Raw genomic sequence first — 72,089 nt, 5'->3', positions numbered from 1 at the left:
ACCTTCTGTATTACTAAAAGAACAAAACTGGAATAGACTTAACCTAACAAGACAGTATGAACCTTTTACAAAGACGAAATGGCTGCCCACAGCACTGCACTTCAGATATTATAATATAAACACCTGTACATCACACACGCTACCACAGCAGAGAGTCAGCAAAAAACACCACCACACAGAGGCTAACTGTGCTCCAAATTTCACCCAATGCAAACAGGCAAAACCAAGAACAAAGACTTCTTCACAACAGTTTTAAATGATGATTTACTTGTGAGGTGTCAGAGTAAAAACAGATCAAATGTGTGTATTTGACCTTGTAGTGACCCAGCGGTTGTATATGAGTGGTCAACATGGCACCTTTACTTTCCACCACAGTGGTCTTTAAAACACTCCTAAAAGTTACACAATGAAGCTTTAAGTAAAACACAAGGACATTAACAGAACGAGAAACTAGCCTGAAATGTACAGACCATCACTTTAAAGCCACACAGTGGGAACATTCCAGATTATATGAGCAACTGAAAACTATTGCCAATTTCAAACATTCACAAACAGATCAGATAAGCAATTGCAAAAAGCGGACTAATCAGAAATACACGATGCAACTTAAAACACAAAACACCAACTCAATCTTAACCTAGAACATCAGAACTAAAGCAGAAATCTTCATAGAGAACATGTGCAATAAATCTGAATGTTCCACATCATGAAAGACGACAAGTCATGAACCAACAGGTCGACAGCATTGGCTGCAATAACAAACAGAGGAGCAGCATCCTCCCCCTCACAGCAGGTCTGAACCATAACCTTAGTCAGAACATTACACAATTACATTACATTATCTTCACATCACACAATAAAACAGCCTCATCACACACGCTCTCACAGCAGAGAAACACAAAAAAACACATCACCACAGAGGATCTAACTGTTAATAACTGGACCATTTCACCTAATGCAAACAAGAAATAAGAGTGTTCCTCACTAACAAAACAACTTCAATAAGATAGTGATTTGAAAAGGATAGAAAAGCCAACTTAATCTCCATAAAATCAGTTTTTAAAAAAACATGCTATTTTGTTTAAGAAACATTAGGTGTTAAGTGACACTATAAAACTGTTCCAAAACATATTTACAACATGACGAATAAAAAAAGATGAACCAGCAGGTCTAATGCAAACACAGTCCCAGAATCAAAATGGCGGCTCTCCATCACACAGACACCTCTCACGAGGAGGAACATTAGGTCTGAACCAGTACCACACTGAGACTGGACCATGAGCCAGGGTCAGACTTTATTGTGAATAGAAGACCTGCCATATTAAAATGATCCCCAAAACACAGAACTAAACCAAGTCTTCAACAAGACTGTCATCATCACTGCATGAACATTCACATGACTTGATAAAACTGTCCACAACATTAAAGATGTTTAAATCATGAACTGAAACACGTCTAATGCAAACACAGCTCAGCACAGACGTGTTCTTCAAACAAGGACAAACACGTGTGAAACATAACCCTAGTCAGAACATTACATTTATATCATCACACACGCTCTCATAGCATTTATCCTCACGTCACACAATAAAACAGGCTGAGCAAATGACCTGCAATACACACAATGACCACCCAGAGCACTGCGCTTCAGAGAATATGTACTCCTGTTCATCACATGCAATCTCACAACAGAGAACCAGAAAAAAGCAAACAAATAGATGCCAACTGTGTCAAAACTGGACATTTTCACACAACACTACAGGCTACACCAACAAAGACTTGTTCCCCACAAACAGCTAAGCTACTAGAACAAAATAGTTTTAAATGATGATTTATTTGTGAAGTGTCACAGTCGAGCCAACAAGTCTAATGCAAACACATTAGCAGTATCATATCTGACACAAAATGGCGGCTGTCCTTAAACACACAGAACATCGTCCCTCCTCTCACAAGTACAAACCCTACATCAGGTCTGAACCAGTACCAGAACACTACAGTAATGTTGACATGAATCACTATAACAGTACATTTATAGGTAACACTTTATTTTACACTACCACTGATACATTGTACCTGCCACATTTAGTACAGTGTAATCTGCTCTGTAACCATGTGTTATGGTTACATAGAACATTACATTGTACTAAATGTGGCAGGTACAAAGTAATCAAGGGTAATGTAAAATAAAGTGTTACCCATGTATATTCACATTGCAATAAAACCGCCTGAGCAACTGTCCTGCAGACACAAAATGGCTGCCTATTACAGTTTTGTTCCTTTAGTAACACAGAAGGTTTAGTTTACCTCCTTCACTAGTTTCGATCGCTTCCTGTGATCTTCTTCATCTCCCTCCTTCCAGAGGAAGATCACAGGAAGTGATTGAAACTAGTGAAGCAGGTAAACTAAACCTTCTGTATTACTAAAAGAACAAAACTGGAATAGACTTAACCTAACAAGACAGTATGAACCTTTTACAAAGACGAAATGGCTGCCCACAGCACTGCACTTCAGATATTATAATATAAACACCTGTACATCACACACGCTACCACAGCAGAGAGTCAGCAAAAAACACCACCACACAGAGGCTAACTGTGCTCCAAATTTCACCCAATGCAAACAGGCAAAACCAAGAACAAAGACTTCTTCACAACAGTTTTAAATGATGATTTACTTGTGAGGTGTCAGAGTAAAAACAGATCAAATGTGTGTATTTGACCTTGTAGTGACCCAGCGGTTGTATATGAGTGGTCAACATGGCACCTTTACTTTCCATCACAGTGGTCTTTAAAACACTCCTAAAAGTTACACAATGAAGCTTTAAGTAAAACACAAGGACATTAACAGAACGAGAAACTAGCCTGAAATGTACAGACCATCACTTTAAAGCCACACAGTGGGAACATTCCAGATTATATGAGCAACTGAAAACTATTGCCAATTTCAAACATTCACAAACAGATCAGATAAGCAATTGCAAAAAGCGGACTAATCAGAAATACACGATGCAACTTAAAACACAAAACACCAACTCAATCTTAACCTAGAACATCAGAACTAAAGCAGAAATCTTCATAGAGAACATGTGCAATAAATCTGAATGTTCCACATCGTGAAAGACGACAAGTCATGAACCAACAGGTCGACAGCATTGGCTGCAATAACAAACAGAGGAGCAGCATCCTCCCCCTCACAGCAGGTCTGAACCATAACCTTAGTCAGAACATTACACAATTACATTACATTACCTTCACATCACACAATAAAACAGCCTCATCACACACGCTCTCACAGCAGAGAAACACAAAAAAAACACATCACCACAGAGGATCTAACTGTTAATAACTGGACCATTTCACCTAATGCAAACAAGAAATAAGAGTGTTCCTCACTAACAAAACAATTCAACTTCAATAAGATAGTGATTTGAAAAGGATAGAAAAGCCAACTTAATCTCCATAAAATCAGTTTTTAAAAAAACATGCTATTTTGTTTAAGAAACATTAGGTGTTAAGTGACACTATAAAACTGTTCCAAAACATATTTACAACATGACGAATAAAAAAAGATGAACCAGCAGGTCTAATGCAAACACAGTCCCAGAATCAAAATGGCGGCTCTCCATCACACAGACACCTCTCACGAGGAGGAACATTAGGTCTGAACCAGTACCACACTGAGACTGGACCATGAGCCAGGTCAGAACACGACAGTAAAGTTAACATGGATCAATAAAACAGAGCCCTGTTACACATGAGACACAAAATGGCCGCCCGTGTTATGCAGATAATAGCACATGGAAGAGACGTAATGGCCGCCGGAGCATGAGACGCAACTTCAAAGGCACAGTGAAAAAAGCCTACTAGCCGCATTAGCATATGAAGAAAACATGAGGCTTTCATCCACAACTAAACGAAAATCAACCCAAAGCCAATATTAATGAATGTGGTCGACCTACAACAGCGTGATAGCACATTTAGCATCTTTATGCCATTATTTTAGCTCTATTATGTGATCACTGAACACGTTGCACAGGGCACAGTGACATAGAAAAAAAGCCTGCTAGCTGCATTAGCATATGAAGAAAACACGAGGCCTCCATCCACAACTAAACGAAAATCAAACTAAAGCCAACATTAATGAACTCTGTCAACCTACAACAGCGTGATAGACATTTAGCCAACAATAAGCATCCAGCAGAAGTAAATTAAATCACACAAAAGCCAGCCTTAATGCACGAGGTCTTCAAACACCACCTGCTAGCAACATTAGCATCTGAGAACAATAGGCTAACAAACAAAACTAAACTTAATCACAAAAAAGCTAGCACTTTAACCCAACATTTGAAATAAACAGCAATAAAGAGAGTAAAACATTTTTTTTTCTTACCTTCTCCTGGGAAAGTGGCTCTTTGCTGAAGTCAAAGACGATCAGACGGTCCTTTCTCCAGCCGAAGAAGATGTCCTCAATCCAAAAAAAAAGTCCACACAAAAGACGATAAAACTCACAAAAGACTACAAAAGACTAACAACCAAAAAACAGTAATCCAATGATCCGATGATCGCAAAGGCAAGCCAAAGGTAGAGAAGACAAATCTGGTTCAACCACAAGTGCTGCTCCAGGAGTCTGGAACGTTCTGTCCTCTCCCCCTTCTATTTATAGACTCCAGTGAGTCACAGATAGCGCCGTCTCTCCACCAATCAGAGCGGAGGGAGGGGAGGGTGGGGCTCGTGGGGGAGGGGAGGGGCGCTGTTACTGGGCAGAAAATACACAGGGATGGGAGGGGCTGAGGAGACGTGCTCTGTGCGGAGCAGAAACAGACACAGAAACAGCCTCCGTTTGGACATGATTAGTTTAGTGAGTTTAAGGACTACAAATATAAACCAGGACAGGAGAGATTATTTGTTTCTGAGATACTTATATCTGCACAAGAGCTGTGTGATCAGGGGAGAGTTATTTGATCACAATTCTTAGTAGATTTCTGTTTCTCTTTGGCTCAATGGTTAATCACTCAGACTGGAGTTTGAGAGATGTAGTTTCTAAACTGGGAGTTCTTTGTACTTTATATACAGATATTATACAGATATACTTTTACTCCTGTGATGACGTGATTTACAATAATTAAATAAGACATGTATTATACTGATGGAAAATATTTGCTCTTAAAGAAAGGACAGAAAGTGGCCAGAGAATGCATATTTGCATTTGCAACAATAGCATGTCATTTATTGAACATTTAAGTCGTTTTTTTGGGGGGGGTTACTCACATAAATCAACACAGAAGCTAAATCTGTGGAATAGTGGTTCATTGATGACAGGTGGAGATGCATAATGAGATCCTGTGTTTGCCTGATCGCTCACATGATTTAATCACACTTAATGTAAGTAAAGTCAGAAATGCCAGGCACGCTGGTGCCTTCTGTATGTGTAGTCACAAAGTTTTACTCAATGTTAAAATGATTTTTATTTTTTTGAAACATGTGTTCCATTTGTGGGAAATAAAAAAGGCGCGACAGCGCCACCTACAAAAGTGAAAATACTCCCATGAAAAAAAGATAAACAGTATATTGACCCTTCACCCCTGGACACAACAAATGTAAACCAATGACAGTGGGCGCGATAGCGCCCCCTCTAGTTTGAGAAGAAAAAATGCATTGGTAGTCAAACAATTAGTTTGTAGGAAATGTATGTAATTTGGCAGAATAAAAGTTGATGGCATCCTGATAAAATAAGCTAATAGGAACCACACGGTGTTTTGTACGGTGTTGCCATGGAGACGACTGAGGCCCACCATGTTTTTCTGACGGGACAGACACATAGATCTCACATTATACAACATTACAGCGCGTTAGCGCCCTCTATAAGGAGCTTGTGGCCAGTGGTCATTGAAGTACGGCCGTACAACGCTGCTTGTGAAACAAAAAAGATTTGGGGCGCGCTAGCGCCCACTACAGGTTGGAGCCATTATTCGCATGGACAGGCTAAATATTTAGTTTTGACAAAGATTAATGGCACATCAGGGCAATAAAATGTAGTTGGCGCGTTAGCGCCCTCGGTAGGGTAGGGCAATGGAGATGCAACAATCGAGGCACAGACGGTGGTCAGTGAAATAGAGCCCGATGCTGCTTGTGAAATTAAATAGATTATGGGCGCGCTAGCGCCCTCTGCATGTTGGAGCCATTATTCACATGGAGGCAAAAAATGCCGTTTTCATGTTTACTGACAAAGATTAATGGCACTCAAGGGCAATAAAATATAGTGGGCGCGCCAGCGCCCTCTTCAGGTGGGTGCCATTATTCACAAGGACAGGCTAAAATGCAACTTTTCGTCTGTGTTTATTGACGGATTAATGGTACATCAGGGCAATAAAATGTAGTGGTGTTACAGAGGCGCTAAAGGAGGCACGGCCCGCGAGGGCCGTTCGATGCCGCTTGCGGCTTTAATTAGGCCCGAGCGGCCTGCCGTCGCAAGGGCCTATTGTAATCGCAATCACAGCGCAGTGCGCGCAGCGCACTGAACCTAAGTGCGCGGAGCGCACAAAAACAGCGCGAAGCGCTGTCCCCATGTCAACCGTAAACTCACCATGTAAAACAGTGAAGCCCACACCGAAGGTGTGGGGCCTTTATACTTATTATTGCATTAAAATGAATGGGGGTATATAGTGTGAATGGGGGTATATAGTGGATGACGAGCGCGAAGCGCTCGTCATCCACCCAGGAGCCCCACGGATGCGTGCGGATCGTTGAAAGCTTTCCAAAAATGTATAATATGATATCGTCGCGAAAGCGACGATATTGTTTTTGTAAAAAATATTATTATTCTTTCTTCTTTCTTCTTTCTTTCTTCTGCTCTTTGAGCAGGAATTTGACCCCCTGAACATTGTCGAAAACTCACCAAACTTTGCCCAAAATTCAGTTTTGGTGAAAAATTAATGAAAATGTGTGTTTCATATTGGGGGGAAAAAAAATGGCGCGACAGCGCCACCTACAAAAGTGAAAATACATTACGCCAATGGGGGAGGGGCCGAAGTAAACTTTGTCGTAGAGCGACGAGATTCGGTACAGATATTCGTCATGTGACGACAAAAAAAAAATATTATTGTGGCCACGCCCCCTGACAAACCGGAAGTCCGCCATTTTGACAGGAAGTCCGGAGAATGCTGAGTCAGCGTTTTCGCTGACATCGCATTTTAGCGAACTCCTCCTAGGGCGTTTGACCAAATGAGCTCAAAATCGCTCCAGCTCATCTCAAGATGTGGGGCATCAAAAGTTATCCAAATTTTTTGGCTAAGTTTTACGGTTTGTTTGCGGCGAAGCCGCAATCTTTACGAAGAATTTTGCGATTCATCAAAAACCAAAAATCGCTCCCATTTGCGAAAACAAACTCCGATTAAAAATCGGAAATATACATTTTATTGACCTTTCACCCCTGGACACAACAAATGTGAAAAAGTGACATTGGGCGCGATAGCGCCCCCTCCAGGTGCAGAAGAAAAAATGCATTATGGGAAAAAAATTAGTTTGTCGGAAATGGATGAAATTCGGTACAAAAATAGTTGATGGCATCCCGATCCAAAAAGCCAATGAGACCCATATCGTATTTTGCACGGTGTTGCCATGGTGAATAATAATACATTGCGTCCATGGAGGCGGGACCAACGTCAACTTTGTCGTAGAGCGACGAGATTCGGTACAGACATTCGTCATGTGACGAAAAAAAAAATATATGATCGTGGCCACGACCCTGAGAAACCGGAAGTCCGCCATTTTGACAGGAAGTCCGGAGAATGCTGAGTCAGCGTTTTCGCTGACATCGCATTTTAACGAACTCCTCCTATGGCGTTTCACCGAATGAGCTCAAAATCGCTCCAGCTCATCTCGAGATGTGGGGCATCAAAAGTTATCCAAATTTTTTGGTTATGTTTTACGGTTTGTTTGCGGCGAAGCCGCAATCTTTGAGAAGAATTTTGCGATTCATCGTAAACTAAAAATTGCTCCCATTTGCGCAAAAAAAGTCTGATTAAAAATCGGAAATATACATTTTATTGACCTTTCACCCCTGGACCCCAGAAACGTGAAAAAGTAACATTGGGCGCGTTAGCGCCCCCTCCAGGTGCAGAAGAAAAATTGAATTATGGGAAAAAAATTTGTTTGTCGGAAATGGATGAAATTCGGTACAAAAATAGTTGATGGCGTCCCGATCCAAAAAGCCAATGAGACCCATGTCGTATTTTGCACGGTGTTGCCATGGTGAATCAAAATACATTGCGTCGATGGAGGCGGGGCCAATGACAACTTTGTCGCAGAGCGACGAGATTCGGTACAGACATTCGTCATGTGACGACAAACAAAAAATATTGTGGCCACGCCCCCTGACAAACCGGAAGTCCGCCATTTTGACAGGAAGTCCAGAGAATGCTGAGTCAGCGTTTTCGCTGACGTCACATTTTAACGAACTCCTCCTAGGGCGTTTCACCAAATGAGCTCAAAATCGCTCCAGCTCATCTCCAGATGTGCGGCATCAAAAGTTATCCAAATTTTTTGCCTATGTTTTACGGTTTGTTAGCGGCGAAGCCGCAATCTTTACGATGAATTTTGCAATTCATTGTAAACTAAAAAAATTGCTCCCATTCGTTCAAACACACTCCGATTACAAATCGGAAATATACATTTTATTGACATTTCACCCCTGGACACAACAAATGTCAAAAAGTGACATTGGGCGCGATAGCGCCCCCTCAAGGTGTAGAAGAAAAAATGCATTATGGGAGAAAAATCCTGATCAAGAAAGCCAATGGGACCCCTCTGTTAGGTGCGTTTGGACAGCGGACATGGAGGTACAAATTCCCTTGTGAAATGAAAAAGATTTTGGGCATGCTAGCGCCCTCTGTGGGTTGGAGCCGTTTCTCACATGGAGACGCTAAAATTTTACCTGAGAAAGGTAAAATGCAATGTCCCCCATTCATACGTAATCTCATTGTCTCAAACAGTGACCAAACATATTGTTATTGCTGGAAAGTGCCACTCACAGTCACGTTGAGCTCATTATTTCTTTTACAATAATCTTCTTTGAACATTTATGGGGAAATATATTAATCTAATTTCATACATGTTGACAGAAAATCCTGAACATTGTGACAGATTTTAGCCAAAAATCAAGACAAATGAAAAATATCAGCACTTTTGGATGCCTTCATGAGAAAGTCATGTGACGTTTTTTCATGTGCTGAGAGAGAAGACGCTGGACCTTGGGACAAGTTTTGTTTCATATGGATAGGTCCAGCCATAAACCAATAGTAATCATGGTTACCACAATAAAATTCGTAACTGTGCCAATTTAACTTTAAATTGTAGGCTCTTTTTGTGACATCATGAGAACACAACTTAATTATCTTTTCTACTTCTAAAAAAAAAAAATGCATAAGACAGATCTTTATACAATGGAACCATAGACCAGAACACTGATGGACCTCACTAAAGTGCACTCAGTCTCTACCCCGTTCATCCCAATACCATAAGAAATAATCATAAACATGAGTTTATTTTAAAAGTACACCTTAAGTTGAAAAAGGATTACAAACGCAAGTGTTAATGCACTTTGGGCCATGTTTCCACTGATCGTGGGTAAACCTGTTCTGCAGCCTATTTGTGTGCGCCCTGGGAGTTTGGAGTCTGCCTGAGGAGAGAGTGGTGAAGAGGCAGTTTCCTGGGTGAGTGGGATCCTGCACTATGTTGGTTGCACGTGTGAGCAGTCGAGTGGCGTAGATGTCGTCCAGGTTTGGCAGAGAGGAGTCCAAGATCCTGTCTGCTGTCCTTATCACGCACTGCAGGTCCTTCTCAGCAGCAGCGCAGCTCACATACCATGCTGTGCAGTAATATGTATGTAAGTGGTAGGCTTTCTATGGTAAAATGATAGGTGAAAGTGATCCTGAAAAGTGACCCTGCAAGTTGTGTAAAGTGCTGATTATTTGAAATAAAAATATCAGGTATAGGGACTTTAATAATGCAGGTGTTTACCCTCCATGTCAGGTCCTCACTGATCTGCACACCCAAAACCTGAAGTCTGAGACTCTCTCCACCTCCACTCCATCAGTCCACAGACCATTGGGAGATGTTTTCCCGTTTCTCTGAAAATCAATTATGACCTCTTTTGTTTTGTTTGTGTTCAGAAGTTGCAGCTAAAATGGGAGGAATCATTATAAAGACCTGACAGTGTTTGAGCATTTAAGATAAACATGTGTCATGTATCTGAAACACTAAACCTGCTCTTTATGTCGGTGAATTCTTTCATCTGCTGCCTTCGTAATTTGTCATAAAATTTCTACACCAGAAAAATGACCACGCCTTGAATGTAAGCAAAATCAACTACAAGTGTAACAAAACATTTATTGAGTTGAATACTTCTTTAAATTGACATTGACAAATCATTTATACACATGTTTCAAACAATAACAACTGTCGCTTAAAATACCAACAAAACATTTTCAATTTCTGTCACATCATTATTACAACATGAATACTTTTAAAAAACCTTGTGAATACATTCAAACCCGTTTACATCATACACAAAAAAAAAAGAGGATAAATCAGTGAAAACTTCATTGTAGTTTAATTTAATATTATCTGAACCACTCTTGGTCTGGCCTGTCACCTAGAACCTGTTTGCCCTGGGAGTCCCTACAGAGGCATAAAGCCCCTCACAACATAGCTCCTAGGATCCTTCAGGCGCTCAAACCTCTCCACCACGATAAGGTGGTGGTTCAAGGAGAGGAAAATTTATTAACATTATTAGTGTCATTACAATCGAATACATGATTAATAATACATTATAAAATACATAACAGTACATAAAAATATACAATATAAATACAATACATACATTATTATGTGGCATTTACATATACATTGCATGATTAATTTCATCATTAACCCTTTGAACCAGTCAGAATGGTTCAAGACCAGAGACAACAAACCTTACAGTATGTGTGCACGCATCACTGTAAAGGTACAACACACAATAAAGCCAAAACTAAATCAACAGTAACAACAACTACAACCGAAAACCCTAAAACTACAACGCCTAAATCAGCAAACACATGATCCAAAGCTAAGCAGTCTCTTCACAGACAGGTTTGTTTGTTCACCTGCTTTACAAGTTTAGTTTTCCTCAGAAACCTCCCTCTTCACATGATGTCACTGTGTAAAGGCTTGTAGTTTTAATGTACTTTTGTCGGACAAAATGGAAAACGTTAACTGCATTGTCACAGATAAGTTTTCCCAGTCTGACAAAATGACATTAGAAAACTACAAGACTGAGCACAGCTTCACCTAATAAAGAGGACGAGAGTAGGAAGACCAATATTGTAATGCATGATTCACAAAAAACCTGTCAGCAAAGAGAAAACCTCTGCAAATAAATATTTGAAAACGCACCATTACTGAATTTCCATGATCCAACATCTAAGCCTATCATCAAAACGAACCAACACATAAATATATACAACACTCAAAATGTTTCCAAAGACAAACACACACAAAAGTCAAAATACATGATTGCAGCCAATTATAAAAATGTTATGTACAATTTTGACAAAGAGTCAATCCTGAATGCTCAATAATCAAGAGAGGAATGAACTGCTTAGGGCATGATGAAAGGGCATGGGAAGACAAAGTTGTAAGAAACACAAGACAAGTCATATGTAAGGAGCAATGTGATGAGCCGACGCAATAAACAACAGCTGTCCATTTAAACTATAAAGTAAGTCTAATCTAAACGCGGCATTTCAACGCACTTCCCCCTAAAAGAACAGACGATCCCTTCATGGTCGCTAAAGTATGTTGGCACGACTGAACAGTCAATGTCGTAATGACTTGACTTTAGATAAAAATGATCAATTAATGTCCCTCTCTCAGTTGTGGGAGATGTGACGTATTGAACATATCCTCTTTCTACCATAAAATTGCAGAGACTTGTAGATTTCAATACGTCGTCATTAAAATCTCCCATCACAGCCACAGTGGCACAATGTGAGCTCAGCCAATTCAATAACCTGTCAAAGTTATATTTGAATAGAGACATGGGATAAGACGGTGGCCGGTAAATTACTGCTATGATGATTTGATGCTCTGCAAAATAATTAACTAAACATTCCAAATCGAAATCTCGTACTGTGATTTCATAGTTAAGGTTTTCCTCACAGTACATGCCAACTCCACCGTACTGTTGGCCACGTAAACTAACCAACGCTGTGTGGTTACTGCGCTGGTAAGAGATACTACGGGGACGACTATGGAAGGTATAACCTTCAATTTGACAACCATCAAAAGATGAGTCTACGGATAACCATGTCTCTACCACAGCGATACAGTTAGGCTGCAAAAGCTGTGTGCGTGAAGCCAAGTCAGACACATGTCGGGCTAATCCCTGTACATTCATAAAAAATACTGTCAAAACATGTGCCTCTTGTCTGTGCCAGGGCAAACTGTCGGCCACGAAGGGAGGCAGGTTCTCTAACGCGGCTCTAATGTTGTCCTTGCAGTAAATGGCCTTTTCCGAAAAGTCTTGAATTACAAGACCCTCTAAACTCCGGACGCGACTTAAGGCCACATACGCCTGACCCGCGGTAAATATTTTCTTCAGGGACACCACAGCTTCATCTACAGTTACCCCTTGTACTTTGTGTACTGTACAGGCCCACGCGAGTTTAAGCGGAAACTGTCTACGCCTCTCGGTGCGTTTATTCACCTGTTCTTCAGCTGGTCCTATGCGGGTAGAACCAGTCAGGTCTGCAGGGGTACGGGTCTGTTTCCTTGTCTTCGCACCTACTCTATCGTCATCAAATTTCACGTAAATAGCTAAAGGAAACCTCTTGTTCTGGGGATCTTCGACTATATAAGTTACAATGCCACATACCCCATTTACTAGACCGTCAGAAAGATCTATGTTTTTACAAAGCATAACGCGTGCATTGACGCCGATATGCAGTGCCTCCGCCAAACTAGGTTTCATTTTTTTGGACTTATGGAAACACAGATGACCATGGAGTTCCTTAATTTTACCGGAGCCCTTATCAATCCCAAAATCACGCGCCTCTATGGTCATCACCTCTGAACAAACGCTACTAAGCTTTCTTAAGTTATATTCCCCAACATGAACCCTCCTCGCGAAAATATGCAATACGTCGGGCTCTTCGCCTGTTTCACGACGCTTCAATATATCTATGTCGCTTTGGAGCATGGGTGTCCCTCTCGTGCGCACTCTTAACCGGTTTAAGAGGTCCGCGAAAGTACTATTCTGTTGTCTAACAACAGTTTTTAATTCCGCTACTTTAAACAAATCGTTGAAAAAATCAACGCCTACATTTTCTTTATACAGAACCTCCCCCCCAACAGGAGCTAACTGATAAAAATCCCCAACTGCAATAACGCAAACGTTTCCAAATTTAATCTCCTCATCCGTCTGTTTAATTTGACCCAAACGACCGTCAATCCACTCAAACACCCTTTTGTCAACCATCGATATTTCGTCGATTACAACAATTTCAACATCGATGTATCTAGCGCGCAGTGTACTTAGCTTTTCCTCTCCGAGCTTACCATACTTTGCTGGAGGATTCGCAGGGATAGAAAACGTCGTATGGATTGTCGCCGCCTTTAAGTTATACGCTGCTATCCCGGTCGGAGCCGTTAATAAAACGCTAATGTTATCGGGACTATGACAAATAGGAGCCAATAACCGCGACGCTTCGTACTGAATAGCCCTAATCAGGTGACTCTTCCCGGTGCCAGCTCCACCTGATATAAATACGTGCAATGGCTCAGGGTTGTTACCGGCAACCTTGTCTAAGCACCATTGCCGTATTTTGTAAAAAATGGACAGCTGTTGCTCATTCAGGCTTCGCACAAGTGCGAGACCCTCTGGACGACTCATAACATTTGTCCTCTCCAAATGACAAATGTCCTCGTTCCTTACAGCTAAGTCAGGGATGGGCTCTTGCTCATGCTCAGAGAGGACCTCCTGCAACATCTCCCTAAACTCCTCCTTCGACTCCAACCTTTCAACTTCCAGCTCTGGGCAGAGATCGGCCCATGCCTCTTCCAAAAGCTCTTCAGAGTTCATTGCCTCTTGGATCTCATCCAGATCCTCAGCCTCCACTTCAAAACGACACCTATTCGCATCAACTATCGCCTTCACCGAATGCACCGACCCGTCACTATAGCGCACTTCCCCATTTTCATAGAAGTCCTTATATGTTTCGTATGGAGCCGGCTTAAGGTCGGCTTCATCGCGATACGGTAAAAATAATTGAAGGATGCTTAGATGGAATAACTCTGAATCTTTTGTCTCTGAAAACCGTGCATACCTAACAATTGCAGGCTTGGTGTTCTGCCGTTTAGCGACAGCACCTAAAGAATTTTGTAAAGGAATAGCCTTTTGACATGTATCTGTTTGACTAAGTACACGGTATTCAGATACAAAAGAAGCAATACACATGTCATTAAAAGTACTATCGTTTGGCCTACTCTTAAAGCGATCTATAATGTTGGTCATCCAAATATCGTCCGCAGCCGAATCACCATCTAACTGACTGATAGGTTTGCTCAATCTAACAATGTTGTTTCCCGTCGGAATGAATTCTACTTTACGTGAGAATTCCTTAAGGTGCATGTTTGTAACGCGATAAACAGCTTCCTGCGCAGAGACATCACGATTATGCAAATAAACGCGTCCTAACTTTTTCAATGCCTCTTTTGCACTAACATTATCTTTGGAAGCTTCTTTTTGGGCAGCGCCCAAGAGCAAACCCATCTCCCGCTCTGCCTTAGAAATATATGAAATTATATAAACTATGCACGCCCACGCATCTACAACAAACTGAATATCCATATTCGCATCCCAAGCATCCAACAATTTCGCATTATAATTATTAATCCAGACTTCCTTAATCCCCCGCTTTAAAACTACATGAGTGTGACCGCCTAAAGCCTGGTACACCATTTCAAACGAGTCCTGTGTTAAACCGGCAGCTGCAAACAATGACTGCACACTATCAATGGGAACATTCTCATCTACAATAGCATCTTTAAGTGCAGTCATAAACGCCACAGCTTCCTCTTTAGGCATAATCGGTTCCTGTTCCGGGTCTACTTTTTTAATAAATGTACGCATGGAAGGAGGACGTGGGAAATTAAAGCGACACTTCTTTTTTCCCTTTTTACAAGTTTTTGAGTGACGCTTTGAATGCTGCTGCACTGAAGTAACTTTTTCCAATAATTTTGGATCAGAGGGTAATTCACAACTAATGTACTTATCAATAAAGTCAATTACCTCCTCGTCTGTATTAACTCCTAGCTTGGGGGCATCTCTAACCCAATATAAACAATGTACGTGAGGGCTTCCGCGCTGCTGAAACTCTACACGATAAAAGGAATCTATAATTTCGCCTATCGGGTGAGCCGGGGACTTCAGGACGGTATTTTGAAATCTATGCCACCGCTGATCAAACATACGGGCGACAGTTGTGGGGTGGCGACGCAAAAGATCACATCTGTCTGCCCAATTTAAGTCCTCTACGCTCCTGGTACTACCTTCTATTTTTAACAGTGCCTCGAGGACTTCTGGCCAACGCATATCTGCCGAACTAAATGAACAAAACCATGTTGGGATACCCAGCTGGCGCACCATCGCGATTAAGTCTTTGAGTGTGGCTTGCCAGTATGGGGGCGTGCCTCTAATAGGCTTTAAAAAACGGTAACCGCTATCAAACTGTAATAAATTTTCCAAAGATTCTTCATCTGCAGCAGCATTACCCGAACCCTGACACGCATGTCCCTTTCGCAAAGCTATGGAGACCTTCGATACAACCTGCTCTACTTCCAACATGTACAGAGCCATGAATAGAAATTTAAGATTGCGCGCGAAACGACCGTCCGCGTGCAATAGCCTGTTAATGAAATACCGGCACAAAGTAATACGAACAGGCCTACGGGTGTGAAACGTATTACGCCCAAAGGGGAACTCTTTTGGGAAGCATTTAGCCTCATTTTCCTTATCAGTGAGCAAACTAACTGGACTGTTCCCCTCCGCCGGAGCCAAAATCAGTACACCCTGGAAGTAGTGGTCAAGAGCCTCCTGAGCCATATCTGCAGGCATAAAGAAGGTGTCCTGGAACATACAATGACGCTGACGGTCATGGAGATGCTCATCATCTAAATCTTCATCCTCTCCCTGTGCTGCCTGTCCCTGCGCTGCCTGTCCCTGCGCTGCCTGTCCCTGCGCTGCCTGTCCCTGCGCTGCCTGTCCCTGCGCTGCCTGTCCCTGCGCTGCCTGTCCCTGCGCTGCCTGTCCCTGCCCCTTCTGTCCCTTCGCTGCCCGTCCCTTCGCCGGCCGCCCCTTCGGTGCGCGTCCCTTCGCCGGCCGCCCCTTCGCCGGCCGCCCCTTCGCCCCCTGTTCCTGTGCTTCCTGTACCTGTGCAGCCCCCATCTGCCCCCGTGTTGCCTGTCCCTGTGCTTCCTGTCCCTGTGCCGCCTGTCCCTGCGCTTCCCCCATCTGCCCCTGCGTTGCCTGTCCCTGTGCCGCCTGTCCCTGCGCTTCCCCCATCTGTCCCTGCGCCGCCTGCCCCTGCGCCGCCTGTCCCTGCGCTTCCTGTCCCTGCGCAGCCCCCATCTGCCCCTGCGCCGCCTGCCCTTGCGCCGCCTGTCCCTTTGCAGCCCCCATTTGCCCCTGCGCCGCCTGTCCCTGTGCAGCCCCCATCTGCCCCTGTGCCGCCTGTCCCTGCGCCGCCTGTCCCTTTGCAGCCCCCATCTGCCCCTGCGCCGCCTGTCCCTGCGTTGCCTGTCCCTGCGTTGCCTGTCCCTGCGTTGCCTGTCCCTGACCCGCCTGTCCCTGACCCGCCTGTCCCTGACCCGCCTGTCCCTGTTCCATCGGTGTCGCTCCCGTATCCATAGCTTCCTCTTCCTGCCTCATGAACTCATTAACCCACTCTTCATCAAACTCTATGTCTAAATAATGCTGGTTATTTGCTTTGAGAAATGCTATCGCGCTCTTTATCCGACCTGTGTCGACGTATTGATATTCATAATGGCCTTTGTAAGTAAGTTTACGCTTTAATTTCACAGGTAACAACCATCCGTCCATGCTACGACGCGGCAACAGCTTAGTGGTATCAATAATATTGGACGGCACACATGTGGCCGGACCATGAGTGCCCCCTTGACCCCCTTTAGGCAGAGCGTACATCTGCATAAACACTATATTGAGCGCCACTAAATGCTGTTCGACAGTGTTCAAACACGCGAGTTCTGGAGGAATATCATCTAACTGTAAATTGTTTATTGAGCATTCAGCCGGCATTTGACCCTTTTTGAGTTTAGAGTTACAAGTGTAGCAGATCCACAAACTCCCTCTACAATCAGACAGCGGACACGGTGACGGACAACTCTTACTGCACGTATGTAAATAGGCATCTGAGATACAGGCCTCAGCAACAGCAGCACATTTAGGATCAGCCATAAAATCATCCTTTCTACAAGGTAAGACCTGGTTGATAAATAATAATTTAAAGCACACGCAACAAATGTGTTCAGGACCGTGTTCAACTTCCCTCCAAAAGCGTTCCTTAACCAAATCAAAATTATCAGCCAATTGTTGCTTAATTTGCCTTTTACGATTTCTGTAAGCAACACGAGTTTGAGCTTTGTATTGCTCATCTTTGTGGTATTTAACTTTGCTATAGGTTTTTACTTTCTGCCTATGTTTGGGACTCTCTTTGTACTTCTGTTTACTGGCGGCCCTGACATCGTGTTTGTGCTTTAAGTTCTCTCCATACTTTTTAATGCTGGCTGCCTTTTTCTTTTGTTTATAATCTGTATTATCACAATATTTATGTTTATTTGCTGCCTTGATTGCCACTTTCCTTTTCTCTCTATAATCTATATCGTCTTTATATTTAAGATTGACTGCAGCCTTCTTTTCCTCTTTATAAAATACATTTTCTCTATATTTAAGATTGACAGCAGCACTGCTTGCAGCCTTTTTTTGTTCTCTATAATCTACATCATCTCTATATTTAAGATTGACTGCAGCCTTCTTTACCTGTCTATAATCTACATCATCTCTATATTTAAGGTTGACTGCAGCTCTACTTGCAGCCTTCTTTACCTGTCTATAATCAACATCGTCTCTATATTTAAGGTTGACTGCAGCTCTATTTGCGGCCTTCTTTCCCTGTCTATAATCTACATTTTCCCTATATCTACTTCTCAATGTTTCACGCAATCTATCTTTAATTGTGGCATATTTGCTTTTTAAATGTTTATGCTTTTTGTTTTGAATGTACTTGGATAATTTACTGTGTTGTACATTCGTTTCAGTGTTTGGACTAACCACTGATTGGGCATCTACCTGTCTAGACCTAGTGTTGTAACCCATAACAATAGAACTATTAATTTGGCAGCTTCCGTAACAACTATGGGTCACAGGGTTTTTAACGCAAGTTACATTTTCATAATGAATATTGTTAATATTTTCGAGGTAGATGCCGCTGGTTGACAAAGGCCTGGTAGTACAACCATATTTAAGCCAACGTCCACTCAAAAACGTATATATATCTACACATAAAAGATCTGCTGTTGCTTGGATCTCTATCTCAGTGGCCCACGTGTTAACTCTATGCATATTACTATCGTTAATATACTGGGCCACAGAAGAGCAGCCATCGCGCAAAAGACTATTGTATTTTGATGCATTACTTTTAAGATGTTTAACGACCGCAAGTCTAAGTTTCCTATGATGTTTCTGCGTGCCACTAACAGCCTGCGAGATTGAGCGAAAGAAACAGTTACCGTCGGCAACGATTTTATCATTTGAACACGGCACATCTAACTTTAACGATCTCAAAGGATCTGTTGTTTCTGGTTCTGCTACAGCGAGTCTCTCATAGTCAATGTTAAGGTTCTGACACAGTGCCCTACAAACATTCTCCTGAAGAGGAATAAAATCAAGAGCATCATCTGTGGCACCGGTACAAACAACATCCCAATCAACATCACATTCACGATCATGTTTTGTCTTTTTCGGTGTGTGTGTGTGTTTGGGAACAGACGACTTTGCTTTAACTGACCGTTTATGCTTTGGTTTTTGGTCAGAAGTGTCAAGCTTCGGAGGGGAAATGACCTCAGACGCTTCACACTTCAAACCAACCACCACGACAACACCCGTGATCTCAAACAACTTATACTCAAGTGCATAACACTCAGCTAACGCGCAAAAATGAGCATACACCTCATCCAGGCTGCTAAAGTAAACTACAACACTTTTACCATCAGGGTCAACCATCCCAGTCGCACTACGACTGTGTGAGTCCACCACCGCGTATCTACCGCTGTCTTTAATGACTGCACAAGTGTTGCCACACATCGTCAGTAGACATGCATCATAGTGTGCCAACATCTCTCCTAAACCACCATCTAAGGTGATCCAAGAACCAGAAACAATAAACTCATGCTCCACTACATTTGCAGCCCCAGCAACCGGCCGACTGAACTCAAACTCAAACGGTTGACCATCAATAACTGACTCTTTGGGCAAGTCAGAAGGTAGCAAGTTATCATTCCCATTAGTCAGGTCGTTACCCTTAAGCTCTGTGTAAATAGCATCACCAATCTCTAAAGTCCTGTCTAAATCCTTTTGCTGCCATGTAAACACACTGGACACAGTGTGCCTAGCTAATGCCACCAGAGCTATGGCTGCACACTGCACCCCTCCATACGGGAACCTGCTATCAGCCTGATGAAAACTACCCCTAACACAACTCGGAATATCAACGGGAACGCTATCCTCCATAACTATATCAGCACACGCTACAACAGGACTATCAACTGGAACACTATCCTCCATAACTATATCAGCACACACAACATCCAAATCGTCACATTCACGTTCACGTTTCACCCTCTTACTTGTGAGTGTGCGTTTGGGAACAGACGACTTAGCTTTAACTGACCTTTTACGCTTTGGCCTTTGGTCAGAAGTGTCAGGCGTCTGAGGCAAAATGACCTCAGACGCTTCACACTTCAAACCAACAACCACAACAACAACACCTGTAATCTCAAACAACTTATATTCAACTTCATAACACTCAGCTAACGCGCAAAAATGAGCATATAAATCATCCAGGCTGCTAAAGTACAGTAAAACGCTTTTACCATCAGGGTCAACCATCCCAGTCGCACTACGACTGTGTGAGTCCACCACCGCGTACCTACCGCTGTCTTTAATGACTGCACAAGTGCTGCCACACATCGTCAGTAGACATGCATCATAGTGTGCCAACATCTCTCTTAAACCACCATCTAAGGTCACACAGGTACCGGAAACAATAAGCTCACTCTCTAGTACATTTGCAGCCCCAGCGACCGGCTGACTGAACTCAAACTCAAACGGTTGACCATCAATAACTGACTCTTTGGGCAAGTCAGAAGCTAGTAAGAGCTCGTGCCCATGAGTCAGGTCGTTATCCCTAAGCTCTGTGTAAACAGCATCACCAATCACTAAAGTCTTGTCTAAATCCTTTTGCTGCCATGTAAACACACTGGACACAGTGTGCCTAGCTAATGCCACCAGAGCTATGGCTGCACACTGAGCCCCTCCATACGGGAACCTGTCATCAGCCTGATGAAAACTACCCCTAACGCAACTCGGAATACCAACAGGAACGCTATCCTCCATAACTATATCAGCACAAGCTACAGGACTATCAACCTCCATCTCTACATCGCTACTACCAAACGTGATAAGGCTTTCACTATCACTAACATCTATGTCAGACTGTGCACAACAAATGCAAGACTTATCTTGGTCCCTGGCGTCAGAAGCGCTCTCCCCGTGGACAGCTGGTGGAATGCTACGGCGTGGAGAAGGCTGACTGGCTGAAAGGGGGCTGGTCCTCTTCATCTACAAGTCACAAAGAAAACACATAACCATTAGACATCTCTCAAACTAAAGCGGATCTCACTCTGTTCAGTGTAGCTGCTTTTAAAAATGATACATAAAAATCATCATCTCACCTGGTCCACGAAGACCACTGGGGCGTCGGGGGAACTGGTGAGTGATGCTCCTGGAATCACCCCCACATCCACGAACTCCAGCTGCAAAAAGAATAACGTGTTAGATACTACTTCATGACAGATCATAGAACGTCAATTAATAAAAAGTACACACACCTCCTCCTCCAGGAAACCGTCCAGGATGACCACGCTGGTAGGTGACGTTCCTGGTGTCACCTCCACGACAGCTGCCGCCACCTAGAGGACAACATTTGTTAATAATCAAAGAAGTTACAATGTATAAACTTATTCAGCCACTTTAAACGACACTGACCTGGTCCTCCTCCATAGTAGACACGGAGCTGGCAGATGAGCCGGGTCTCACCGCCACAACCTCTTGTGCTGCCCGCGCCTACAATAAACAAAATAACAAATATGCATTAATTTCTTTAGAATGTATAAAGAGCACAGCCTTAAAAACACCTACCTGCCGCGTGGGCCGGTGTCTCTTTGGGGCAGCACGCTTGCGACGCCTCGCCCGAGACGTCTAAAAAAAAAAAGACGTGTTATTTCACCAGCTCAGAAATCATTATTAAACAACAACATTTCACACAAGATCTGATACTTACCTTCTTTCCCGAAGGAAAGGAGCCGATGCCCTGGCCACAGCCGCCGTGAGATGGAGAGAAGCGCTCCATCTCCACCAGCATGGCAGGGCTGAACAGGCAAGGCGACAGGGGAAAGGAGAACACGGTCTCCACCTCAAAACAAAGGAAACAGACAGTTTAGTCACAGCACTCACAATCTAACCATAGCTTTATAGAGTAGAACACTAACCTCCTGCGCCTGCAGCAGTCCCTTGGGGCTCACGGGGGAGACCCCAGGCTGAGTGACAGAGATAAACACAAAGCAGTCAGTAAAATGCAACTTCGGTTAACAATGCTTTAACAAAACAGGAACAGTTTCTCACCTTGCTGCCCCGTCGAACCTCGGTCCACTCAGGAGGGGGTGGAGGTGGCACGGGCGGCGGCTCGGGCACCTCCACTCTTGGGGAAACCCTCCTGGTGACCGGTCGGGGCGGGGGAGGAGACACCGGCGCAACAGCGGCAGCGTCATCCAGCTCCAGCTGCATGTAGCACGCCTGCCACAGCAGCTGGACGAGGATGGGCATGCCAAAGTCGTCGCTCAGGTGAGTCTGAAACACATCATTCACCCACGTTAAATAAAACAACAGTCATTAAAATGGTCAACTTTAAAGAGAGAGACTGTACTTACACCATCCCTGGCCCACAGATGCCCTTCGCTCCGGGGAAACTTGTGTGCTACACGGAAGTAGCGGATCCCTAAAACAGATGTTAGCAACAAAAAGAACATGTTAAAGTATGCGCCACTCTAAGGAAAATAGTGATGACAGTTGCATTTTTTATACATACCCATGCTGACAGCGATGCGGTGGTACGCCTGCCGAAGGAGGGTCTGAATCTCCACCCCAGCGCTAAGCCGAGGTGGAAAATCCACGACACACACCTACAAACACAAAATTACAATTAAGACATGTTAAATACAATAATGAAGTACTTTCAGACCTCATAGAAGTGAAGTACACACCTTGGGCCAGCGTCCACAGACGTAGGCCAGGAGCTGGCCGAACTCCCTCGCAGCCTGGTCCAACGTCCGGCACGTCGACAGTCCGTTGCAGGGTGCCATGAGAACCACAAGAGCTGGCTCTGACAACAAGAGAAGGGTCAGAGGTCAAACATGCTGAACAAAAATGTAAAAAAAAAAAAAAAAAAAAAAAAAAATTTTTTTTTTTTTTTTTAAAAAGTCTAAAATGTTGCTAGTACAACTGTACCCACCTCGGGGCAGGGTGGTCCCAGCCAGCTCCCTGTGGATGTGCGAGGGTCCACCACCAGGCGTCGCGCTGAAGCCGAAGGAATAGTGCCCCTCCTGCATCGGCACGTGCTGGTCCACGATGGCTCGCAGATGGGAGTTCCCGACAAGCAGAATGAACTAAGACCAAAAAAGAAACAATCTGTATTTAGTGATTGTCAGCACATCAAAAGTCACACCTTTATTTCCTTCTCAAACTCATGAACTTGCCTTCTTGTCGGGAGACTCCTGCGGGAGCACCAGCCGGTGCTGCTTCCCGGACACTCCAGTGGGCCAAACCTGGGGACGGTGTCGGTAGCCGGGTCCACGGGCTTCAAAGACAAGAGAAATCATTGTAATATCAAAAAGAATTAAAAAGGAGGTGGAAGTATTCTGAAATCCACTTACGTTCCTCGACGGGGGGCCAAAGAGGAGAGGGATCGAGCTCCTCCTCAGGAACAGCTGACTGCCCCGGGAGCAGCTCGACGGGAACAGCGGACTGCCCCGCGAGCTCCTCCTCGTGAACAGCCGACTGCCCCGGGAGCAGCTCGACGGGACCAGACGACTCCCCCAGGAGCAGCTCGACGGGAACAGGAGACTGCCCCGCGAGCTCCTCCATGGGAAGAGCGGACTGCCCCGCAAGCAGCTCGTCAGGTACAGCGCACTGCCCCGGGAGCAGCTCGACGGGAACAGAAGACTGCCCCGCGAGCTCCTCCTCAGGAACAGCGCACTGCCCCGCGAGCTGCTTCTCCCTCCTCCTCTTGGCCGCAAGGGATCGCCTGGACCCCTTGCCGCGCGGCATCTGAAATACAAAAGTGGAATGAGTAAACAACACAATGGTCAAACAATCAAACCGAAGTAGCCATGTCTTAAACTAAAGTCAGACGCATAGAGAAACAACACTTCATATCATCCTAGCCTCAGTCTTGTGATGGTGCTGTAGAAGGTACTGACCTCATTCTGGCATCAATGGACTGAGGCAGAGACGACCACAGCATGGACTGGTATGACTCAGTCCACACTGTCAACAGCTAAAGATTTAATTCAGGTTTAATGTGAAACAACTTCTGTCCTCAGTGTCCTCACAGACAGGACCAGACATGGACCAAGCCAGAACCAGCAAAACCAAAACCACATGATCCTAGATGTATCTAGTTTAACACCAAATATAGCCTAAAGTGAGATTTAGTCAACCTGCCAGACACAGACAATACATTTCCAAATCTGACAACAGAAAACGCTCCACTTCCCAAATTTTCACCAAAGAGTAACAAAAGAAAGACCTTATCCCAAGCAGTACTAAGCCACTATCTCAGTTGTACCAAGAAGACAGTCATTTACGGCCCGTTTCATCAAAACATTCCACATAACATAAGCAACTAAAAACTATTAACTCAAAACAGTCAAATGATCTAAACTGTAGAATTCATCTGAACTGTAGAATTCATCATTAGTGGGACCCATCAGGTATAAGGCAATAAACAAAAAAGACGTACACAAGACACAGAGCCACACCAAGTCTGCACCAACAGTGTAATCATCACTACATTAAAACATGACGCTGCTCCACAACAAGAAAGAACCAACAGGTCTAATATATTGCCTTTAAACTGACAATTTTGGATGCTACAAATATGTTCCGAAAGTTAGGAATGAGTTTGGCCCACAAACAACATTTTAATTTAGTGATTTCCTTTTCTGTGTTTGCAATCAACAAAGTCACATAGGGCCTTTAAACACAGGGCAGCTCCTCCTCCTACCACAGACATGTCACAAATACAAACCCTGCATCAGGTCTGAAACAGTACCACTCTGAGGCTGAACCCTAAGCCAGACCAGAACACTACAGTAAAGTTCACATGAATCAAGAAAACAGCCGCTGTCAAACACAAGGTCTAATACCCACAAATATCAACTATTTTCTCCACATAAACGTTGCATAATGCAGCTTTAAGTGAGACACAAGGACATTAACAAACAGAATGAGAAACAAACCTTAAACTGAAACATCCGCACCAAGCTTGGACCAGAATGCAAACTCTATACAAAACATGTAGACAGTTCCACCAGGAACAGAACTCATTTAGATTAAATCTTAGAGGAATCTATCAAGTTAAAATTAGCTTAAAATGAAAACAAATAAATCAAATCAACAAGACACAGAACCAAACCAAGTCTGCACCAAAACAAACATGAATACGCGACACAATGAAACTGTTCCACAACATGAAAGATGAGAAATCATGAACCAAAACATCTGAGACAAAATGGCCGCTCTCTATCACACAGATGTGCTGTCACAACAATAAACACTACATCAGGTGTGAATGAGCACCATACTGAGGCTGAACCTTCAGCCATGCCAACACTCCTGTTCTTAACACACGCTCTTCACAGCATCTATCCAAACATCACACAATAAAACAGAATGACCTGCAATACACACAATGGCCACCCAGAGCACTGCACTTCAGGGTCAAGGTCAAATACACACAAATATAAACTCTTTTTCCACATGAAAGTTACATAATGCAGCTTTAAGACACAAGGACATTAACAAACCTTACACTGAAACAAAATCCGCACTAAGCTTGGACCAGAACTCCACAAACTACAAACAAACCATGTAAACAGAGTCCTCCCAAGAACAGAACTCATTTAGATTAAATCTAAAATATGAACAATGCACTTTTAAGTAAGACACAAGGACATTAACAAACAAAGAGAACCAAACATTACATCCTCTTACATGACACGCTCTCACATGTACCAGAACACGACATCAGGTCTGAACCAGAACCTGCGTACTACAGCACTACAGTAAAGTTCAAATGACACAAGAAAACAGAGCCACTGTCAAATACAAGGTCAAATATCTACAAATATCAACTCTTTCCACATAAAAGTTACATAATGCAGCTTTAAAGCAGTACTAAGTAACTCTTCCCCCTAGAGGCCATAAGCGCAACTGCAGGTGTAGTAGAAAGTTACGATTTTTTTACTTATTAATTGTCTTGGAGAGTAAATACTACGCCAACAGGAAAGGCGAAGGGAGAGAGGGTTACAGTGCATCCAATTATACAATGGAAATATTTTTTTTCACTCAAACTTTGCTGTAAATACTGTTTAAAGTGACGTTAGCCCGCAGTTAGCTTTGCCCGTTAGCATGTTAGCTTCTTCTTCGTGATTTTATTAGTGTGTATTGCTTTCTCCGCACCGGTGGCAGTCAAGTTGCAAACATGGTTTTCTGTCCAGAGACACCAGGGGGAGATGAAAGACCCTCCAATCATCCCATAAACACTTCTATTACCCGCACAGGGACTACGAAAAGGATTTATTAAGGTAAACACGTTACTTAGTACTGCTTTAAGTAAGACACAGGGACAATAACAAACAGAACGAGAAACAAACCTTAAACTGAAACAACATCCGCACCAAGCTTGGACCAGATATCTACAAACTCTACACAAAACATGTAAACAGTCCCACCAGGAACAGAACTCATTTAGATTAAATTCTTAGAGGAATCTATCAAGTTAGCTTGAAATGAAAACAAATAAATCAAATCAACAAGACACAGAACCAAACCAAGTCTGCACCAAAACAAACATGAATACACGACACAATGAAACTGTTCAACATAAAAGATGAGAAATCATGATCCAAAACATCAGAGACAAAATGGCCGCTCTCTATCACACAGACGTGCTGTCACAACGATACACACTACATCAGGTCTGAACGAGCACCATACTGAGGCTGAACCTTCAGTCATGCCAACACTCCTGTTCTTAACACACACTGTCACAGCATCTATCCAAACATCACACAATAAAACAGAATGACCTGCAATACACACAATGACCACCCAGAGCACTGCGCTTCAGAGAATATGTACTCCTGTTCATCACAAGCAATCTCACAACAGAGAACCAGAAAAAAGCAAACAAATAGGTGCCAACTGTATCAAAACTGGACATTTTCACACAACACTACAGGCTACACCAACAAGACTTGTTCCCCACAAACAGTTAAGCTACTAGAACAAAATAGTTTTAAATGATTATTTATTTGTGAAGTGTCACAGTCGAGCCAACAAGTCTAATGCAAACACATTAGCAGTATCATATCTGACACAAAATGGCGGCTGTCCTTAAACACACAGAACATCGTCCCTCCTCTCACAAGTACAAACCCTACATCAGGAATGAACCAGTACCAGAACACTACAGTAATGTTGACATGAATCAATATAACATTACATTTATAGGTAACACTTTATTTTACACTACCACTGATACATTGTACCTGCCACATTTAGTACAGTGTAATCTGCTCTGTAACCATGTGTTCTATGTAACCATGTGCTATTACACACCCATTTATATTCACATCATACAATAAAACCACCTGAGCAACTGTACTGCAAGACACAAAATGGCTGCCTATTACAGTTTTGTTCTTTTAGCAAGACAGACGGTTTAGCTGATCTGCTTCACTAGTTTTGATCGCTTCCTGTGATCTTCCTCATCTTCCTCCTTCCAGAGGAAGATCACAGGAAGTGATCAAAACTAGTGAAGCAGGTAATCTAAACCTTCTGTCTTACTAAAATAACAAAACTGTAATAGACTTAACCTAACAAGACAGTATGAACCTTTTACAAAGACAAAATGGCCACCCACAGCACTGCACTTCAGGGTCAAGGTCAAATACCCACAAATATCAACTCTTTTCTCCACATAAAAGTTGCATAACGCAGCTTGTAAGACACAAGGACATTAACAAACAGAACGAGAAACAAACCTTAAACAGAAACATCTGCACCAAGCTTGGACCAGAATGCAAACTATACAAAACATGCAGACAGTTCCACCAGGAACAGAATTCATTTAGATTAAATCTTAGAGGCATCTATCAAGTTAAAATTAGCTTAAAATGAAAACAATTAATCAAATCAACAAGACACAGAACCAAACCAAGTCTGCACCAAAACAAACATGAATACACGACACAATGAAACTGTTCCACAACATGAAAGATGAGAAATCATGAACCAAAACATCTGAGACAAAATGGTCGCTCTCTATCACACAGATGTGCTGTCACAACGATAAACACTACATCAGGTCTGAACGAGCACCATACTGAGGCTGAACCTTCAGCCATGCCAACACTCCTGTTCTTAACACACGCTCTCACAGCATCTATCCAAACATCACACAATAAAACAGAATGACCTGCAATACACACAATGGCCACCCAGAGCACTGCACTTCAGAGAATATGTACTCCTGTTCATCACAAGCAATCTCACAACAGAGAACCAGAAAAAGCAAACAAATAGGTGCTAACTGTTCAAAACTGGACATTTCATCCAATGCGAAGAGGCAAAACCAAGCACAAAGACTTCTTCACAACAGTTTGAAATGATGATTTACTTGTGAGTACACTACAGGAAAGTTCACATGAATCAATATAACAGAACCACTGTCCTGTGAGTCACAACATGGCCACAGCACCACAGAAACAACAAGAGTAAACATAATGCCTTTTTAAAATACAAAGCCTTTGAACTACTCCTGTTCATCACACACAATCTCACACAGAGAACCAGAGCAAAATACTATACTGAGGCTAACTGTGTCTAAAAGTGGTCATAGACAGATTATAATTAAATGCAGATAAGGTAAACAGGCAAAGATGGACAGCCCATCACTTTAAAGCCACACAGTGGAAACATTTCAGATTATACAAGCAACTAAAAACTATTGTCACTTTAAAACATACACAAACAGATCAACTTAAAGGTCCTATATCATGCAAAATTGACTTTTTGGAGCTTTTAGCCATGTTGTTATGCTATTTCCTTATCAAAAACACCCCAGAGTGGTCTGTGGCTTCATTCACGCAGCTCTCAGTAATCCTCCTGAATCCTGTTCTCTGAGCAGCTGCTCCTCCCTCTCCTGGTGACTGAGTGTTCAGTTGTGTCGTAACAGCGACAGCAAAGATGGACAGACCATCACTTTAAAGCCACACAGTGGAAACATTCCAGATTATATGAGCAACTAAAACCTATTGTTACTTTAAAACATACACAAACAGATCAACTTAACTGTTGCACAAAACTGTACTGTAAAAACGTGACACTACAGGACTAAACAAGAACCAGAACTCTGCATGGCCTACACAAACAATAAGACCCACCAGGGTCAGACTTTATTGTAAATAGAAGACCTGCCATATTAAAATGATCCACAAAACACAGAACTAAACCAAGTCTTCAACAGGACTGTCATCATCACTGCATGAACATTCACATGACTTGATAAAACTGTCCACAACATTAAAGATGTTTAAATCATGAACTGAAACGTCTAATGCAAACACAGCTCAGCACAGACGTGTTCTTCAAACAAGGACAAACACGTGTGAAACATAACCCTAGTCAGAACATTACATTTATATCACACACGCTCTCATAGCATTTATCCTCACGTCACACAATAAAACAGGCTGAGCAAATGACCTGCAATACACACAATGACCACCCAGAGCACTGCGCTTCAGAGAATATGTACTCCTGTTCATCACAAGCAATCTCACAATAGAGAACCAGAAAAAAAGCAAACAAATAGATGCCAACTGTGTCAAAACTGGACATTTTCACACAACACTACAGGCTACACCAACAAAGACTTGTTCCCCAAAAACAGTTAAGCTACTAGAACAAAATAGTTTTAAATGATGATTTATTTGTGAAGTGTCACAGTCGAGCCAACAAGTCTAATGCAAACACATTAGCAGCATCATATCTGACACAAAATGGCGGCTGTCCTTAAACACACAGAACATCGTCCCTCCTCTCACAAGTACAAACCCTACATCAGGTCTGAACCAGTACCAGAACACTACAGTAATGTTGACATGAATCACTATAACAGTACATTTATAGGTAACACTTTATTTTACACTACCACTGATACATTGTACCTGCCACATTTAGTACAGTGTAATCTGCTCTGTAACCATGTGTTATGGTTACATAGAACATTACATTGTACTAAATGTGGCAGGTACAAAGTAATCAAGGGTAATGTAAAATAAAGTGTTACCCATGTATATTCACATACAATAAAACCGCCTGAGCAACTGTCCTGCAGACACAAAATGGCTGCCTATTACAGTTTTGTTCCTTTAGTAACACAGAAGGTTTAGTTTACCTCCTTCACTAGTTTCGATCGCTTCCTGTGATCTTCTTCATCTCCCTCCTTCCAGAGGAAGATCACAGGAAGTGATTGAAACTAGTGCAGCAGGTAAACTAAACCTTCTGTATTACTAAAAGAACAAAACTGGAATAGACTTAACCTAACAAGACAGTATGAACCTTTTACAAAGACGAAATGGCTGCCCACAGCACTGCACTTCAGATATTATAATATAAACACCTGTACATCACACACGCTACCACAGCAGAGAGTCAGCAAAAAACACCACCACACAGAGGCTAACTGTGCTCCAAATTTCACCCAATGCAAACAGGCAAAACCAAGAACAAAGACTTCTTCACAACAGTTTTAAATGATGATTTACTTGTGAGGTGTCAGAGTAAAAACAGATCAAATGTGTGTATTTGACCTTGTAGTGACCCAGCGGTTGTATATGAGTGGTCAACATGGCACCTTTACTTTCCATCACAGTGGTCTTTAAAACACTGCTAAAAGTTACACAATGAAGCTTTAAGTAAAACACAAGGACATTAACAGAACGAGAAACTAGCCTGAAATGTACAGACCATCACTTTAAAGCCACACAGTGGGAACATTCCAGATTATATGAGCAACTGAAAACTATTGCCAATTTCAAACATTCACAAACAGATCAGATAAGCAATTGCAAAAAGTGGACTAATCAGAAATACACAATGCAACTTAAAACACAAAACACCAACTCAATCTTAACCTAGAACATCAGAACTAAAGCAGAAATCTTCATAGAGAACATGTGCAATAAATCTGAATGATCCACATCATGAAAGATGACAAGTCATGAACCAACAGGTCGACAGCATTGGCTGCAATAACAGAGGAGCAGCATCCTCCCCCTCACAGCAGGTCTGAACCATAACCTTAGTCAGAACATTACACAATTACATTACATTACCTTCACATCACACAATAAAACAGCCTCATCACACACGCTCTCTCAGCAGAGAAACACAAAAAAACACATCACCACAGAGGATCTAACTGTTAATAACTGGACCATTTCACCTAATGCAAACAAGAAATAAGAGTGTTCCTCACTAACAAAACAACGTCAATAAGATAGTGATTTGAAAAGGATAGAAAAGCCAACTTAATCTCCATAAAATCAGTTTTTTAAAAAACATGCTATTTTGTTTAAGAAACATTAGGTGTTAAGTGACACTATAAAACTGTTCCAAAACATATTTACAACATGACGAATGAAAAAAGATGAACCAGCAGGTCTAATGCAAACACAGTCCCAGAATCAAAATGGCGGCTCTCCATCAAACAGACACCCCTCACGAGGAGGAACATTAGGTCTGAACCAGTACCACACTGAGACTGGACCATGAGCCAGGTCAGAACACGACAGTAAAGATCACATCAATCAAGAAAACAGAGCCACTGTCAAATACAAGGTCAAATACCCACAAATATCAACTCTTTTCTCCACATAAAAGTTGCATAACGCAGCTTGTAAGACACAAGGACATTAACAAACAGAATGAGAAACAAACCTTAAACTGAAACATCTGCACCAAGCTTGGACCAGAATGCAAACTATACAAAACATGTAGACAGTTCCACCAGGAACAGAATTCATTTAGATTAAATCTTAGAGGCATCTATCAAGTTAAAATTAGCTTAAAATGAAAACAATTAATCAAATCAACAAGACACAGAACCAAACCAAGTCTGCACCAAAACAAACATGAATACGCGACACAATGAAACTGTTCCACAACATGAAAGATGAGAAATCATGAACCAAAACATCTGAGACAAAATGGCCGCTCTCTATCACACAGATGTGCTGTCACAACAATAAACACTACATCAGGTCTGAATGAGCACCATACTGAGGCTGAACCTTCAGCCATGCCAACACTCTTGTTCTTAACACACGCTCTCACAGCATCTATCCAAACATCACACAATAAAACAGAATGACCTGCAATACACACAATGGCCACCCAGAGCACTGCACTTCAGAGAATATGTACTCCTGTTCATCACAAGCAATCTCACAACAGAGAACCAGAAAAAGCAAACAAATAGGTGCTAACTGTTCAAAACTGGACATTTCATCCAATGCGAAGAGGCAAAACCAAGAACAAAGACTTCTTCACAACAGTTTTAAATGATGATTTACTTGTGAGGTGTCAGAGTAAAAACAGATCAAATGTGTGTATTTGACCTTGTAGTGACCCAGCGGCTGTGTATGAGTGGTCAACATGGCACCTTTACTTTCCACCACAGTGGTCTTTAAAACACTCCTGGATCAATTGTTAAGTAGGTTCCCTCCTGACCGCCAGAGGCCGAGAAGCTCTGGCGGTCATCCGGGATTCATAGAACCGTAGTTACATATGTAACTTTCATTTTCTGATGAGGCTCAGTCAGCAGTGAAAACCTTTTAAAACAATTGATCCTGGAGCATCCTAGAGACCACTGTGATGGAAAGTAAAGGCACCATGCTGACCACTCATACACCCACTGGGTTACTACAAGGTCAAATACCCACACATATAAACTATTTTTCCACATAAAAGTTACATAATGCAGCTTTAAGACACAAGGACATTAACAAACCTTACACTGAAACAACATCCGCACTAAGCTTGGACCAGAACTCAACAAACTACAAACAAACCATGTAAACAGAGTCCTCCCAAGAACAGAACTCATTTAGATTAAATCTAAAATATGAACAATGCACTTTTAAGACACAAGGACATAAACAAACAAAGAGAACCAAACATTATATCCTCTTACACGCTTTCACAAGTACCAGAACACTACAGGAAAGTTCACATGAATCAATACAACAAAACCACTGTCCTGTGAGTCACAACATGGCCACAGCACCACAGAAACAACAAGAGTAAACATAATGCCTTTTTAAAATACAAAGCCTTAGAACTACTCCTGTTCATCACACACAATCTCACACAGAGAACCAAAACATACACAAACAGATCAACTTAACTGTTGCACAAAACTGTACAGTAAAAACGTGACACTACAGGACTAAACAAGAACTAGAACTCTGCAAGGCCTACACAAACAATAAGACCCACCAGGGTCAGACATTATTGTGAATAGAAGACCTGCCATATTAAAATGATCCACAAAACACAGAACTAAACCAAGTCTTCAACAAGACTGTCATCATCACTGCATGAATAGTCACATGACTTGGTAAAACAGCAGCTGCACAACATTTAAGATGTTTAAATCATGAACTAAAACATCTAATGCAAACACAGCTCAGCACAGACGTGTTCAAACATGAACACGTGTGAAACCTAACCTTAGTCAGAACATTACATTTATATCATCACACACGCTGTCACAGCATTTATCCTCACTTCACACAATAAAACAGAATGACCTGCAATACACACAATGACCACCCAGAGCACTGCGCTTCAGAGAATATGTACTCCTGTTCATCACATGCAATCTCACAACAGAGAACCAGAAAAAAAGAAAACAAATAGATGCCAACTGTGTCAAAACTGGACATTTTCACACAACACTACAGGCTACACCAACAAAGACTTGTTCCCCACAAACAGTTAAGCTACTAGAACAAAATAGTTTTAAATGATGATTTATTTGTGAAGTGTCACAATCGAGCCAACAAGTCTAATGCAAACACATTAGCAGCATCATATCTGACACAAAATGGCGGCTGTCCTTAAACACACAGAACATCGTCCCTCCTCTCACAAGTACAAACCCTACATCAGGTCTGAACCAGTACCAGAACACTACAGTAATGTTGACATGAATCACTATAACAGTACATTTATAGGTAACACTTTATTTTACACTACCACTGATACATTGTACCTGCCACATTTAGTACAGTGTAATCTGCTCTGTAACCATGTGTTATGGTTACATAGAACATTACATTGTACTAAATGTGGCAGGTACAAAGTAATCAAGGGTAATGTAAAATGAAGTGTTACCCATGTATATTCACATTGCAATAAAACCGCCTGAGCAACTGTCCTGCAGACACAAAATGGCTGCCTATTACAGTTTTGTTCCTTTAGTAACACAGAAGGTTTAGTTTACCTCCTTCACTAGTTTCGATCGCTTCCTGTGATCTTCTTCATCTCCCTCCTTCCAGAGGAAGATCACAGGAAGTGATTGAAACTAGTGAAGCAGGTAAACTAAACCTTCTGTATTACTAAAAGAACAAAACTGGAATAGACTTAACCTAACAAGACAGTATGAACCTTTTACAAAGACGAAATGGCTGCCCACAGCACTGCACTTCAGATATTATAATATAAACACCTGTACATCACACACGCTACCACAGCAGAGAGTCAGCAAAAAACACCACCACACAGAGGCTAACTGTGCTCCAAATTTCACCCAATGCAAACAGGCAAAACCAAGAACAAAGACTTCTTCACAACAGTTTTAAATGATGATTTACTTGTGAGGTGTCAGAGTAAAAACAGATCAAATGTGTGTATTTGACCTTGTAGTGACCCAGCGGTTGTATATGAGTGGTCAACATGGCACCTTTGCTTTCCATCACAGTGGTCTTTAAAACACTCCTAAAAGTTACACAATGAAGCTTTAAGTAAGACACAAGGACATTAACAGAACGAGAAACTAGCCTGAAATGTACAGACCATCACTTTAAAGCCACACAGTGGGAACATTCCAGATTATATGAGCAACTGAAAACTATTGCCAATTTCAAACATTCACAAACAGATCAGATAAGCAATTGCAAAAAGCGGACTAATCAGAAATACACGATGCAACTTAAAACACAAAACACCAACTCAATCTTAACCTAGAACATCAGAACTAAAGCAGAAATCTTCATAGAGAACATGTGCAATAAATCTGAATGTTCCACATCATGAAAGACGACAAGTCATGAACCAACAGGTCGACAGCATTGGCTGCAATAACAAACAGAGGAGCAGCATCCTCCCCCTCACAGCAGGTCTGAACCATAACCTTAGTCAGAACATTACACAATTACATTACATTACCTTCACATCACACAATAAAACAGCCTCATCACACACGCTCTCACAGCAGAGAAACACAAAAAAAACACATCACCACAGAGGATCTAACTGTTAATAACTGGACCATTTCACCTAATGCAAACAAGAAATAAGAGTGTTCCTCACTAACAAAACAACTTCAATAAGATAGTGATTTGAAAAGGATAGAAAAGCCAACTTAATCTCCATAAAATCAGTTTTTAAAAAAACATGCTATTTTGTTTAAGAAACATTAGGTGTTAAGTGACACTATAAAACTGTTCCAAAACATATTTACAACATGACGAATAAAAAAAGATGAACCAGCAGGTCTAATGCAAACACAGTCCCAGAATCAAAATGGCGGCTCTCCATCACACAGACACCTCTCACGAGGAGGAACATTAGGTCTGAACCAGTACCACACTGAGACTGGACCATGAGCCAGGGTCAGACTTTATTGTGAATAGAAGACCTGCCATATTAAAATGATCCCCAAAACACAGAACTAAACCAAGTCTTCAACAAGACTGTCATCATCACTGCATGAACATTCACATGACTTGATAAAACTGTCCACAACATTAAAGATGTTTAAATCATGAACTGAAACGTCTAATGCAAACACAGCTCAGCACAGACGTGTTCTTCAAACAAGGACAAACACGTGTGAAACATAACCTTAGTCAGAACATTACATTTATATCATCACACACGCTGTCACAGCATTTATCCTCACGTCACACAATAAAACAGAATGACCTGCAATACACACAATGACCACCCAGAGCACTGCGCTTCAGAGAATATGTACTCCTGTTCATCACATGCAATCTCACAACAGAGAACCAGAAAAAAGCAAACAAATAGATGCCAACTGTGTCAAAACTGGACATTTTCACACAACACTACAGGCTACACCAACAGAGACTTGTTCCCCACAAACAGTTAAGCTACTAGAACAAAATAGTTTTAAATGATGATTTATTTGTGAAGTGTCACAGTCGAGCCAACAAGTCTAATGCAAACACATTAGCAGCATCATATCTGACACAAAATGGCGGCTGTCCTTAAACACACAGAACATCGTCCCTCCTCTCACAAGTACAAACCCTACATCAGGTCTGAACCAGTACCAGAACACTACAGTAATGTTGACATGAATCACTATAACAGTACATTTATAGGTAACACTTTATTTTACACTACCACTGATACATTGTACCTGCCACATTTAGTACAGTGTAATCTGCTCTGTAACCATGTGTTATGGTTACATAGAACATTACATTGTACTAAATGTGGCAGGTACAAAGTAATCAAGGGTAATGTAAAATGAAGTGTTACCCATGTATATTCACATTGCAATAAAACCGCCTGAGCAACTGTCCTGCAGACACAAAATGGCTGCCTATTACAGTTTTGTTCCTTTAGTAACACAGAAGGTTTAGTTTACCTCCTTCACTAGTTTCGATCGCTTCCTGTGATCTTCTTCATCTCCCTCCTTCCAGAGGAAGATCACAGGAAGTGATTGAAACTAGTGAAGCAGGTAAACTAAACCTTCTGTATTACTAAAAGAACAAAACTGGAATAGACTTAACCTAACAAGACAGTATGAACCTTTTACAAAGACGAAATGGCTGCCCACAGCACTGCACTTCAGATATTATAATATAAACACCTGTACATCACACACGCTACCACAGCAGAGAGTCAGCAAAAAACACCACCACACAGAGGCTAACTGTGCTCCAAATTTCACCCAATGCAAACAGGCAAAACCAAGAACAAAGACTTCTTCACAACAGTTTTAAATGATGATTTACTTGTGAGGTGTCAGAGTAAAAACAGATCAAATGTGTGTATTTGACCTTGTAGTGACCCAGCGGTTGTATATGAGTGGTCAACATGGCACCTTTGCTTTCCATCACAGTGGTCTTTAAAACACTCCTAAAAGTTACACAATGAAGCTTTAAGTAAGACACAAGGACATTAACAGAACGAGAAACTAGCCTGAAATGTACAGACCATCACTTTAAAGCCACACAGTGGGAACATTCCAGATTATATGAGCAACTGAAAACTATTGCCAATTTCAAACATTCACAAACAGATCAGATAAGCAATTGCAAAAAGCGGACTAATCAGAAATACACGATGCAACTTAAAACACAAAACACCAACTCAATCTTAACCTAGAACATCAGAACTAAAGCAGAAATCTTCATAGAGAACATGTGCAATAAATCTGAATGTTCCACATCATGAAAGACGACAAGTCATGAACCAACAGGTCGACAGCATTGGCTGCAATAACAAACAGAGGAGCAGCATCCTCCCCCTCACAGCAGGTCTGAACCATAACCTTAGTCAGAACATTACACAATTACATTACATTACCTTCACATCACACAATAAAACAGCCTCATCACACACGCTCTCTCAGCAGAGAAACACAAAAAAACACATCACCACAGAGGATCTAACTGTTAATAACTGGACCATTTCACCTAATGCAAACAAGAAATAAGAGTGTTCCTCACTAACAAAACAATTCAACTTCAATAAGATAGTGATTTGAAAAGGATAGAAAAGCCAACTTAATCTCCATAAAATCAGTTTTTAAAAAAACATGCTATTTTGTTTAAGAAACATTAGGTGTTAAGTGACACTATAAAACTGTTCCAAAACATATTTACAACATGACGAATAAAAAAAGATGAACCAGCAGGTCTAATGCAAACACAGTCCCAGAATCAAAATGGCGGCTCTCCATCACACAGACACCTCTCACGAGGAGGAACATTAGGTCTGAACCAGTACCACACAGACTGGACCATGAGCCAGGTCAGAACACGACAGTAAAGTTAACATGGATCAATAAAACAGAGCCCTGTTACACATGAGACACAAAATGGCCGCCCGTGTCCTATTATGCAGATAATAGCACATGGAAGAGACGTAATGGCCGCCGGAGCATGAGACGCAACTTCAAAGGCACAGTGAAAAAAGCCTACTAGCCGCATTAGCATATGAAGAAAACATGAGGCCTCCATCCACAACTAAACGAAAATCAACCTAAAGCCAATATTAATGAATGTGGTCGACCTACAACAGCGTGATAGCACATTTAGCATCTTTATGCCATTATTTTAGCTCTATTATGTGATCACTGAACATGTGGCACAGGGCACAGGGACAGAAAAAAAGCCTGCTAGCTGCATTAGCATATGAAGAAAACATGAGGCCTCCATCCACAACTAAACGAAAATCAAACTAAAGCCAACATTAATGAACTCTGTCAACCTACAACAGTGTGATAGACATTTAGCCAACAATAAGCATCCAGCAGAAGTAAATTAAATCACACAAAAGCCAGCCTTAATGCATGAGGTCTTCAAACACCACCTGCTAGCAACATTAGCATCTGAGAACAATAGGCTAACAAACTAAACTAAACTTAATCACAAAAAAGCTAGCACTTTACCCCACATTTGAAATAAACAGCAATAAAGAGAGTAAAACATTTTTTTTTCTTACCTTCTCCTGGGAAAGTGGCTCTTTGCTGAAAGTCAAAGACGATCAGACGGTCCTTTCTCCAGCCGAAGAAGATGTCCTCAATCCAAAAAAAAAGTCCACACAAAAGACGATAAAACTCACAAAAGACTACAAAAGACTAACAACCAAAAAACAGTAATCCAATGATCCGATGATCGCAAAGGCAAGCCAAGGTTTGAGAAGACAAAGCTGGTTCACTCACAAGTGACTTCACCCGAAGTCTGGCACGTTCTGTCCTCTCCCCCTTCTATTTATAGACTCCAGTGAGTCACAGATCGCGCCGTCTCTCCACCAATCAGAGCGGAGGGAGGGGAGGGTGGGGCTCGTGGGGGAGGGGAGGGGCGCTGTTACTGGGCAGAAAATACACAGGGATGGGAGGGGCTGAGGAGACGTGCTCTGTGCGGAGCAGAAACAGACACAGAAACAGCCTCCGTTTGGACATGATTAGTTTAGTGAGTTTCAGGACTACAAATATAAACCAGGACAGGAGAGATTATTTGTTTCTGAGATACTTATATCTGCACAAGAGCTGTGTGATCAGGGGAGAGTTATTTTATCACAATTCTTAGTAGATTTCTGTTTCTCTTTGGCTCAATGGTTAATCACTCAGACTGGAGTTTGAGAGATGTAGTTTCTAAACTGGGAGTTCTTTGTACTTTATATACAGATATTATACAGATATACTTTTACTCCTGTGATGACGTGATTTCCAATAATTAAATAAGACATGTATTATACTGATGGAAAATATTTGCTCTTAAAGAAAGGACAGAAAGTGGCCAGAGAATTGCATATTTGCATTTGCAACAATAGCATGACATTTATTGAACATGTAAGTCGTTTTTATTGGGTTTACTCAAATAAATCAACACAGAAGCTAAATCTGTGGAATAGTGGTTCATTGATGACTGGTGGAGATGCATAATGAGATCCTACATGTGTTTGCCTGATCGCTCACATGATTTAATCACACTTAATGTAAGTAAAGTCAGAAATGCCAGGCACGTTGGCGCCTTCTGTATGTGTAGTCACAAAGTTTTACCCAATGTTAAAATAATTTTTATTTTTTTGAAACATGTGTTCCATTTGTGGGAAATAAAAAAGGCGCGACAGCGCCACCTACAAAAGTGAAAATACTCCCATGAAAAAAAGATAAACAGTATGTTGACCCTTCACCCCTGGACACAACAAATGTAAACCAATGACAGTGGGCGCGATAGCGCCCCCTCTAGTTTGAGAAGAAAAAATGCATTGGTAGTCAAACAATTAGTTTGTAGGAAATGTATGTAATTTGGCAGAATAATAGTTGATGGCATCCTGATAAAATAAGCTAATAGGAACCACACGGTGTTTTGTACGGTGTTGCCATGGAGACGACTGAGGCCCACCATGTTTTTCTGACGGGACAGACACATAGATCTCACATTATACAACATTACAGCGCGTTAGCGCCCTCTATAAGGAGCTTGTGGCCAGTGGTCATTGAAGTACGGCCGTACAACGCTGCTTGTGAAACAAAAAAGATTTGGGGCGCGCTAGCGCCCACTACAGGTTGGAGCCATTATTCGCATGGACAGGCTAAATATTTAGTTTTGACAAAGATTAATGGCACATCAGGGAAATAAAATGTAGTTGGCGCGTTAGCGCCCTCGGTAGGGTAGGGCAATGGAGATGCAACAATCGAGGCACAGACGGTGGTCAGTGAAATAGAGCCCGATGCTGCTTGTGAAATTAAATAGATTATGGGCGCGCTAGCGCCCTCTGCATGTTGGAGACATTATTCACATGGAGAGGCAAAAAATGCCGTTTTCATGTTTACTGACAAAGATTAATGGCACTCAAGGGCAATAAAATATAGTGGGCGCGCCAGCGCCCTCTTCAGGTGGGTGCCATTATTCACAAGGACAGGCTAAAATGCAACTTTTCGTCTGTGTTTACTGACGGATTAATGGTACATCAGGGCAATAAAATGTAGTGGTGTTACAGAGGCGCTAAAGGAGGCACGGCCCGCGAGGGCCGTTCGATGCCGCTTGCGGCTTTAATTCTTTCTTTCTTTCTTCTTCTTCTTTCTTCTTCTGCTCTTTGAGCAGGAATTTGACCCCCTAAACATAGTCGAAAACTCACCAAACTTTGCCCAAAATTCAGGTTCGGTGAAAAATTAATTAAAATGTGTGTTTCATATTGGGGAAAAAATAAATGGCGCGACAGCGCCACCTACAAAAGTGAAAATACATTACGCCAATGGGGGAGGGGCCGAAGTAAACTTTGTCGTAGAGCGACGAGATTCGGTACAGATATTCGTCATGTGACGACTAAAAAAAAATATTATTGTGGCCACGCCCCCTGACAAACCGGAAGTCCGCCATTTTGACAGGAAGTCCTGAGAATGCTGAGTCAGCGTTTTCGCTGACATCGCATTTTAACGAACTCCTCCTAGGGCGTTTCACCAAATGAGCTCAAAATCGCTCCAGCTCATCTCGAGATGTGGGGCATCAAAAGTTATCCAAATTTTTTGGCTAAGTTTTACGGTTTGTTTGCGGCGAAGCCGCAATCTTTACGAAGAATTTTGCGATTCATCAAAAACTAAAAATCGCTCCCATTCGCATAAACAAACTCCGATTAAAAATCGGAAATAACCATTTTATTGACCTTTCACCCCTGGACACAACAAATGTGAAAAAGTGACATTGGGCGCTATAGCGCCCCCTCCAGGTGCAGAAGAAAAAATGCATTATGGGAAAAAAATTTGTTTGTCGGAAATGGATGAAATTCGGCACAAAAATAGTTGATGGCATCCCGATCCAAAAAGCCAATGAGACCGATATAGTATTTTGTACGGTGTTGCCATGGTGAATCAAAATACATTGCGTCTATGGAGGCGGGACCAACCGGGGCCAAGGTCAACTTTGTCGTAGAGTGACGAGATTCGGTACAGATATTCGTCATGTGACGACAAACAAAAAATATTATTGTGGCCACGCCCCCTGACAAACCGGAAGTCCGCCATTTTGACAGGAAGTCCGGAGAATGCCGAGTCAGCGTTTTCGCTGACATCGCATTTTAACGAACTCCTCCTAGGGCGTTTCACCAAATGAGCTCAAAATCGCTCCAGCTCATCTCGAGATGTGGGGCATCAAAAGTTATCCAAATTTTTTGGCTAAGTTTTACGGTTTGTTTGCGGCGAAGCCGCAATCTTTACGAAGAATTTTGCGATTCATCAAAAACTAAAAATCGCTCCCATTCGCACAAACAAACTCCGATTAAAAATCGGAAATAACCATTTTATTGACCTTTCACCCCTGGACACAACAAATGTGAAAAAGTGACATTGGGCGCGATAGCTCCCCCTCCAGGTGCAGAAGAAAAAATGCATTATGGGAAAAAAAATTGTTTCTCGGAAATGGATGAAATTCGGTATAAAAATAGTTGATGGTATCCCGATCAAGAAAGCCAATGGGACCCATACCGTAATTTGTACGGTTTTGCCATGGGAATGACCGGGAACCCCCATATTATTCCAATGGGATGGACACATAAATATCACATTATATACCATCACGGCGCGTTAGCGCCCTCTGTCAGCAGCGTGTGGACAGTAGTAATTGAAGTAAGGCCCGTAAGGGCTGTCCAATGCTGCTTGTGAAATAAAAAACATTATGGGCGCGCTAGCGCCCTCTGGAGTTTGGAACCATTATTCACATGGAGAGGCCCGCCCCCTGATAAACCGGAAGTCCGCCATTTTGACAGGATGTCTGGAAAATGCCGAGTCAGCGTTTTCGCTGATGTCGCATTTTAACAAACTCCTCCTAGGGCGTTTCACCAAATGAGCTCAAAATTGCTCCAGCTCATCTCGAGATGTGGGGCATCAAAACTTATCCAAATTTTTTGCCTATGTTTTACGGTTTGTTTGCGGCGAAGCCGCAATCTTTACGAAGAATTTTGCAATTCATTGTAAACTAAAAATTGCTCCCATTTGCGCAACAAACTCCGATTAAAAATCGGAATTTGGGTTGGAGCTGTTTCTCACATGGAGAGGCTAACATTTTACCTGAGAAAGGTAAAATGCACTGTCCCCCATTCATACGTAATCTCATCATCTCAGTGACCAAACATATTGTTGTTGCTGGAAAGTGCCACTCAGTCACGTTGAGCTTATTATTAGTTTTTTTTACAATAATCTTTGAACATTTATGGGAAAATACATTGACCTAATTTCATACATGTTGACAGAAAATCCTGAACATTGTGATAGATTTTAGCCAAAAATCAAGACAAATGAAATATATCAGCACTTTTGGATGCCTTCATGAGAAAGTCATGTGACGTTAGTGCTGAGAGAGAAGACGCTGGACCTTGGGATAAGTTTTTTCATATGGATAGGTCCAGCCATAAACCAATAGTAATCATGGTTACCACAAAAAAATTTGTAACTGTGCCAACTTGATTTTAAATTGTAGGCTGTTTTTGTGACATCATGAGAACACAACCTAATGATGCAATTTTTGTTTTAGAAGTAGAAAAGATAAGACAGATCTTTATACAATGGAACCATAGACCAGAACACTGATGGAGCTCACTAAAGTGCACTCAGTCTCTACCCCGTTCATCCCAATACCAAACATGAGTTTATTTTAAAAGTACACCTTCAGTTGTAAAAGGATTACAAACACAACTGTTATTGCACTTTGGGCCATGTTTCCACTGATCGTGGGTTAACCTTTTATGCAGCCCGTTTGTGTGGGCCCTGGGATTTTGGAGTCTGCCTGAGGAGAGAGTGGGGAAGAGAGTTTCCTGGGTGAGTGGGATCCTGTAGTACATTATGTTGGTTGCACGTGTGAGGAGTCGAGTGGCGTAGATGTCGTCCAGGTTTGTCAGAGCGGAGCCCAAGATCCTGTCTGCTGTCCTTATCACGCACTGCAGGTCCTTCTCAGCAGCAGCTCGCATACCATGCTGTGCAGCAGTATGTATGTAAGCAGTATGCTTTCTATGGTAAAATGATAGGCGAAAGTGATCCTGAAAAGTGACCCTACAAGTTGTGTAAATTGCCGATTATTTGAAATAAAAATATCAGGTATTGGGACTTTAATAATGCAGGTGTTTACACTGACATGAAGTCTGAGACCCTCTCCACCTCCACCCCATCAGTCCACAGACCACTGTGAGGCGTTTTCTCGTTCTCTCCCAAAATAAATTATGACATCTTTTGTTTTCTTTGTGTTCAGAAGTTGCAGCTAAAATGGCAGGAAACAATATAAAAGACCTGACAGTATTTGACCATTTAAGATAAACATGACATGTATCTGAAACACTTAATCTGCTCTATATGTCTGTGAATTCTTTCATCTGCTGCCTTTGTAATTTGTCATAAAATTTCTACACCAGAAAAATAACCAAGCCTTGAAAGTAAGCAAGTGTAACAAAACATTTATTGAGTTGAATAAGTCTTTAAATTGACATTGACAAATCATTTATAGATATGTTTCAAACAATAGCAACTGTCGCTTAAAATACACAAAACATTTTCAATTTCTGTCACATTATTACAAAATAACTACATTTAAAAAAAGCTTGTGAATACATTCAAACCTATTTACATCATACACAACAACAAAAAATGAGGATAAATCAGTGAACACTTCATTGTAGTTTAATTTAATATTATCTGAACCACTCTTGGTCTGGCCTGTCACCTAGAACCTATTTGCCCTGGGAGTCCCTACAGAGGCATAAAGCCCCTCACAACATAGCTCCTAGGATCCTTCAGGCGCTCAAACCTCTCCACCACGATAAGGTGGTGGTTCAAGGAGAGGAAAATGTATTAACATTATTAGTGTCATTACAATCGAATACATGATTTACATTCTGCTATCAATAATACATTATAAAATACATAACATTACATAAATTACATAAACATATACATTATAAATACAATTCATACATTATTATTTGGCATTTATATATACATTACATAATTTATCATTCGAGGGACCCTTTGAACCAGTCAGAATGGTTCAAGACCAGAGACAACAAACCTTACAGTATGTGTGCACGCATCACTGTAAAGGTACAACACACAATAAAGCCAAAACTAAATCAACAGCAACAACAATTACAACCGAAATCCCTAAAACTACAATGCCTAAATCAGCAAACACATGATCCAAAGCTAAGCAGTCTCTTCACAGACAGGTTTGTTTGTTCGCCTGCTTTACAAGTTTGGTTTTCCTCAGACACCTCCCTCTTCACATGATGTCACTGTGTAAAGGCTTGTAATCTTCTAATGTACTTTTGTCAGACAAAATGGGAAGACTTTAACTGCATGGTCACAGATAAGTTTTCCCAGTCTGACAAAATGACATTAGAAAACTACAAGACAGAGCACAGCTTCACCTAATAAAGAGAACGAGAGGAGGAAGACAAATATTGTAATGCATGATTCACAAAAAACCTGTCAGCAAAGAGAAAACCTCTGCAAATAAATATCTCAAAATACTCCATCACTGAATTTCCATGATCCAACATCTAAAGCTATCATCAAAACGAACCAACACATAAATATATACAACACTCGAAGTGTTTCCAAAGACAAACACACACAAAAGTCAAAATACATGATTGCTGCCAATTATGAAAATATTATATACAATTTTGACAAAGCCTGAATGCTCAATAATCAAGAGAGAGGAATGAACTGCTTGGGGCATGATGAAAAGGCATGGGAAGACAAAGTTGTAAGCAACAAAAGACAAGTCACATGTAAGGAACAATGTGATGAGCCGACACAACAAACAACAGCTGTCCATTTAAACTATAAAGTAAATTTAATCTAAACGCGGCATTTCAACGCACTTCCCCCTAAAAGAACAAACGATCCCTTCATGGTCGCTGAAGTATGTTGGCACGACTGAACAGTCAATGTCATACTCACTAGACTTCAGATAAAAATGATCAATTAATGTCCCTCTCTCAGTTGTGGGAGATGTAACGTATTGAACATATCCTCTTTCTACCATAAAATTGCAGAGACTTGTAGATTTCAATACGTCGTCATTAAAATCTCCCATCACAGCCACAGTGGCACAATGTGAGCTCAGCCAATTCAATAACCTGTCAAAGTTATATTTGAATAGAGACATGGGATAAGACGGTGGCCTGTAAATTACTGCTATGATGATTTGATGCTCTGCAAAATAATTAACTAAACACTCCAAATCGAAATCTCGTACTGTGATTTCATAGTTAAGGTTTTCCTCACAGTACATGCCAACTCCACCGTACTGTTGGCCACGTAAACTAACCAACGCTGTGTGGTTACTGCGCTGGTAAGAGATACTACGGGGACGACTATGGAAGGTATAACCTTCAATTTGACAACCATCAAAAGATGAGTCTACAGATAACCATGTCTCTACCACAGCGATACAGTTAGGCTGCAAAAGCTGTGTGCGTGAAGCTAAGTCAGACACATGCCGGGCTAATCCCTGTACATTCATAAAAAATACTGTCAAAACATGTGCCTCTTGTCTGTGCCAGGGCAAACTGTCGACCACGAAGGGAGGCAGGTTCTCTAACGCGGCTCTAATGTTGTCCTTGCAGTAAATGGCCTTTTCCGAAAAGTCTTGAATTACAAGACCCTCTAAACTCCGGACGCGACTTAAGGCCACATACGCCTGACCCGCGGTAAATATTTTCTTCAGGGACACCACAGCTTCATCTACAGTAACCCCTTGTACTTTGTGTACTGTACAGGCCCACGCGAGTTTAAGCGGAAACTGTCTACGCCTCTCGGTGCGTTTATTCACCTGTTCTTCAGCTGGTCCTATGCGGGTAGAACCAGTCAGGTCTGCAGGGGTACGGGTCTGTTTCCTTGTCTTCGCACCTACTCTATCGTCATCAAATTTCACATAAATAGCTAAAGGAAACCTCTTGTTCTGGGGATCTTCGACTATATAGGTTACAATGCCACATACCCCATTTACTAGACCGTCAGAAAGATCTATGTTTTTACAAAGCATAACGCGTGCATTGACGCCGATATGCAGTGCCTCCGCCAAACTAGGTTTCATTTTTTTGGACTTATGGAAACACAGATGACCATGGAGTTCCTTAATTTTACCGGAGCCCTTATCAATCCCAAAATCCCGCGCCTCTATGGTCATCACCTCTGAACAAACGCTACTAAGCTTTCTTAAGTTATATTCCCCAACATGAACCCTCCTCGCGAAAATATGCAATACGTCGGGCTCTTCGCCTGTTTCACGACGCTTCAATATATCTATGTCGCTTTGGAGCATGGGTGTCCCTCTCGTACGCACTCTTAGCCGGTTTAAGAGGTCCGCGAAAGTACTATCTTGTTGTCTAACAACAGTTTTTAATTCCGCTACTTTAAACAAATCGTTGAAAAAATCAACGCCTACATTTTCTTTATACAAAACCTCCCCCCCAACAGGAGCTAACTGATAAAAATCCCCAACTGCAATAACGCAAACGTTTCCAAATTTAATCTCCTCATCCGTCTGTTTAATTTGACCCAAACGACCGTCAATCCACTCAAAAACCCTTTTGTCAACCATCGATATTTCGTCGATTACAACAATTTCAACATCGATGTATCTAGCGCGCAGTGTACTTAACTTTTCCTCTCCAAGCTTACCATACTTTGCTGGAGGATTCGCAGGGATAGAAAACGTCGTATGGATTGTCGCCGCCTCTAAGTTATACGCTGCTATCCCGGTCGGAGCCATTAATAAAACGCTAATGTTATCCGGACTATGACAAATAGGAGCCAATAACCGCGACGCTTCGTACTGAATAGCCCTAATCAGGTGACTCTTCCCAGTGCCAGCTCCACCTGATATAAATACGTGCAATGGCTCAGGGTTGTTACCGGCAACCTTATCTAAGCACCATTGCCGTATTTTGTAAAAAATTGACAGCTGTTGCTCATTCAGGCTTCGCAAAAGTGCAAGACCCTCTGGACGACTCATAACATTTGTCCTCTCCAAATGACAAATGTCCTCGTTCCTTACAGCCAAGTCAGGGATGGGCTCTTGCTCATGCTCAGAGAGGACCTCCTGCAACATCTCCCTAAACTCCTCCTTCGACTCCAACCTTTCAACTTCCAGCTCTGGGCAGAGATCGGCCCATGCCTCTTCCAAAAGCTCTTCAGAGTTCATTGCCTCTTGGATCTCATCCAGATCCTCAGCCTCCACTTCAAAACGACACCTATTCGCATCAACTATCGCCTTCACCGAATGCACCGACCCGTCACTATAGCGCACTTCCCCATTTTCATAAAAGTCCTTATATGTTTCGTATGGAGCCGGCTTAAGGTCGGCTTCATCGCGATACGGTAAAAACAATTGAAGGATGCTAAGATGGAATAACTCTGAATCTTTTGTCTCTGAAAACCGTGCATACCTAACAATTGCAGGCTTGGTGTTCTGCCGTTTAGCGACAGCACCTAAAGAATTTAGTAAAGGAATAGCCTTTTGACATGTATCTGTTTGACTCAGTACACGGTATTCAGATACAAAAGAAGCAATACACATATCATTAAAAGTACTATCGTTTGGCCTACTCATAAAGCGATCTATAATGTTGGTCATCCAAATATCGTCCGCAGCCGAATCACCATCTAACTGACTGATAGGTTTGCTCAATCTAACAATGTTGTTTCCCGTCGGAATGAATTCTACTTTACGTGAGAATTCCTTAAGGTGCATGTTTGTAACGCGATAAACAGCTTCCTGCGCAGAGACATCCCGATTATGCAAATAAACGCGTCCTAACTTTTTCAATGCCTCTTTTGCACTAACATTATCTTTGGAAGCTTCTTTTTGGGCAGCGCCCAAGAGCAAACCCATCTCCCTCTCTGCCTTAGAAATATATGAAATTATATTAACTATACACGCCCACGCATCTACAACAAACTGAATATCCATATTCGCATCCCAAGCATCCAACAATTTCGCGTTATAATTATTAATCCAAACTTCCTCAATCCCCCGCTTTAAAACTACATGAGTGTGACCGCCTAAAGCCTGGTACACCATTTCAAACGAGTCCTGTGTTAAACCGGCAGCTGCAAACAATGACTCCACACTATCAATGGGAACATTCTCATCTACAATAGCATCTTTAAGTGCAGTCATAAACGCCACAGCTTCCTCTTTAGGCATAATCGGTTCGCTCTCCGGGTCTACTTTTTTAATAAATGTGCGCATGGACGGAGGACGCGGGAAATTAAAGCGACACTTCTTTTTTCCCTTTTTACACGTTTTTGAGTGACGCTTTGAATGCTGCTGCACTGAAGTAACTTTTTCCAATAATTTTGGATCAGAGGGTAATTCACAACTAATGTACTTGTCAATAAAGTCAATTACCTCCTCGTCTGTATTAACTCCTAGCTTGGGGGCGTCTCTAACCCAATATAAACAGTGGACGTGAGGGCTTCCGCGCTGCTGAAACTCTACACGATAAAAGGAATCTATAATTTCGCCTATCGGGTGAGCCGGGGACTTCAGGACGGTATTTTGAAATCTATGCCACCGCTGATCAAACATACGGGCGACAGTTGTGGGGTGGCGACGCAAAAGATCACATCTGTCTGCCCAATTTAAGTCCTCTACGCTCCTGGTACTACCTTCTATTTTTAACAGGGCCTCGAGGACTTCTGGCCAACGCATTTCTGCCGAACTAAATGAACAAAACCATGTTGGAATACCGAGCTGGCGCACCATCGCGATTAAGTCTTTGAGTGTGGCTTGCCAGTATGGGGGCGTGCCTCTAATAGGCTTTAAAAAACGATAACCACTATCAAACTGTAATAAATTTTCCAAAGATTCTTCTTCTGCAGCAGCATTACCCGAACCCTGACACGCATGTCCCTTTCGCAAAGCTATGGAGACCTTCGATACAACCTGCTCTACTTCCAACATGTACAGAGCCATGAATAGAAATTTGAGATTACGCGCGAAACGACCGTCCGCGTGCAATAGTCTGTTAATGAAATACCGGCACAAAGTAATACGAACAGGCCTACGGGTGTGAAACGTATTACGCCCAAAGGGGAACTCTTTTGGGAAGCATTTTGCCTCATTTTCCTTATCAGTGAGCAAGCTAACTGGACTGTTCCCCTCTGCCGGAGCCAAATTCAGTACACCCTGGAAGTAGTGGTCAAGAGCCTCCTGAGCCATATCTGCAGGCATAAAGAAGGTGTCCTGGAACATACAATGACGCTGACGGTCATGGAGATGCTCGTCATCTAAATCTTCATCCTCTCCCTGTGCTGCCTGTCCCTGTGCTGCCTGTCCCTCTCCTTCCTGTCCCTGTGCTGCCTGTCCCTCTCCCCCCTGTCCCTTCGTCTGTCCCTTTGCTACGCGTCCCTTCGCTGCGCGCCCCTTCGACGGCCGCCCCTTCGTTGGTCGCCCCTTCGTCGGTCGCCCCTTCGTCCCCTGTGCTTCCTGTCCCTGTGCAGCCCCCATCTGCCCCTGCGTTGCCTGTCCCTGCATCTCCTGTCCCTGCACCGACTGTCCCTGCACCGACTGTCCCTGTGCAGCCCCCATCTGCCCCTGCGTTGCCTGTCCCTGCACCGACTGTCCCTGTGCTTCCTGTCCCTGTGCAGTCCCCATCTGCCCCTGCGTTGCCTGCCCCTGCACCGCCTGTCCCTGCACCGCCTGTCCCTGACCCGCCTGTCCCTGACCCGCCTGTCCCTGACCCGCCTGTCCCTGACCCGCCTGTCCCATCGGTGTCGTCCCCGTATCCATAGCTTCCTCTTCCTGCCTCATGAACTCATTAACCCACTCTTCATCAAACTCTATGTCCAAATAATGCTGGTTGTTTGCTTTGAGAAAAGCTATCGCGCTCTTTATCCGACCCGTGTCGACGTATTGATATTCATAATGGCCTTTGTAAGTAAGTTTCCGCTTTAATTTCACAGGTAATAACCATCCGTCCATGCTACGACGCGGTAACAGCTTAGTGGTATCAATAATATTGGACGGCACACAGGTGGCCGGACCGTGAGTCCCCCCTTGACCCCCCTTTGGCAGAGCGTACATCTGCATTAACACTATATTGAGCGCCACTAAATGCTGTTCGACTGTGTTCAAACACGCGAGTTCAGGAGGAATATCATCTAATTGTAAATTGTTTATTGAGCATTCAGCCGGCATTTGACCCTTTTTGAGTTTAGAGTTACAAGTGTAGCAGATCCACAAACTCCCTCTACAATCAGACAGCGGACACGGTGACGGACAACTCTTACTGCACGTATGTAAATAGGCATCTGAGATACAGGCCTCAGCAACAGCAGCACATTTCGGATCAACCATAAAATCATCCTTTCTACAAGGTAAGACCTGGTTGATAAATAATAATTTAAAGCACACGCAACAAATGTGTTCAGGACCGTGTTCAACTTCCCGCCAAAAGCGTTCCTTAACCAAATCAAAATTATCGGCCAATTGTTGCTTAATTTGCCTTTTACGATTTCTGTAAGCAACACGAGTTTGAGCTTTGTATTGCTCATCTTTGTGGTATTTCACTTTACTATAGGTTTTTACTTTCTGCCTATGTTTGGGACTATCTTTGTACTTCTGTTTACTGGCGGCCCTGACATTGTGTTTGTGCTTTAAGTTATCTTCATACTTTTTAATGCTAGCTGCCTTTTTCTTTTGTCTATACTCTGGATTAGCACAATATTTATCTTTATTTGCTGCCTTGATTGCCACTTTCCTTTTCTCTCTATAATCTACATCGTCTCTATATTTAAGATTGACTGCAGCACTGCTTGCAGCCTTCTTTTCCTCTTTATAAAATACATTCTCTCTATATTTAAGATTGACTGCAGCGCTGCTTGCAGACTTTTTTTGTTCTCTATAATCTACATTGTCTCTATATTTAAGATTGACTGTAGCCTTCTTTGCCTGTCTATAATCTACATCTTCTCTATATTTAACTTTGTCTGCAGTCTTCTTTCCCTCTCTATAATCTACATCTTCTCTATATTTAACTTTGTCTGCAGCCTTCTTTCCCTGTCTGTAATCTACATTATCACTATATTTAAGGTTGACTGCAGCTCTATTTGCAGCCTTCTTTCCCTGTCTATAATCTACATCGTCTCTATATTTAAGTTTGCCTGCAGCCTTCTTTTCCTGTCTATAATCTACATTTTCCCTATATCTACTTCTTATTGTTTCACGCAGTCTATCTTTAATTGTGGCATATTTGCTTTTTAAATTTCTATGCTTTTTGTTTTGAATGTACTTGGATAATTTACTGTGTTGTACATTCGTTTCAGTGTTTGGACTAACCACTGATTGGGCATCTGCCTGTCTAGACCTAGTGTTGTAACCCATAAGAATAGAACTATTAATTTGGCAGCTTCCGTAACAACTATGGGTCACAGGGTTTTTAACGCAAGTTACATTTTCATAATGAATATTGTTAATATTTTCGAGGTAGATGCCGCTGGTTGACAAAGGCCTGGTAGTACAACCATATTTAAGCCAACGTCCACTCAAAAACGTATATATATCTACACATAAAAGATCTGCTGTTGCTTGGATCTCTATCTCAGTGGCCCACGTGTTAACTCTATGCATATTACTATCGTTAATATACTGGGCCACAGAAGAGCAGCCATCGCGCAAAAGACTATTGTATTTTGATGCATTACTTTTAAGATGTTTAACGACCGCAAGTCTAAGTTTCCTATGATGTTTCTGCGTGCCACTAACAGCCTGCGAGATCGAGCGAAAGAAACAGTTACCGTCGGCAACGATTTTATCATTTGTACACGGCACATCTAACTTTAACGATCTCAAAGGATCTGTTGTTTCTGGTTCTGCTACAGCGAGTCTCTCATAGTCAATGTTAAGGTTCTCACACAGTGCCCTACAAACATTCTCCTGAAGAGGAATAAAATCAAGAGCATCATCTGTGGTACCGGTACAAACAACATCCCAATCAACATCACATTCACGATCATGTTTGGTCTTTTTAGGTGCGTGTGTGTGTTTGGGAACAGACGACGTTACTTTAACTGAGCTTTTACGCTTCGGCTTTTGGTCAGAAGTGTCAGGCTTCTGAGGCAAAATGACCTCAGACGCTTCACACTTCAGACCAACCACCACGACAACAACGCCCGTGATCTCAAACAACTTATATTCAAGTCCATAACACTCAGCTAACGCGCAAAAATGAGCATACACCTCATCCAGGCTGCTAAAGTAAACTACAACACTTTTACCATCAGGGTCAACCATCCCAGTCGCATTACGACTGTGTGAGTCCACCACCGCGTATCTACCGCCGTCTTTAATGACTGCACAAGTGTTGCCACACATCGTCAGTAGACATGCATCATAGTGTGCCAACATCTCTCCTAAACCACCATCTAAGGTGACCCAAGAACCAGAAACAATAAACTCATGCTCCACTACATTTGCAGCCCCAGCGACCGGCCGACTGAACTCAAACTCAAACGGTTAACCATCAATAACTGACTCTTTGGGCAAGTCAGAAGGTAGTAAGTTATCTTTCCCATTAGTCAGGTCGTTACCCCTAAGCTCTGTGTAAATAGCATCACCAATCTCTAAAGTCCTGTCTAAATCCTTTTGCTCCCATGTAAACACACTGGACACAGTGTGCCTAGCTAATGCCACCAGAGCTATGGCTGCACACTGCACCCCTCCATACGGGAACCTGCTATCAGCCTGATGAAAACTACCCCTAACACAACTCGGAATATCAACGGGAACGCTATCCTCCATAACTATATCAGAAAACACTACAACAGGACTATCAACTGGAACACTATCCTCCATAACTATATCAGCACACACAACATCCAAATCATCACATTCACGTTCACGTTTCACCCTCTTACTTGTGAGTGTGCGTTTGGGAACAGACGACTTAGCTTTAACTGACCTTTTACGCTTTGGCCTTTGGTCAGAAGTGTCAGGCGTCTGAGGCAAAATGACCTCAGATGCTTCACACTTCAAACCAACAACCACAACAACAACACCTGTAATCTCAAACAACTTATATTCAACTTCATAACAATCAGCTAACGCGCAAAAATGAGCATATAAATCATCCAGGCTGCTAAAGTACAGTACAACGCTTTTACCATCAGGGTCAACCATCCCAGTCGCACTACGACTGTGTGAGTCCACCACCGCGTACCTACCGCTGTCTTTAATGACTGCACAAGTGCTGCCACACATCGTCAGTAGACATGCATCATAGTGTGCCAACATCTCTCTTAAACCACCATCTAAGGTCACACAGGTACCGGAAACAATCAGCTCACTCTCTAGTACATTTGCAGCCCCAGCGACCGGCTGACTGAACTCAAACTCAAACGGTTGACCATCAATAACTGACTCTTTGGGCAAGTCAGAAGCTAGTAAGAGCTCGTGCCCATGAGTCAGGTCATTATCCCTAAGCTCTGTGTAAACAGCATCACCAATCACTAAAGTCCTGTCTAAATCCTTTTGCTGCCATGTAAACACACTGGACACAGTGTGCCGAGCTAATGCCACCAGAGCTATGGCTGCACACTGAGCCCCTCCATACGGGAACCTGTCATCAGCCTGATGAAAACTACCCCTAACGCAACTCGGCATACCAACGGGAACGCTATCCTCCATAACTATATCAACACACGCTACAACAGGACTATCAACCTCCATCTCTACATCGCTACTACCAAACGTGATAAGGCTTTCACTATCACTAACATCCATGTCAGACTGTGCACAACAAATGCAAGACTTATCTGGGTCCCTGGCGTCAGAAGCGCTCTCCCCGTGGACAGCTGGTGGAATGCTGCGGCGTGGAGAAGGCTGACTGGCTGAAAGGGGGCTGGTCCTCTTCATCTACAAGTCACAAAGAAAACACATAACCATTAGACATCTCTCACACTAAAGCGCATCTCACTCTGTTCAGTGTACCTGCTTTTGAAAATGATACATAAAAATCATCTCACCTGGTCCACAAAGACCACTGGGGCGTCGAGGGAACTGGTGAGTGATGCTCCTGGAATCACCCCCACATCCACGAACTGCAGCTGCAAAAAGAATAACGGGTTAGATGCTATTCCGTGACAGATCATAGAACGTCAATTAATAAAAAGTACACACACCTCGTCCTCCAGGAAGCCGTCCAGGATGACCACGCTGGTAGGTGACGTTCCTGGTGTCACCTCCACGACAGCTGCCGCCACCTAGAGGACAACGTTTGTTAATAATCAAAGAAGTTACAATGTAAAAACTTTTTCAGCCTCTTTAAACGACACTGACCTGGTCCTCCTCCATAGTAGACACGGAGCTGGCAGATGAGCCGGGTCTCACCGCCACAACCTCTTGTGCTGCCCGCGCCTACAATAAACAAAATAACAAATATGCATTAATTTCTTTAGAATGTATAAAGACCACAGCCTTAAAAACACCTACCTGCCGCGTGGGCCGGCGTCTCTTTGGGGCAGCACGCTTGCGACGCCTCGCCCGAGACGTCTGCAAAAAAAAAAAACGTGTTACTTCACCAGCTTAGAAATCAAGATTAAACAACAACATTTCACACAAGATCTGATACTTACCTTCTTTCCCGAAGGAAAGGAGCCGATGCCCTGGCCACAGCCGCCGTGAGATGGAGAGAACCGCTCCATCTCCACCAGCATGGCAGGGCTGAAGAGGCAAGGCGACAGGGGAAAGGAGAACACGGTCTCCACCTCAAAACAAAGGAAACAGACAGTTTAGTCACAGCACTCACAATCTAACCATAGCTTTATAGAGTAGAACACTAACCTCCTGCGCCTGCAGCAGTCCCTTGGGGCTCACGGGGGAGACCCCAGGCTGAGTGACGGAGATAAACATAAAGCAGTCAGTATAATGCAACTTCAGTTAACAATGCTTTAACAAAACAGTAACAGTATCTCACCTTGCTGCCCCGTCGAACCTCGGTCCACTCAGGAGGGGGTGGAGGTGGCACGGGCGGCGGCTCGGGCACCTCCACTCTTGGGGAAACCCTCCTGGTGGCCGGGCGGGGCGGGGGAGGAGACACCGGCGCAACAGCGGCAGCGTCATCCAGCTCCAGCTGCATGTAGCACGCCTGCCACAGCAGCTGGACGAGGATGGGCATGCCAAAGTCGTCGCTCAGGTGAGTCTGAAACACATCATTCACCCACGTTAAATAAAACAACAGTCATTAAAATGGTCAACTTTAAAGAGAGAGACTGTACTTACACCATCCCTGGCCCACAGATGCCCTTTGCTCCGGGGAAACTTGTGTGCTACACGGAAGTAGCGGATCCCTAAAACAGATGTTAGCAACAAAAAGAACATGTTAAAGTATGCGCCACTCTAAGGAAAATAGTGATGACAGTTGCATTTTTTATACATACCCATGCTGACAGCGATGCGGTGGTACGCCTGCCGAAGGAGGGTCTGAATCTCCACCCCAGCGCTAAGCCGAGGTGGAAAATCCACGACACACACCTACAAACACAAAATTACAATTAAGACATGTTAAATACAATAATGAAGTACTTTCAGACCTCATAGAAGTGAAGTACACACCTTGGGCCAGCGTCCACAGACGTAGGCCAGGAGCTGGCCGAACTCCCTCGCAGCCTGGTCCAACGTCCGGCACGTCGACAGTCCGTTGCAGGGTGCCATGAGAACCACAAGAGCTGGCTCTGACAACAAGAGAAGGGTCAGAGGTCAAACATGCTGAACAAAAATGTAAAAAAATAAAAATAAAAAAATAAAAAATATATATATTTTTTTTTTAAAAAGTCTAAAATGTTGCTAGTACAACTGTACCCACCTCGGGGCAGGGTGGTCCCAGCCAGCTCCCTGTGGATGTGCGAGGGTCCACCACCAGGCGTCGCGCTGAAGCCGAAGGAATAGTGCCCCTCCTGCATCGGCACGTGCTGGTCCACGATGGCTCGCAGATGGGAGTTCCCGACAAGCAGAATGAACTAAGACCAAAAAAGAAACAATCTGTATTTAGTGATTGTCAGCACATCAAAAGTCACACATTTATTTCCTTCTCAAACTCGTGAACTTGCCTTCTTGTCGGGAGACTCCTGCGGGAGCACCAGCCGGTGCTGCTTCCCGGACACTCCAGTGGGCCAAACCTGGGGACGGTGTCGGTAGCCGGGTCCACGGGCTTCAAAGACAAGAGAAATCATTGTAATATCAAACAGAATTAAAAAGGAGGTGGAAGTATTCTGAAATCCACTTACGTTCCTCGACGGGGGGCCAAAGAGGAGAGGGATCGAGCTCCTCCTCAGGAACAGCCGACTGCCCCGGGAGCAGCTCGACGGGAACAGCGGACTGCCCCGCGAGCTCCTCCTCGTGAACAGCCGACTGCCCCGGGAGCAGCTCGACGGGACCAGACGACTCCCCCAGGAGCAGCTCGACGGGAACAGGGGACTGCCCCGCGAGCTCCTCCTCGGGAAGAGCGCACTGCCCCGCAAGCAGCTCGTCAGGTACAGCGCACTGCCCCGGGAGCAGCTCGACGGGAACAGAAGACTGCCCCGCGAGCTCCTCCTCAGGAACAGCGCACTGCCCCGCGAGCTGCTTCTCCCTCCTCCTCTTGGCCGCAAGGGATCGCCTGGACCCCTTGCCGCGCGGCATCTGAAATACAAAAGTGGAATGAGTAAACAACACAATGGTCAAACAATCAAACCGAAGTAGCCATGTCTTAAACTAAAGTCAGACGCATAGAGAAACAACACTTCATATCATCCTAGCCTCAGTCTTGTGATGGTGCTGTAGAAGGTACTGACCTCATTCTGGCATCAATGGACTGAGGCAGAGACGACCACAGCATGGACTGGTATGACTCAGTCCACACTGTCAACAGCTCAAGATTTAATTCAGGTTTAATGTGAAACAACTTCTGTCCTCAGTGTCCTCACAGACAGGACCAGACATGGACCAAGCCAGAACCAGCAAAACCAAAACCACATGATCCTAGATGTATCTAGTTTAACACCAAATATAGCCTAAAGTGAGATTTAGTCAACCTGCCAGACACAGACAATACATTTCCAAATCTGACAACAGAAAACGCTCCACTTCCCAAATTTTCACCAAAGAGTAACAAAAGAAAGACCTTATCCCAAGCAGTACTAAGCCACTATCTCAGTTGTACCAAGAAGACAGTCATTTACGGCCCGTTTCATCAAAACATTCCACATAACATAAGCAACTAAAAACTATTAACTCAAAACAGTCAAATGATCTAAACTGTAGAATTCATCTGAACTGTAGAATTCATCATTAGTGGGACCCATCAGGTATAAGGCAATAAACAAAAAAGACGTACACAAGACACAGAGCCACACCAAGTCTGCACCAACAGTGTTATCATCACTACATTAAAACATGCCACTGCTCCACAACAAGAAAGAACCAACAGGTCTAATATATTGGCTTTAAACTGACAATTTTGGATGCTACAAATATGTTCCGAAAGTTAGGAATGAGTTTGGCCCACAAACAACATTTTAATTTAGTGATTTCCTTTTCTGTGTTTGCAATCAACAAAGTCACATAGGGCCTTTAAACACAGGGCAGCTCCTCCTCCTACCACAGACATGTCACAAATACAAACCCTGCATCAGGTCTGAAACAGTACCACTCTGAGGCTGAACCCTAAGCCAGACCAGAACACGACAGTAAAGTTCACATGAATCAAGAAAACAGCCGCTGTCAAACACAAGGTCAAATACCCACAAATATCAACTATTTTCTCCACATAAAAGTTGCATAATGCAACTTTAAGTAAGACACAAGGACATTAACAAACAGAACGAGAAACAAACCTTAAACTGAAACATCCGCACCAAGCTTGGACCAGAATGCAAACTCTATACAAAACATGTAGACAGTTCCACCAGGAACAGAACTCATTTAGATTAAATCTTAGAGGAATCTATCAAGTTAAAATGAGCTTAAAATTAAAACAAATAAATCAAATCAACAAGACACAGAACCAAACCAAGTCTGCACCAAAACAAACATGAATACGCGACACAATGAAACTGTTCCACAACATGAAAGATGAGAAATCATGAACCAAAACATCTGAGACAAAATGGCCGCTCTCTATCACACAGATGTGCTGTCACAACAATAAACACTACATCAGGTCTGAATGAGCACCATACTGAGGCTGAACCTTCAGCCATGCCAACGCTCCTGTTCTTAACACACGCTCTCACAGCATCTATCCAAACATCACACAATAAAACAGAATGACCTGCAATACACACAATGGCCACCCAGAGCACTGCACTTCAGGGTCAAGGTCAAATACACACAAATATAAACTCTTTTTCCACATGAAAGTTACATAATGCAGCTTTAAGACACAAGGACATTAACAAACCTTACACTGAAACAAAATCCGCACTAAGCTTGGACCAGAACTCCACAAACTACAAACAAACCATGTAAACAGAGTCCTCCCAAGAACAGAACTCATTTAGATTAAATCTAAAATATGAACAATGCACTTTTAAGTAAGACACAAGGACATTAACAAAGAGAAAGAACCAAACATTACATCCTCTTACATGACACGCTCTCACATGTACCAGAACACGACATCAGGTCTGAACCAGAACCTGCGTACTACAGCACTACAGTAAAGTTCAAATGACACAAGAAAACAGAGCCACTGTCAAATACAAGGTCAAATATCTACAAATATCAACTCTTTCCACATAAAAGTTACATAATGCAGCTTTAAAGCAGTACTAAGTAACTCTTCCCCCTAGAGGCCATAAGCGCAACTGCAGGTGTAGTAGAAAGTTACGATTTTTTTACTTATTAATTGTCTTGGAGAGTAAATACTACGCCAACAGGAAAGGCGAAGGGAGAGAGGGTTACAGTGCATCCAATTATACAATGGAAATATTTTTTTTCACTCAAACTTTGCTGTAAATACTGTTTAAAGTGACGTTAGCCCGCAGTTAGCTTTGCCCGTTAGCATGTTAGCTTCTTCTTCGTGATTTTATTAGTGTGTATTGCTTTCTCCGCACCGGTGGCAGTCAAGTTGCAAACATGGTTTTCTGTCCAGAGACACCAGGGGGAGATGAAAGACCCTCCAATCATCCCATAAACACTTCTATTACCCGCACAGGGACTACGAAAAGGATTTATTAAGGTAAACACCTTACTTAGTACTGCTTTAAGTAAGACACAGGGACAATAACAAACAGAACGAGAAACAAACCTTAAACTGAAACAACATCCGCACCAAGCTTGGACCAGATATCTACAAACTCTACACAAAACATGTAAACAGTCCCACCAGGAACAGAACTCATTTAGATTAAATTCTTAGAGGAATCTATCAAGTTAGCTTGAAATGAAAACAAATAAATCAAATCAACAAGACACAGAACCAAACCAAGTCTGCACCAAAACAAACATGAATACACGACACAATGAAACTGTTCAACATAAAAGATGAGAAATCATGATCCAAAACATCAGAGACAAAATGGCCGCTCTCTATCACACAGACGTGCTGTCACTACAATACACACTACATCAGGTCTGAACGAGCACCATACTGAGGCTGAACCTTCAGTCATGCCAACACTCCTGTTCTTAACACACACTGTCACAGCATCTATCCAAACATCACACAATAAAACAGAATGACCTGCAATACACACAATGACCACCCAGAGCACGGCACTTCAGAGAATATGTACTCCTGTTCATCACAAGCAATCTCACAACAGAGAACCAGAAAAAAGCAAACAAATAGGTGCCAACTGTATCAAAACTGGACATTTTCACACAACACTACAGGCTACACCAACAAGACTTGTTCCCCACAAACAGTTAAGCTACTAGAACAAAATAGTTTTAAATGATGATTTATTTGTGAAGTGTCACAGTCGAGCCAACAAGTCTAATGCAAACACATTAGCAGTATCATATCTGACACAAAATGGCGGCTGTCCTTAAACACACAGAACATCGTCCCTCCTCTCACAAGTACAAACCCTACATCAGGTCTGAACCAGTACCAGAACACTACAGTAATGTTGACATGAATCACTATAACAGTACATTTATAGGTAGCACTTTATTTCACACTACCACTGATACATTGTACCTGCCACATTTAGTACAGTGTAATCTGCTCTGTAACCATGTGTTCTATGTAACCATGTGTTATTACACACCCATTTATATTCACATCATACAATAAAACCGCCTGAGCAACTGTACTGCAAGACACAAAATGGCTGCCTATTACAGTTTTGTTCTTTTAGCAAGACAGACGGTTTAGCTGATCTGCTTCACTAGTTTTGATCGCTTCCTGTGATCTTCCTCATCTTCCTCCTTCCAGAGGAAGATCACAGGAAGTGATCAAAACTAGTGAAGCAGGTAATCTAAACCTTCTGTCTTACTAACAAAACTGTAATAGACTTAACCTAACAAGACAGTATGAACCTTTTACAAAGACAAAATGGCCACCCACAGCACTGCACTTCAGGGTCAAGGTCAAATACCCACAAATATCAACTATTTTCTCCACATAAAAGTTGCATAATGCAGCTTTAAGTGAGACACAAGGACATTAACAAACAGAACGAGAAACAAACCTTAAACTGAAACATCCGCACCAAGCTTGGACCAGAATGCAAACTATACAAAACATGTAAACAGTCCCACCAGGAACAGAAATCATTAAGATTAAATCTTAGAGGAATCTATCAAGTTAGCTTAAAATGAAAACAAATAAATCAAATCAACAAGACACAGAACAAAACCAAGTCTGCACCAAAAACAAACATGAATAAACGACACAATGAAACTGTTCCACAACATGAAAGATGAGAAATCATGAACCAAAACATCTGAGACAAAATGGCCGCTCTCTATCACACAGATGTGCTGTCACAACGATACACACTACATCAGGTCTGAACGAGCACCATACTGAGGCTGAACCTTCAGTCATGCCAACACTCCTGTTCTTAACACACGCTCTCACAGCATCAATCCAAACATCACACAATAAAACAGAATGACCTGCAATACACACAATGGCCACCCAGAGCACTGCACTTCAGAGAATATGTACTCCTGTTCATCACAAGCAATCTCACAACAGAGAACCAGAAAAAAGCAAACAAATAGGTGCTAACTGTTCAAAACTGGACATTTCATCCAATGCGAACAGGCAAAACCAAGCACAAAGACTTCTTCACAACAGTTTTAAATGATGGTTTACTTGTGAGGTGTCAGAGTAAAAACAGATCAAATGTGTGTATTTGACCTTGTAGTGACCCAGCGGCTGTATATGAGTGGTCAACATGGCACCTTTACTTTCCACCACAGTGGTCTTTAAAACACTCCTGGATCAATTGTTAAGTAGGTTCCCTCCTGACCGCCAGAGGCGGTGCTGTAAGCACTGACAAAGAAGCTCTGGCGGTCATCCGGGATTCATAGAACCGTAGTTACATACGTAACTTTCGTTTTCTGATGAGGCTCAGTCAGCAGTGAAAACCTTTTAAACAATTGATCCTAGAGCATCCTAGAGACCACTGTGATGGAAAGTAAAGGCACCATGCTGACCACTCATACACCCACTGGGTTACTACAAGGTCAAATACCCACAAATATAAACTATTTTTCCACATAAAAGTTACATAATGCAGCTTTAAGACACAAGGACATTAACAAACCTTACACTGAAACAACATCCGCACTAAGCTTGGACCAGAACTCAACAAACTACAAACAAACCATGTAAACAGAGTCCTCCCAAGAACAGAACTCATTTAGATTAAATCTAAAATATGAACAATGCACTTTTAAGACACAAGGACATAAACGAACAGAAAGAGAACCAAACATTATATCCTCTTACACGCTTTCACAAGTACCAGAACACTACAGGAAAGTTCACATGAATCAATACAACAAAACCACTGTCCTGTGAGTCACAACATGGCCACAGCACCACAGAAACAACAAGAGTAAACATAATGCCTTTTTAAAATACAAAGCCTTAGAACTACTCCTGTTCATCACACACAATCTCACACAGAGAACCAAAACATACACAAACAGATCAACTTAACTGTTGCACAAAACTGTACAGTAAAAACGTGACACTACAGGACTAAACAAGAACTAGAACTCTGCAAGGCCTACACAAACAATAAGACCCATCAGGGTCAGACTTCATTGTGAATAGAAGACCTGCCATATTAAAATGATCCCCAAAACACAGAACTAAACCAAGTCTTCAACAAGACTGTCATCATCACTGCATGAATAGTCACATGACTTGGTAAAACAGCAGCTGCACAACATTTAAGATGTTTAAATCATGAACTAAAACATCTAATGCAAACACAGCTCAGCACAGACGTGTTCAAACATGAACACGTGTGAAACCTAACCTTAGTCAGAACATTACATTTATATCATCACACACGCTGTCACAGCATTTATCCTCACTTCACACAATAAAACAGAATGACCTGCAATACACACAATGACCACCCAGAGCACTGCGCTTCAGAGAATATGTACTCCTGTTCATCACATGCAATCTCACAACAGAGAACCAGAAAAAAGCAAACAAATAGATGCCAACTGTGTCAAAACTGGACATTTTCACACAACACTACAGGCTACACCAACAAAGACTTGTTCCCCACAAACAGTTAAGCTACTAGAACAAAATAGTTTTAAATGATGATTTATTTGTGAAGTGTCACAATCGAGCCAACAAGTCTAATGCAAACACATTAGCAGTATCATATCTGACACAAAATGGCGGCTGTCCTTAAACACACAGAACATCGTCCCTCCTCTCACAAGTACAAACCCTACATCAGGTCTGAACCAGTACCAGAACACTACAGTAATGTTGACATGAATCACTATAACAGTACATTTATAGGTAACACTTTATTTTACACTACCACTGATACATTGTACCTGCCACATTTAGTACAGTGTAATCTGCTCTGTAACCATGTGTTATGGTTACATAGAACATTACATTGTACTAAATGTGGCAGGTACAAAGTAATCAAGGGTAATGTAAAATAAAGTGTTACCCATGTATATTCACATTGCAATAAAACCGCCTGAGCAACTGTCCTGCAGACACAAAATGGCTGCCTATTACAGTTTTGTTCCTTTAGTAACAGAGAAGGTTTAGTTTACCTCCTTCACTAGTTTCGATCGCTTCCTTTGATCTTCTTCATCTCCCTCCTTCCAGAGGAAGATCACAGGAAGTGATTGAAACTAGTGAAGCAGGTAAACTAAACCTTCTGTATTACTAAAAGAACAAAACTGGAATAGACTTAACCTAACAAGACAGTATGAACCTTTTACAAAGACGAAATGGCTGCCCACAGCACTGCACTTCAGATATTATAATATAAACACCTGTACATCACACACGCTACCACAGCAGAGAGTCAGCAAAAAACACCACCACACAGAGGCTAACTGTGCTCCAAATTTCACCCAATGCAAACAGGCAAAACCAAGAACAAAGACTTCTTCACATCAGTTTTAAATGATGATTTACTTGTGAGGTGTCAGAGTAAAAACAGATCAAATGTGTGTATTTGACCTTGTAGTGACCCAGCAGTTGTATATGAGTGGTCAACATGGCACCTTTACTTTCCATCACAGTGGTCTTTAAAACACTCCTAAAAGTTACACAATGAAGCTTTAAGTAAGACACAAGGACATTAACAGAACGAGAAACTAGCCTGAAATGTACAGACCATCACTTTAAAGCCACACAGTGGGAACATTCCAGATTATATGAGCAACTGAAAACTATTGCCAATTTCAAACATTCACAAACAGATCAGATAAGCAATTGCAAAAAGCGGACTAATCAGAAATACACGATGCAACTTAAAACACAAAACACCAACTCAATCTTAACCTAGAACATCAGAACTAAAGCAGAAATCTTCATAGAGAACATGTGCAATAAATCTGAATGTTCCACATCATGAAAGACGACAAGTCATGAACCAACAGGTCGACAGCATTGGCTGCAATAACAAACAGAGGAGCAGCATCCTCCCCCTCACAGCAGGTCTGAACCATAACCTTAGTCAGAACATTACACAATTACATTACATTATCTTCACATCACACAATAAAACAGCCTCATCACACACGCTCTCACAGCAGAGAAACACAAAAAAACACATCACCACAGAGGATCTAACTGTTAATAAGTGGACCATTTCACCTAATGCAAACAAGAAATAAGAGTGTTCCTCACTAACAAAACAACTTCAATAAGATAGTGATTTGAAAAGGATAGAAAAGCCAACTTAATCTCCATAAAATCAGTTTTTAAAAAAAACATGCTATTTTGTTTAAGAAACATTAGGTGTTAAGTGACACTATAAAACTGTTCCAAAACATATTTACAACATGACGAATGAAAAAAGATGAACCAGCAGGTCTAATGCAAACACAGTCCCAGAATCAAAATGGCGGCTCTCCATCACACAGACACCCCTCACGAGGAGGAACATTAGGTCTGAACCAGTACCACACTGAGACTGGACCATGAGCCAGGTCAGAACACGACAGTAAAGTTAACATGGATCAATAAAACAGAGCCCTGTTACACATGAGACACAAAATGGCCGCCCGTGTTATGCAGATAATAGCACATGGAAGAGACGTAATGGCCGCCGGAGCACAAGACGCAACTTCAAAGGCACAGTGAAAAAAGCCTACTAGCCGCATTAGCATATGAAGAAAACATGAGGCCTCCATCCACAACTAAACCTACAACAGCGTGATAGCACATTTAGCATCTTTATGCCATTATTTTAGCTCTATTATGTGATCACTGAACATGTGGCACAGGGCACAGGGACAGAAAAAAAGCCTGCTAGCTGCATTAGCATATGAAGAAAACATGAGGCCTCCATCCACAACTAAACGAAAATCAAACTAAAGCCAACATTAATGAACTCTGTCAACCTACAACAGTGTGATAGACATTTAGCCAACAATAAGCATCCAGCAGAAGTAAATTAAATCACACAAAAGCCAGCCTTAATGCACAAGGTCTTCAAACACCACTTGCTAGCAACATTAGCATCTGAGAACAATAGGCTAACAAACTAAACTAAACTTAATCACAAAAAAGCTAGCACTTTACCCCACATTTGAAATAAACAGCAATAAAGAGAGTAAAACATTTTTTTTTCTTACCTTCTCCTGGGAAAGTGGCTCTTTGCTGAAAGTCACAGACGATCAGACGGTCCTTTCTCCAGCCGAAGAAGATGTCCTCAATCAAAAAAAAAAGTCCACACAAAAGACGATAAAACTCACAAAAGACTACAAAAGACTAACAACCAAAAAACAGTAATCCAATGATCCGATGATCGCAAAGGCAAGCCAAAGCTAGAGAAGACAAAGCTGGTTCAACCACTAGTGATTGCTCCAGGAGTCTGGAACGTTCTGTCCTCTCCCCCGTCTATTTATAGACTCCAGTGAGTCACAGATAGCACCGTCTCTCCACCAATCAGAGCGGAGGGAGGGGAGGGTGGGGCTCGTGGGGGAGGGGAGGGGCGCTGTTACTGGGCAGAAAATACACAGGGATGGGAGGGGCTGAGGAGACGTGCTCTGTGCGGAGCAGAAACAGCCACAGAAACAGCCTCCGTTTGGACATGATTAGTTTAGTGAGTTTCAGGACTACAAATATAAACCAGGACAGGAGAGATTATTTGTTTCTGAGATACTTATATCTGCACAAGAGCTGTGTGATCAGGGGAGAGTTATTTTATCACAATTCTTAGTAGATTTCTGTTTCTCTTTGGCTCAATGGTTAATCACTCAGACTGGAGTTTGAGAGATGTAGTTTCTAAACTGGGAGTTCTTTGTACTTTATATACAGATATTATACAGATATACTTTTACTCCTGTGATGACGTGATTTCCAATAATTAAATAAGACATGTATTATACTGATGGAAAATATTTGCTCTTAAAGAAAGGACAGAAAGTGGCCAGAGAATGCATATTTGCATTTGCAACAATAGCATGACATTTATTGAACATGTAAGTCGTTTTTATTGGGTTTACTCAAATAAATCAACACAGAAGCTAAATCTGTGGAATAGTGGTTCATTGATGACTGGTGGAGATGCATAATGAGATCCTGTGTTTGCCTGATCGCTCACATGATTTAATCACACTTAATGTAAGTAAAGTCAGAAATGCCAGGCACGCTGGCGCCTTCTGTATGTGTAGTCACAAAGTTTTACCCAATGTTAAAATGATTTTTATTTTTTTTAAATATGTGTTCCATTTGTGGGAAATAAAAAAGGCGCGACAGCGCCACCTACAAAAGTGAAAATACTCCCATGAAAAAAAGATAAACAGTATGTTGACCCTTCACCCCTGGACACAACAAATGTAAACCAATGACAGTGGGCGCGATAGCGCCCCCTCTAGTTTGAGAAGAAAAAATGCATTGGTAGTCAAACAATTAGTTTGTAGGAAATGTATGTAATTTGGCAGAATAATAGTTGATGGCATCCTGATAAAATAAGCTAATAGGAACCACACGGTGTTTTGTACGGTGTTGCCATGGAGACGACTGAGGCCCACCATGTTTTTCTGACGGGACAGACACATAGATCTCACATTATACAACATTACAGCGCGTTAGCGCCCCCTGTCAGGAGCTTGTGGCCAGTGGTCATTGAAGTACGGCCGTACAACGCTGCTTGTGAAACAAAAAAGATTTGGGGCGCGCTAGCGCCCACTACAGGTTGGAGCCATTATTCGCATGGACAGGCTAAATATTTAGTTTTGACAAAGATTACATCATGGCAATAAAATGTAGTTGGCGCGTTAGCGCCCTCGGTAGGGTAGGGCAATGGAGATGCAACAATCGAGGCACAGACGGTGGTCAGTGAAATAGAGCCCGATGCTGCTTGTGAAATTAAATAGATTATGGGCGCGCTAGCGCCCTCTGCATGTTGGAGCCATTATTCACATGGAGGCAAAAAATGCCGTTTTCATGTTTACTGACAAAGATGAATGGCACTCAAGGGCAATAAAATATAGTGGGCGCGCCAGCGCCCTCTTCAGGTGGGTGCCATTATTCACAAGGACAGGCTAAAATGCAACTTTTCGTCTGTGTTTACTGACGGATTAATGGTACATCAGGGCAATAAAATGTAGTGGTGTTACAGAGGCGCTAAAGGAGGCACGGCCCGCGAGGGCCGTTCGATGCCGCTTGCGGCTTTAATTAGGCCCGAGCGGCCTGCCGTCGCAAGGGCCTATTGTAATCGTAATCACAGCGCAGTGCGCGCAGCGCACTGAACCTAAGTGCGCGGAGCGCACAAAAACAGCGCGAAGCGCTGTCCCCATGTCAACCGTAAACTCACCGTGTAAAACAGTGAAGCCCACACCGGAGGTGTGGGGCCTTTATACTTATTATTGCATTAAAATGAATGGGGGTATATAGTGTGAATGGGGGTATATAGTGGATGACGAGCGCGAAGCGCTCGTCATCCACCCAGGAACCCCACGGATGCGTGCGGATCGTTGAAAGCTTTCCAAAAATGTATAATATGATATCGTCGCGAAAGCGACGATATTGTTTTTGTAAAAAATATTATTATTCTTTCTTTCTTTCTTTCTTTCTTCTTCTTCTGCTCTTTGAGCAGGAATTTGACCCCCTGAACATTGTCGAAAACTCACCAAACTTTGCCCAAAATTCAGGTTTGGTGAAAAATTAATTTAAATGTGTGTTTCATATTGGGGGAAAAAAAAATGGCGCGACAGCGCCACCTACAAAAGTGAAAATACATTACGCCAATGGGGGAGGGGCCGAAGTAAACTTTGTCGCAGAGCGACGAGATTCGGTACAGACATTCGTCATGTGATGACAAAAAAAAAATATTATTGTGGCCACGCCCCTTGACAAACCGGAAGTCCGCCATTTTGACAGGAAGTCCGGAGAATGCTGAGTCAGCGTTTTCGCTGCCATCGCATTTTAACGAACTCCTCCTGGGGCGTTTCACCAAATGAGCTCAAAATCGCTCCAGCTCATCTCGAGATGTGGGGCATCAAAAGTTATCCAAATTTTTTGGCTACGTTTTACGGTTTGTTTGCGGCGAAGCCGCAATCTTTCCGAAGTATTTTGCGATTCATCAAAAACTAAAAATCGCTCCCATTCGCACAAACAAACTCCGATTAAAAATCGGAAATATACATTTTATTGACCTTTCAACCCTGGACGCAGCAAATTTGAAAAAGTGACATTGGGCGCGATAGCGCCCCCTCCAGGTGCAGAAGAAAAATTGCATTATGGGAAAAAAATTAGTTTGTCGGAAATGGATGAAATTCGGTACAAAAATAGTTGATGGCGTCCCGATCCAAAAAGCCAATGAGACCAATATCGTATTTTGTACGGTGTTGCCATGGTGAATCAAAATACATTGCGTCGATGGAGGTGGGGCCAACGTCAACTTTGTCGCAGAGTGACGAGATTCGGTACAGACATTCATCATGTGACGACAAACAAAAAATATTATCGTGGCCACGCCCCCTGACAAACCGGAAGTCCGCCATTTTGACAAGAAGTCTCGAAAATGCTGAGTCAGCGTTTTCGCTGACGTCGCATTTTAACGAACTCCTCCTAGGGCGTTTCACCAAATGAGCTCAAAATCGCTCCAGTTCATCTCGAGATGTGGGGCATCAAAAGTTATCCACATTTTTTTGCTACGTTTTACGGTTTGTTTGCGGCGAAGCCGCAATCTTTACAAAGAATTTTGCGATTCATCAAAAACTAAAAATCGCTCCCATTCGCACAAAAAAAACTCCGATTAAAAATCGGAAATATACATTTTATTGACCTTTCAGCCCTGGACGCAGCAAATGTGAAAAAGTGACATTGGGCGCGATAGCGCCCCCTCCAGGTGCAGAAGAAAAATTGCATTATGGGAAAAAAATTAGTTTGTCGGAAATGGATGAAATTCGGTACAAAAATAGTTGATGGCATCCCGATCCAAAAAGCCAATGAGACCCATATCGTATTTTGTACGGTGTTGCCATGGTGAATCAAAATACATTGCGTCGATGGAGGCGGGGCCAACGTCAACTTTGTCGTAAAGTGACGAGATTCGGTACAGACATTCGTCATGTGACGACAAACAAAAAATATTATTGTGGCCACGCCCCCTGACAAACCGGAAGTCCACCATTTTGACAGGAAGTCCGGAGAATGCTGAGTCAGCGTTTTCGCTGACATCGCATTTTAACGAACTCCTCCTTGGGCGTTTCACCAAATGAGCTCAAAATCGCTCCAGCTCATCTCGAGATGTGGGGCATCAAAAGTTATCCAAATTTTTTGCCTATGTTTTACGGTTTGTTTGCGGCAAAGCCGCAATCTTCACGAAGAATTTTGCAATTCATCAAAAACTAAAAATTGCTCCCATTCGCACAAACAAACTCCGATTAAAAATCGGAAATATACATTTTATTGACCTTTCACCCCTGGACACAACAAATGTGAAAAAGTGACATTGGGCGCGATAGCGCCCCCTCCAGGTACAGAAGAAAAAATGCATTATGTGAAAAAAATTAGTTTCTCGGAAATGAATGAAATTCGGCACAAAAATAGTTGATGGCGTCCCGATCCAAAAAGCCAATGAGACCCATATCATATTTTGTACGGTGTTGCCATGGTGACGCCCAGGGCCCCCATGCAATTCTAATGGGGCTGACACATAAATCTCACATTATACACAATTACAGCGCGTTAGCGCCCTCTGTCAGGAGCTTGTGGACAGTGGACATGGAAGTACGTCCCGATAGGGCCGTCTGATGCTAATTGTGAAATTAAAAAGATTATGGGCGGGTTAGCGCCCTCTGGAATTTGAAGCCATTATTCACATGGAGAGGCAAAAAACACATAGCACCAATGGGGGCAGGGTCAACGTCAACTTTGTTGTAGAGCGACGGTATTCGCTACAGACAATCGTCATGTGACGACAAACAAAAAATAGGTGTGTTTAAGATGAAGTGCGCCTCGCCTCGATTCCAGACGAGACCAGGCGGTGGCGTCAGAGGGCGGAGAAAGGCGCCTCTAATCAAGGCAGACACATCTCAACCCCGAGAACAGAGAGGAGCCTCAGATCACGCAGCGTCTCGCGTTTGTTAGAAAGAGTTTGGGAATAAAACTATTTTAAAAGTTTGTGACACATTTCTGCTTCTCCCACACACCAGACAGACGCCCCATCACAACAGCAAAAACAATAGACTCTCCTCTTACAGTTTAGGATTAGAATAATAAACTTATGCATATTTAAAATGTAGGCCATATGTTGAACACACTGGCACTTTCTGTCAAACATGAAGACTCTGAAGCATTTCTGCAGATTTAAGTAGATCTCTGTGATGAGACAAAAGGAGGCAGGAGCTGCGGAGCGTCAGGGCAACACGTTTCTGATCTAAACACAACTCATATCCAATCATCTGTCAGTCTTCTGTCGGCGTACGTGTTTACGGCACTTCATTTCCCACAATCCCTTTGGCCTTTGTAGTTCAGCCAGCCGAGCGAGGCGGAGAAAAGCAACTTCGCTCGCCTACCCAAGGCGCTCCAGCCGCCTCGGTCTCACGAGAACACGGGTACCGTCGCACAGGTGGCGTCAGAGCGATTCTGACCGGCATGCACCGCTCGCCTGCAGCCGCCTGCAGCGCCTCGCTCATCTTAAACACACCTATTATGATTGTGGCCACGCCCCCTGACAAACCGGAAGTCCACCAGTTTGCCAAGAAGTCGGGAAAATGTTGAGTCAGCGTTTTCGCTTAGCTCAAAATCAAAAGTTATCCAAATATTTTGCCTATGTTTTACGGTTTGATTGCGGCAAAGCTGCAATCTGTACGAAGAATTTTGCAATTCATCACAAACTAAAAATTGCTCCCATTTGCACAAACTCCGATTAAAAATCGGAAATATACATTTTATTGACCTTTCACCCCTGGACACAACAAATGTGAAAAAGTGACATTGGGCGCGCAGAAGAAAAAATGCATTATGGGAAAAAAAATTAGTTTCTTGGAAATGGATGAAATTTGGTTCAAAAATAGTTGATGGTATCCCGATCAAGAAAGCCAATGGGACCCATACCGTAATTTGTACGGTGTTGCAATGGGAATGACCGGGAACCTCCTCTGTCAGCAGCGTGTGGACAACAATAATTGAAGGACAGCGGACATGGAGGTACAATTTTTCTTGGGAAATGAAAAAGATTTTGGTCACAA

At 42.4% G+C, this 72,089-nt stretch overlaps 1 long non-coding RNA gene across 1 annotated transcript; it reads right to left on the bottom strand.

Annotated features, from left to right (window-relative positions):
* Nucleotides 1-54,786: 54,786 nt before the first annotated feature.
* Nucleotides 54,787-55,276, bottom strand: LOC306982956. Its single transcript, XR_013794246.1, has 4 exons — nt 55,215-55,276; nt 55,062-55,139; nt 54,905-54,985; nt 54,787-54,829 (listed from the first exon to the last, which is right to left on the bottom strand). It is a non-coding gene; the product is annotated as an uncharacterized lncRNA (long non-coding RNA).
* Between the last annotated feature and the right edge of the window lie 16,813 nt (nt 55,277-72,089).

The sequence above is a fragment of the Gobius niger genome (assembly GCF_951799975.1).
Source record: "Gobius niger genome assembly, contig: SCAFFOLD_49, whole genome shotgun sequence".
NCBI lineage: Eukaryota > Metazoa > Chordata > Actinopteri > Gobiiformes > Gobiidae > Gobius > Gobius niger.
This window is presented reverse-complemented; position numbering and strand designations above follow the sequence as displayed.